Raw genomic sequence first — 72,089 nt, 5'->3', positions numbered from 1 at the left:
AGTGCCATCCACAGACCCCCCATCCTATAACAGTGCCATCCACCCAGACCCCCCCACCCCATAACAGTGCCATCCACAGACCCCCCCCACCCCCATTACAGTGCATCCACAGACCCCCCCATCCTATAACAGTGCCATCCACACCCCATAACAGTGCCATCCACAGACCCCCCCACCCCATAACAGTGCCATCCACAGACCCCCCCCACCCCATTACAGTGCCATCCACAGACCCCCCCACCGCATAACAGTGCCATCCACAGACCCCCCACCCTTTAACAGTGCCATCCACACCCCATAACAGTGCCATCCACACCCCATAACAGTGCCATCCACAGACCCCCCCACCCCATAACAGTGCCATCCACAGACCCCCCCACCCCATAACAGTGCCATCCACAGACCCACCACCCACCCCTTAACAGTGCCATCCACAGACCCCCCCACCCTATAACAGTGCATCCACAGACACCCCCCCATTGCTGCTCCAGTAGTTATATAATGTATAATTGTGATTAATAATCATGCTGCCCCCTCTGTGTGTAGTATTACATTCAATAAATCTTACTTACAGCCGGCTACTGCTATCATAACAGGCCGGCCGGGCAGACGAGCGGCAGCGTCACTGACTGACGTCACGTGCCTGAGCCGCCTGCTTTATGAATGAAGCGGCGCAAGCAGGTGACGTCAGTCAGTGACGCTGCCGCTCGTCTGCCCGGCCGGCCTGTTATGATAGCAGTAGCCGGCTGTAAGTAAGATTTATTGAATGTAATACTACACACAGAGGGGGCAGCATGATTATTAATCACAATTATACATTATATAACTACTGGAGCGGAGGGGCCGGAGCACAGTGAACGCACCGGCCCCCAGCTCCGCCTCCCGTCCCTCCCACCCAGATTCGTCGGATTCGTTTCAGGCAAATTACGTCTGGATTCGAGTCCACGAATCCCACGAATCCAGCAAGATTCGAGGGATTCGTGGATTCGACGAATCCCCCGTCCCATCTCTAATAAAAAGTGAACACCTAAACTCACACGTTGCCAGAGGCAAACGCATGCCATGACAGCGAGCCGCCTAGCCACCAGCTCCAGCTGCTACACTGCCAACAACCACATGTTGCCAACGGCAACCACACGTGATGCAACATACACAGAGCCCTCACCTGTGGTTGACAACAAAGAACAAACCGCTGACAACTGCATGCGACCAAAGAGTCACGACCATAACCATGGTCGTGACACTATGTGACCAATCGTACACAATGGAAGAGATCTATTCTAGAATATGTCTTGTGGACAGAGGAGAAGAAACTATAATCTCTCTCGTTGGAGTGTTTCAACCTCCATATATCCAGTAATCCTTCTTTTTGCGTTAGGCAGAAAATCTTAGAGGGGTGGGTTGTTTTAGGAGTCGCCGAGGAGTCTAGCTCAGGCCACATAAGTGAGTTGAAATCCCCCATATACAGAAGGGACCCCTTCCTGACTTTCCCCACCCTCGCATAAAGTCTTTTGAAAAATCTAAGTTGGTGCTTATTGGGAGCATATACGGCTACCAGAGTGTATACCCTGTTATTAAGTTCGCAAATTATAATTATGTATCTGCCCCCTTCATCTATATATGAATCTTTTACCTTATACGCTATGGTATCTCGTATTGCTAAAGAGACTCCTCTTTTTTTTGAGTCTGCAGTTGCTGATACTATAACTGGAAATCGCCGGTGTTTGAGTCTATGGAGGTCGCCCGCAAGCAAATGCGTCTCCTGTACACAAAAAAGGTCAGATTAAGTTTTAATGGCTTCACGCCATAGTTGAGATCTCTTAAATGGGCAATTTAGGCCTTTAGCATTAAAGGGATTCTGTCATGAGATTTTACCCCTATAACCTAAACATATGCTCATGTCCGGAGTAATAAGAAGAATCCTAAGCTGGCCTTATTAAACTTCACTGTGGCTGTATTTGCCCAAAAAACTGGTTTTTATAACCTGTCAATCACTTACTTAAGATATTAACGGACCTCCCCTTGGGCACATTAAAGGGGTTATCCCATCATAATGATCACTGTTAAATCAGTTAATGATTTGACAGTGATCATTTTTGTAAATATACTTGATTAACAAATTCCCACCATTTAGGATAAAATTCATTCCCACTTACCTTATTGTTGTGACTCGGTCACCCCTGGTTACGGCCACCGCTCTTCTCCAGAATCCCGATGGTCGCGCTTGCTCAGAAGACTTCTTCTTTTCTCCTGGCCGGGCTGCTCGCTGTCCTGAACGCGCACACTGCCGCGCATGCCGGCTCTGTACTATACTGGCCAGAAATAAGTCACATGGCGCATGCGCAGTCCAGCACGCGGCCCGGCCAGGAGAAGACTTCAATCAAGATGAAGCCCGCCCCCAGCCAGAATCCAGGAAGTGAGGCCAGCTTAGGATTCTTCTTATTAGTCCGGACATGAGCATATGTTTAGGTTATAGGGGTAAAATCTCATGACAGAATCCCTTTAATTGAAGTAATTTTCAGTACCATTGTAATGTATCAGTAGGACCGCTAGATGGCAACCTCCACTCACCCACATCACCAGCGACCTGCGCATTTCCGGGTTTCGAGCAGTGCTATGTTTCTGTAAGGCACTTTCTCCAGCTACAAACCACAAATAAGAACAAACAACAAGTAAAACACTAAATATTAAATCAAAACACTGGGGTTCCATCTCAAGGAACACCTAACGCCTAAATCAGAGGAAGGCGTTACTAAGGGGGAAAATACAAAAAAGTCCCAGGATCGGCCAAACAGGCCTGAGACAATGAGAAGTTATTCCTTAAAGGAAAAAAGAGAACAAATAGCTCAAGAGAAGAGCTTGTATGCTCACGATTAAGTTCAGTCATTTGGAGAGTTTCTTCGCCTAACCGTGGTCCACTCTTCTTCCAAGTGCGTGGGAGAAGCAGGTTTCGACGATATGGCCACACTATGAGACCTAGAAAAGTTCTATTTGGAGATCAGTTGTAGAGCCTCTGACGGAGTTGATACCACCAGCTTGCCTCCCTCTCTAGATATTAGCAATTTAGCTGGAAAGCCCCATCTATACCGAATTCTGTGCTCTCTCAGGATTTTCGTAGCCTCTTGAAATTCCCGGCGTCTGTTAAGAGCAGCTGCAGACAGGTCCGTATATAGAGAAACGGGACGGAATCTTTCTAGCACCGCCGGATTACTGCGCGCAGCCGCCATGAGGTTTTCCTTAATATGGAAGAAAGTAATGCGCGCTATTACATCCCTGGGAATGTCTGCTGGCAGCCTCTTAAGTTTCGGAATCCTGTGCACCCTATCAATAAAGAGCTCAGTTGGGGATGCATCAGGTAACAGGACCTTAAAGAAATCTCTCAGATATTCATGCAACTGATCAGGTTTTACCTCTTCCGAAATTTCACGGAAATGTATATTATTGCGGCGAGACCTATCTTCTAGATCTATGACTTTTGCACGAAGGGCCGCAAGTTCCTCATCTTTTTCATTGGTAGTGTCCACCAGCTCATTATGAGCTTTAGCAAACTCAGACATCTTGTTTTCCAAGTGGGATGTGCGGCTTCCCACTTCTGTAATTTCCTTCTGCAAGGGAGTTACCTTGTACGAAAGTCCACCTGTAAAGAGGCTCTCAGATCACTCATTAATGCTTTAAGAAGCGATTCTGTAACTGTTCTATCTGTACCAGTGTTGCGGATATTAGGATATTGTTGGGGGTACATTGCATTTGTACAATCCCCATATCTGTGATCCAGTGGCACAGCTTGCAGTAGGGATCTCCCATCAGGTGTGGAGACCTGCCCTGAAGAGGTGTCCTGGCCACCGTGTGTTATTGCCACACCAGTCCCCTGTATGCTATGGAAGTGTGGGAGATTCATGTGGCTGTGTACCTGCAGGAGAGCCTGTCCCCCGTTCTGCTTCCTCCTTCCTTTTATAAAAGTTATGTTTTAGGACTGTATTGATCTAGTAACTACTGTGCCAAGGTTGTTCCGCAATTAGAGAAATGAATGGGAAGATCTCTGGATCCATGTGAAGTCCAAGACTAGCTTTGTTAGAAAGATTGTCATGGATTATATGATCTCTGATTTTTATTTTTTACATCATGTATGTACACCTTTCCTGATCAGTTTTAAATAGTGTGTGTTCCATTTCATGTTGGTTTCTAACAGGATGTAATATTTGACTGTACCCTCTGATAATTCTTTGTATGGTCTTCCCAGAAATCTGATAGATGGGGAAAATTATGAAGACGGTGGGAAAGAGAAGATAGTCCTGGATCACTTAACACCAAACGCTGTTGGTCTGCAGAAGGTCCAACATTGCTTTCTGAAAGAGCCACCCAACTGCATGAGAGACTGTCTGTCTCCATCTAGCCACCACCAGCAACCTTCCATGAATAGATCCAATGGACAGTTGTCACCTCGTGGAGGTGATGCCCGTCAGCATCAGAAGAGCTGCCACTGCAACCATCAAGAGCGCAAGTTAAGCTGCACTGCAACACAACTGCCAGGACACGAAGACAGGAAAACCCTGTGCTCTCATCATTCTAGTATTAATACTTCTACGGATGTCTCACAGCAGACCACGGACTGTATCTGGAAGCAGTGGGCAAATGACCGGAGGTCAACACAACCAATGCAGCATCATGTAGTAACTGTCAGGTTAGTACATTTCAAACAGGGGAGTGACATGAAGCTGCTGGGCCCCAGGATAAAACCTGTAACCTACATGTGCCATTTATAGCAGTGGTGTAGAATATACTTTTTGAGATTCTTTGTGGATGTTTTAGACTTCTAGTATGATTTGTATTGTGTTTTGTGTGTGTCTTATATAGTATTTATTACTTGGCAGATGATTTTTTTTATTATTACATCAGTATTACTAAAACTAATATTGCGTTTTATTTATTTTGAAGACATGATAAAGCATTCAGGATGCCAAAAAGGTATGTATGAAGCGTCCACCAATAATTCTGCATAAGAATCTGCATACATTTCTCTATCATAGGTATCCATTACTTCCAGCACAAGCTAGAATTTTATAGCGGGCTTCCTAGCATAAAACACCACAAAAGGCATAATTTTACTTTATATATTCCTAAAGAGAACCTGCTGTTCGGAGCCAAACTAGATCTCCACTGGTTCCCCTTGTAGTCAGTAGGCTCTGGCAGTGAACAGACGTTCCTCTACCAGAACTGCCTGCTGGATTACTTTAGCATTGTATGAAACTAACCTAAGGCCTCTTTCACATCTGCCTTCAGTTCTTCTGATCATTCAGAAAAATAACTGATCTGTTATTTTGAGCACCAGTTATGATCAGTTTGTGTCACTATTGTCTAATTCATCAACGGCTGTGCGACTTAAAAAGTACTAGGCAAAAGAAAGACAGAAGAAAGAAATACACCTGACTAATTTAATGGCCAAAAACGGAGAGCTTGATAGATGTGCCCCAATGCCTTGTAGGACTAGTTCAGCTGAATGTGATATATATATATATAGAAAAAAAACCTCCCAGGCTGTGAGCTGTGCGCTGCCATTGGCCAGCGCTGCAGCCTAGGAGAAGGAGACGACCACAGAACAAGGGCAGACACCGCCTACTATAACTTAGTGAGTGAAGATACCGGAGTACATAACGGGAAAACGGAGCGGCGCCCAGGGGTAATAGTAAGTGCAGCATACTTAGTTCACAATGTTTTTCAAGGTGAAAGGTCCTCTTTAAGTGCAATGAGGGCTGGCCCAAGAAGGAGAGAGAGGGGCTGACAGAGGAAGCGGGAGGAGCAAGGATGCAAACAGTGGCTTGGGCCTACCCTCTGTTCACTTAACTGCTCATTTGCATATGGATTAAAAGTACTTTTTCATTACCTTTCGCTACCAGAACCGTACATGTACGGCGCTGGTGCGGTCTTTAAACATAGTGGGCGCCATAGCCGCAGGGTCTCTGCTGTTTCAAATAGCAGAGGCCTGCGGCTAATGTACGCGACCGGCAATAATGCCGATCGCGGCCTTTACAGCCTTTAGATGCCGTAATCAAGTGTGGCTGGAGCAATAAATAAAAAAAAGATATTGGTAACAAAAGGTGGACATTATGCCGATTGTACAGTGGAGCGTAACGAACGTACCCTGGCTCTTACCTTAATCAGCATGATATAGGACTGCCACATTACAGCCTGTGTTCTCTGAATAACCCTAAAAAGGTTGGTCATTTTTGTTAGAAAGGTTGTCTAATAAGCTTTCTTACATTTCTTGTACCTTCAGCGACCCACTCTAATTTGTGGGAAGCCCAGCAAGATGTCACTGTTTCCTTGCAGTATCACCTTAGAGCAGAGGCATGCTCAACCTGCGGCCCTCCAGCTGTTCTAAAACTATAACTCCCACAATGCCTAGCTGTAGGCTGTTCGGGCATGCTGGGAGTTGTAGTTTTGCAACAGCTGGAGGGCCGCAGGTTGAGCATGTCTGCCTTAGAGGAAAAAGCATTACACATTTCCCATTAAATCAAAGGTTTGCCATGTACTGGCATGTAAGGGTATGCTCACATGGCTAAACTCCACGGCAGAAAAATAAGTAGCTGAAAACGGTTGTTTTTAGTGGAGATTTGTAATTTGGTGGAGGTTTTAGAGGAGTTTTTAAAAGCATTTTAGTATTTGGTTGAGGTTTTGACTTCTGTGACATCCACAATCAAATCTGCTTCCAAGAAGTAACGTCACTTCTCAAGTGTTTTTCAAAGCAGCTACTGAAAAAACTACTACCATTTTAGGGCTCATGAACACAATTTTGAATTTTTTTTTCATTTCTGCAAAAAATATAAACCGGAAATGTGCGTTCCATGTCCGCTCCGCAAAAAAAATAGAACATGTCCTATTATTGTCCGCATTACGGACAAGGATAGGACTGTTCTATTAGGGGCCGGCTGTTCCGTTCCGCAAAATGCAGAATCCATGTTTTGCGGATGTGCAATTCGCAGACCGCAAAACATCCAACGGTTGTGTGCATGAGTCCTTATATTGTGTGCACGAGGCGTTTTTAATGTGGATTTTGCCCGTTTTCCGCTGCTGAATGAGTGGCAGATTTTCGCTGTGTGAACATAGCCTAATGCATGGACGTGCACTTTGTAGCCTCACTTTTCCTAATGAATGATGTAGCCATGTATTTCATTGTACATATCATCTGTTATATAAAGAGGACGTGTCCCCTCTCCTGACATATGACTACTTGCATCCCCTATGTAATAACGAATCTGGAGCATCTATTCTTATAACAGAAGTTTATGAATGGTTGGTAGTCTGCAATGGAGGTACATCTTGGTGTCACCAGTTGGGGATGTGTCAGACTGGGCAGGAAAACCACCACACTTACACACAGAGACTGGTAACGTCCAGTTGGACCGTTATTGCAACTTCATTCATAAACTTCTAGTAGGAATAAGAGAGGAATGGCCCAACTTACAGTCATAGGAATATATGCTCAGAATTTGTATTACATGGGGAATCAGTAGTTACTAATGTCAGGAGAGGGCAGCCCCTCTTTGACAGCCTTGATTGTTAATATTATAGTCATTGTGCTTGGCTTACAGTTACTCTCAGCTGATAACGGACTGGCCTCTGCCCGTCGTGGCCGTCTGTCTGCTTCTTATACTGGTGTGTACGTTGGCAGGCCTTCTGGTTGGACAAATGCCAGACTTTTCCACCCCTTTCATGGTGAGTGTTCTCCAGCTGGAAATTACACATATTAAAATCTTAGTAGAGAAAGGATTTCAGATGGCGACACTATTCACAATGCATTCACCCAGAACACATGGCCTTTATAGGACCAGTTTGACCAGGAAATAAGAGCGGAAATACACTTACATTTTGTTCCATTGGAAATAAAGAGCAACTAGACCGCAGCAGGTCCGCGCGGTTGTGTGCGCACCGTATGACGGATGCGGACTCATTCACTTGAATGAGTCCGCAATCCAGAGGATACGGAGCAGTGCGGAACGGAGGCACGGATCGGAAGCATTACGGAGTGCTTCTGTGGGTTTTCTGCTCATGCCTCCACACTACAAAAATAAGTGAAAAAAAATATATTAAAAATCACCCCCCTTTCCCAATGTTACATATAAAAATATATAAACAATAAAAAACTAAACATATTTGGTATTGCCACGTCAGAAAATGTCTAAACTATTAAAATATTTTTAAAAATTCCTGTACGGTGAGCGGCGTAACGGGAAAAAAATAAATTAACGCACAAGTCGACGTTTTTTGGTCATCTTGTCCCCACAATTTTTTTTATAACAGTGATCAAAAAGATGTGCATAGCCCAAAAATGGTACCAATAAAAAAAATACAGTTCGTTACGCAAAAAACAAGCCCTCATATAGCTCTGTAGACTGTGGAATATAAAAAAGTTATGGCTGTCAGAATATGGTAATGCATAGAAAATTGATTTTTTGTTCAAAGGTTTTTATAAAAAATAAAAAAAAATATACAGGTTTGGTAACGCCGCATTCATATTGAGCTGCAGAATAAGAACGTCAGGTCATTTTTTAAGAGCACAGTGAACGCTGTGCAGAATTCTGTTCTTTTTTCAATTTTGCCACACAAAGAATTTTTTTCTCGTTTTCCAGTACAAGATATTGGTAAATTAAATGGTTTCATTAAAAAATGCATAGTGTCTCGCAAAAAAATAAGCCCTCACATAGCTATGTGAACAGAAAAATAAAAAAGTTATGGCTATTGGAACGTGGGGAGGAAAAATCCAAAATGCAAAAATGGAAATAGGCCTCGACCTAAAGGCCCCTTGCAGACGAGCGTGAGTGGATTAGGTCCGGATGTGTTGCGGATGCGTTTAGTAAAAAATGTGCGATTTCACAAGCAAGTTCATTCAGCTTTGTATGTGATTGCGTTCAGTTTTTACCGTGCGGGTGCAATGCGTTTTTCACACGCGTGATAAAAAACTGAAGGTATACAAACAACATCTCTCAGCAACCATCCATGAAAAATGCATCGCATCCGCACTTGCTTGCGGCTGTGATGCGATTTTCATGCAGCTCCATTCACTTCTATGGGGCCAGCGTTGCGTGAAAATCGCTGAATATAGAACATGCTTCGATTTTCACGCAACGCACAAGTGATGCGTGAAAAACAACGATCATGTACACAGCCCCATTGAAATGAATGGGTCCGGATTCAGTGTGGGCGCAATGTGTTCGCATCACGCATTGCACCTGCGCGGAATACCCGCTCGTGTGAAAGGGGGCCTAAGGGTTCTGTTGACACCATTTTTGGTGTGTACATCCATCATAAATCACCTGACAGGATCTAAGCCAAAAGAGTATTCAAAATTATATGATGACAGACTTATCATTCAGACACAATTTTTATTTAACCCTTAGACGACCCTGCGATTTTCTGTTTTTGTTTTTCACTCCACGCCTTCCCAGAGCCATAACTTTTTTTTTGCAGGACAAGTTGCACTTTCTAATGCTGTTTGGGGGGCTGCAATACGGGCACGGACCTGCTACAGTCAATAGCTAAAGAAATATTTTTAAAAACTTATCATTATGGGAGACTTTAATCTTCCTGATGTAAACTGGAAAACCAAAATAGCTAGTTCTGCCAGGAGTACAGATATTCTAAATTCCCTACTGGGATTATCTCTACAGCAAGTAGTTGAGGAGCCAACCCGGAAGGAGGCCATTTTAGATTTAGTATTCACAAATGGGAATTTGGTATCTGATATTACTGTGGGGGAAAGCTTGGGATCTAGTGATCACCAGTCAGTGTGGTTTACTATAAGTACAGTGACTAAGTCACACCACACAAAAACAAAAGTTTTAGATTTTAGAAAAACTGACTTTTCTAAAATTTGATTAGTGGTATACGAGTCCCTATCAGATTGGAACAGTTTTAATGGAGTCCAGGAGAAATGTGACTACTTAAAAGTGGCACTATTGAAGGCAACAGAAAATTGCATTAGGCATGTCAGTAAAAGCAAAAAAAGGAAGAGACCACTGTGGTACTCAGCAGAAGTGGCCAAAATCAGTAAAAACAAAAAGATAGCATTTAGTAATTATAAAAATAAAAAAAACGAGGATGACAGGCAAATTTATAAGATTAGGCAGAGAGAGGCCAAACAAGTTATAAGAGCTTCTAAAGCACAGGCAGAAAAGAAATTAGCTCAGTCAGGGAAAAAAGGCGATAAGGCATTGTTCAGATACATAAATGAAAAAAGGAAACTAAAACAAGGAATTACAAAATTAAAAACAAAAGAAGGAAGGTATAAGGAAGAAGATAAAGAACTAGCTGACTGCCTCAATGAATACTTCTGTTCAGTTATTACAAAGGAAAATGAAGGAAAAGGACCTCAGTTAGGAAGGAAGACTAATGAATCTTTTGATGCATGTGTCTTTACAGAGGAAGAGGTTCTAAGTCAGCTGTCTAAAATGAATACAAATAAGTCACAGGGGCCTGATGGGATACACCCAAAGCTATTAGAAGAGCTCAGCGGTGAACTATCAAAACCATTAACAGATTTATTTAACCAATCACAGGTAACAGGAGTCGTCCCAGACGATTGGAAATTAGCAAATGTTGTGCCCATTCACAAGAAAGGTAGTAGGGAGGAATCGGGCAACTATAGGCCACCTGCTGCTGAATGACAGTTTTTTTCCATATGAATCAGCAGCAGGTGGGCAGGGGAGTGGCTATAGCTCTGAATTAAATATACGCTGGACTCACTGACATCACGCCGGACTCAAATTAGCTCATTAGCATGCGGCATGCGGCATCTTTGTGTGTATATTATGAGGTAACCATCTGTCACACCAGCAAGTGAATACATCTAAGGCACTTTTTAGTAGTTAATGATTGTATATAATTAGTTAGATTATAATCAAATATCCACATGACAGGTTCTCTTTAAGGAGAGGATTGTGGAACATCTAAAATCTCATGGATTGAAAGATAAAAAACAGCATGGGTTTACTTCAGGGAGATCATGTCAAACTAATCTTATTGATTTTTTTGATTGGGTGACTAAAACAATAGATGGAGGAGGTGCAGTAGACATCGCTTATCTAGACTTTAGTAAGGCTTCTGATACTGTCCCACATAGAAGGCTTACCAATAAATTGCAGTCTTTGGGCTTGGACTCCCATATTGTTGAATGGATTAGGCAGTGGCTGAGGGACAGACAACAGAGGGTTGTAGTCAATGGAGTATATTCAGACCATGGTCTTGTTACCAGTAAGGTACCTCAGGGATCTGTTCTGGGACCCATATTGTTTAATATCTTTATCAAAGAAATTGCAGAAGGCCTCGATGGTAAGGTGTGTCTTTTTGCTGATGAGACAAAGATTTGTAACAGGGTTGATGTTCCTGGAGGGATACACCAAATGGAAAAGGATTTAGGAAAACTAGAGGAATGGTCAAAAATCTGGCAACTAAAATTTCATGTTGATAAGTGCAAGATAATGCACCTGGGGCGTAAAAACCCAAGAGCAGAATATAAAATCAGTGATACAGTCCTAACCTCAGTATCTGAGGAAAGGGATTTAGGGGTCATTATTTCAGAAGACTTAAAGGTAGGCAGACAATGTCATAGAGCAGCAGGGAATGCTAGCAGAATGCTTGGGTGTATAGGGAGAGGAATTACCAGTAGAAAGAGGGAGGTGCTCATGTCGCTCTACAGAGCACTAGTGAGACCTCATTTGGAGTATTGTGCGCAGTACTGGAGGCCATATCTCCAGAAGGATATTGATACTTTGGAGAGAGTTCAGAGAAGAGCTACTAAACTAGTACATGGATTGCAGGATAAAACTTACCAGGAAAGGTTAAAGGACCTTAACATGTATAGCTTGGAAGAAAGACGAGACAGAGGGGATATGATAGAAACTTTTAAATACATAAAGGGAATCAACAAGGTAAAAGAGGACAGAATATTTAAAAGAAGAAAAACTGCTACAAGAGGACATCGTTTTAAATTAGAGGGGGAAAGGTTTTAAAAGTAATATCAGGAAGTATTACTTTACTGAGAGAGTAGTGGATGCATGGAATAGCCTTCCTGCAGAAGTGGTAGCTGAAAATACAGTGAAGGAGTTTAAGCATGCATGGGATAGGCATAAGGCCATCCTTCATATAAGATAGGGCCGGGGGCTATTCATAGTATTCAGTATATTGGGCAGACTGGATGGGCCAAATGGTTCTTATCTGCCGACACATTCTATGGTTTCTATGTTTCTTAACAAAAAAACTCTAACCCCCATAACTTTTTTATTTTTCTCTACAGACCTGTGTAAGGTCTCATTTTTTTCAAGGATACCATTTTGGTGTGTGTGTAACTTTTTGATCACTTTTTATTCAATATGTTGGGAGCTGAAGCGACGGAAAAAAACCAGCACATTTGCCATTTAGATTTTTTTTTTCCATTATGCTATACGATGTATGGGATAAATGATTTTAGAATTTAATAGTATGGGTGTTTTTGGATGTCATTTTTTTAAAAATTTTTATTTAAACCCTCTGTCGGATCTCAAAACCGGAATTAACAATTACAATTACATGATTTCAACCTAATAAACTCGCTATTATGCAGATGAAAAATGCTAATCACAGAAATCACATCCAAAATGTTATTTCCCCAATGTTTATCTTTTATTTGGCACTTTCCAGGGATTTGAGCCCAGAAATACGGATATTGGAAGGAAACTGACAACCTGGAAAAATATACAGAGCAGTACTGTCTACAGGAAGGTTTTACCTGTCTATCCGCCTGGTGAGAAAACCAGGTAGGATCCATTTTATTAATGCTCATGGTATATGTAGATCAGGCCTTAGGCTTCATACACAAGGCCGTTGCCCGGTCATGTCCGTATTGTGGCCCGCAAACAGTGGATCTGCAATATACGGGCCCTGGCCGCGCGCTCAGCGCATCATGGTCGCGGACCCATTTACTTGAATGGGGCCAAAATTCAGAAGGAGCAGAACGGAGGCACGGAACCTCACGGAAGCATCACGGAGCACTTCCGTGGGGTTTCTCTCCAAAAGAATAGAACTTGTTCTATTTTTTTGCGGTGTAGATGGATCACGGACCCATTCAAGTTTGGGTCTGGATCTGTCAGCGGCAGCCACACTGATAGTGCCCGTGCAAATGGCGGTCCCCAATGCACGGAACAGCCAGACAAAGGCCGTGTGCATGAGGCCTAAGCCAGTTGTCCTTTACACCAGTTTGACAAATCTCCCCCAATATGTCTACATAGCGTTCAGTTATATGTATTTTTTTTCAGCTTGGATGACTTTGATTTCAGCAGAAGAAATGAGAAACTGTTTCAAATAACCAAAAGGGACGCTCGTCATCGCAGAATGGTGGAACAAAAAGATGGAGTAGACGGCTTCTTCTGTGGACCACCGTGTAAGTGTGAAGACTTATTATAATTCAACGTCAATCTTAAATATTGGGGTTACATGCAAAGACATAAAAATAAGCCACATAAATAATATAAATCTATTTTAGACTAGTTTCACACTAGCGTTTACAGATCCGGTCGGGAACAGCCTGTCGGATCTGTCTCTGCTGGAATGCTGTCAGGCCCCATTAACTATAATGGGGTCTGGCGGTGATCCATCAAATGTGCCAAAAATCGGCTGGACAAATGCCGCTGCAGGGTTTCTGTCCGTCCGATTACCAGCATTCCACGCCGGAACAGCCTGCCAGGAGTTTTTAATGGCACCATTTTGGGGTACACACAACTTACTGATTAACTTCTATTAACCCTTTCTAGGGGGGGATGGAAAAACATGAATATCTCTATTTAATTTTTAGTCTTAGTTGGGATTATCTCCTCTTCTACTGGAGGTGAAAACTTGGTCAGGACTCTACCCTCTAAAGGAACAACTTTTAGCAAATGAGGCACTGGAAATAAATGTCCCAAGGGTCACTGAAAAGGGTTTAGGCAGAAACCCTTCTGTCCTGTGTGGTGGGCTGGATTGATCTTTGCTATGGGGCCCTTACTTCTCTATGTACGCCACTGACCGTGGAATCTAAGGAGTTAAACGGCCCAGATCCGCACTTCTGGGGGTCTGGGCCATTATAGCAGGACCCTGGTTTTCATGTGAGAGTGAAGCCCCAGCTCTCCACTGCACAGGAGACCTGTAAAAAGGTGGCGGCTCAGCGTGAGGCCCCTTAGTGCCCGGCGTAAAAAGGCGTATTGGTGGTCACTAAGGGGTTTAATGACCTATTTACTGATAGTTCAGTTTGTGACAAGTTTATCACAACAAGAGTATTCTTAACATCTACTGTTTTTTCTATGATTGTTTGGTATTGAAAAAAATATATATACATTTGAAAAAAAAATCTGAAAAATGTCTTTCCTTTTCCAGCTAAGAGTTATTCACAACTTGTATTCATGTCCAAAACCGCAGGAAGTTTATGGAACCTGCAAGCAATCCAGTCCATGTGCCGTATAGAAAAAGAGAAGGTCAGTGCCATATACCCATTTTAAAGCACACTATCTACCTTAACCCCTTAGTCAGGGGTGCACCACGAACGAGGCCAAGTGAGGCAAATGCCTCAGGCTGTCACGATAGGTAGGTAAGTGGGGAAATAACCAAACACGGGAAAACAAACAGAACAAACAACTAGACCCAAAAGCTAGGGAGAAAAGGGTCACCTCCTAGCGATCCCTAAAAGCTTTCCCTAAACTTCTGTGCCCATGTGCATACCCTTAGGGTGGATATGCACATGCCCTCGTGCTTAAACCTAAACACCCTGGGCAAACCCTAAGCAGCAGGGAAAAGGGAAGAGGCAACCTGCTTCTTCAAACCAGGAGGAAGCAAGCGTCTCCCTAGAGGCCTAGATAAAACACACAAAGGGAAATAAAGGAGAGGACTTATCTTGAGCAGAGCTGGAGCTCCCAGGAAAGAACTATAACCCGCACAGGCCACTGGGGGAAGGAGGGATAAATAGCCTCACTAACAATGAAACCCAGTACACCTGAGGGAAGGTGGATCCAGCTCAAACCCAAATCAAAACAAACAGAAGTCAGACATGTGCAGCCAGTCTGACAGACCTCCGCACATTCACAGGGCAAGGCGTGACACAGGCAGAACCAGGTAGGGACAAGAGAGGGGCAGCAGAAGGGCCATGGTCTGAAGGGAAGGGGTTAGGTTAGGAAATTGCCATTGGGGAATTGGGGAGCCATTTCGGTTTTCGCCTCAGGCAGCAGAAAGGCTAGGTGCACCCCTGCCGTTAGTGACTGACCTGTTTTCTGCCATAGTGGGAAGGCTATACTTTTTTCATTGTCATATTCCAATAGCTATAACTTTATTTTTCTTTCAATGTAGCTGTATGAGGTCTTGTTTTTTTGCAGGAAAGTTGTAGTTTTTCATGGCACCATAACTCATTGATTAACTTTTATTAAAGCTTTTGGGGGAGGGGGGATGAAAATGAACAGCACTGATGTTCACTTTGCAGCATTGATAAGATACATTTATTCTCTAGGTTGCCATATCCCAAGACCCATAACTTTTTCATTTTTTTTTATACAAAGCTGTATGAGGGCTTCATTTTTGAGTAATGAAACTGTTAGGCAATCTATTAGGCCATGCCAGAGTTACCCCGGCTGCCGTGTAAAGACATCGGCACAGTGTGAGCACTTTCACGGGGTGCCGACGAGTGACAGAGGGAGCCCCTCCCTATGAAACTACTTAGATGCAGCGATCGCTATTCACTGCAGCATGTAAGAGCTAGGTTAGGAGGTTCTTCTGATCCTGGCCTTTAGAGCAGGTCCGAAATGTCACTAGACAGGGCTAAACCTGCACCTGTGACAAGACGTTGTGCAAGTTTAAAGTCAGTTAGTGACCACCATAAAGACAAATATGGGCACTCACTAATGGGTTGAAGGAATTCAAAATAAAATATTTCCTTATCTTTAGGAAAAACCTCTTTAAAGTTGACCAGTGTGAAGGTATTACTGCTGCTACAAGTGAAGTTGACCTTTCCTTTAAGAGACAGTAAGAATAGCCTCAGATGCTATAATTGAGGAAGAGTCACAGTTGCCACCCCCAATACAGTGTGAGGATGGATAGCTCCTGTGGACTTAGGCAAACCTTTAAAAAGAGGTTGTCCGGTTTCATGATATTGATGAGGTATCCTCAGGATAAGTCATTGATGCACATTGGCCCGGGTCCCATTCCTAGCACTCCCACTGATCAGCTGTTTAAAGGAGCCATGGCACTTGTAGGAGCGCTGTGTCCTCCTACCTGTTTACCTGCAAAGTTAACTCCAACAGGGAGCACAACTGGGTCCAAGAGATGCAGAAACGTTGTGCCACCATCATCAGCGTGAGTGAAACTGTTTACTGTAAGTAACATCTTCTGAAAAGGCCAAACACATGATGATCACAAGGTACAGTGTATGTCCTGAGCTATTCTTATATTAACAGTGGTAGTAGTGAGGCAACTGTGAATTATTTTAGCATTACTGTTAAAAAAAAAAAAGTATAGGTTCCTTTAAATAGAGGAGTCACTAACATATCCATGGGATTCTTACTTTTTTTTGTTTCTCTCCTTTTTCTCTACAGATTCGTTCACATCCTACCTTCTCAGAGCTGTGTGAACGCAGTGACAACAAGGAGTGCTGTCCTAGCTGGTCTCTTGGAAATTACATATCTGTATTGTACAACCGGTCTTCTTGCCTGGAAATCACACAGAGCGACATTTCCCACACATTGGTTCTTCTGCGTTCCTGCGCACCAGATTACCACAGAGGAGCTCTCACCCCCTCCTGCACGGGTTTACATTCAGAGAGAGAAAAGCATTCCCAGTGTGCCAAAGTGCCTGAAAAGTGCACGCGATCCAGCGCAGTTTATCAGCTGCTCCATTTTCTAGTTGACAGGGACTTTTTAAGCCCCCAAACTACAGATTACCAGGTCCCATCTCTGAAATACAGCTTGTTGTTTTTACCAGCCAAAAAAGGTTCATCAATGATGGACATTTATGTGGACAACTTAGAGTCCTGGGATCTCATTGATAATTTCACAGCAATCACTGGAATGGACTTGGGGCTAAAGCAGAAACTTTTCCAGCACTACCTGGTTTTGGATACTGTGTATCCTGTCCTGGCAATATTGGCTATTTTTCTAAGTATGTCTTTTTATCTACATTCCTTTTTTATTACTTTTATGGTCCTGACGTCAGTTGTTGGCTCACTGATGATTTCCTTCTTTTTGTACAAGCTGGTCTTTCGAATTACTTTTTTTCCTTTTGTTAACCTCTTTGCAGTTATCATCCTCAGTAGTATTTGTGCTAATCATACTTTTGTCTTCTTCGACCTGTGGAATCTCAGCAAAATCCAACACTCGGCAACTGGCATGCAACAATGGGTAAAACAAACTATGCACCATTTTATATATCTTATGTTAGTATCTTGTTTGACCACCGGAGCTGCTTTCTATGCCAGTTACCTGAGTAGCATTACCTCAATCCGTTGCTTTTCCATTTACATGGGAACATCTATACTGGTCAACATGACATTCATGATTACGTGGCTGCCTGCCACCATGGTCCTTTATGAGAGATATATTAGTGTCAACTGCACTTATAAATCTGAGGATTACTGGACCAGCAATGGACATAAAAGAGCTTTTTATAATTTTTACCAAAAACTTAAGAGTGTACATGGCACCTTGTCTGAAACATCTAAACTACTTTTTGAGAAGCTCCTTCCATGTGGAGTGATAAAGTTCCGGTACATCTGGATTTGTTGGTTTGCTGCACTGGCTGCAGGTGGATCATATATTGCTTGTGTGAACCCAAAACTGCAATTGCCATCTTCAGACGTGTCTTCAGTTCAGGTGTTTCGGCTGAGCCATCCATTTGAGAGATATGAGGCCGAATACTGCCACCAGTTTATGTTTGAACGTCAAGAACATGGAGAAGGTCAACGTATGCCAATTACACTTATATGGGGTATTATGCCTGTGGATAATGGAGACCATCTTAATCCAGAGATGAATGGGACTCTTATCAAGGATACTACTTTTAGCTTCAAAAGTGCTGATGATCAGAGATGGCTTATGGAACTTTGTCAAAAGGTGAAAAACCAAAGTTTTTACTTTTCTGATCCGGATAAAAAGTCAAACATCTGCTTCATGGAAGACTTCCACAGGTGGATGGAAAGCCGACAGTGTTCACAGACTGATCAAAACCATAACCTATGCTGTAACCAATTTTCATTTCCTTACTCAAGTGATTTACTTCTCCACTGCATAAAAATGATGGTAACAGAACAAGGAAGCAGCGGTCCTGAGGCCTATGATATTGGACCCAGATTTGATGCTGAAGGTAACCTGACCGCTTTGGTTCTGGAGTTCCAGACGACATATCACTACAGTTTCAATTATAGCAAAACCAGGAAATTCTACAATACCTTAAATAAATGGCTGACCAATGAATTGAAGAACGCTCCTCAGGGACTGCAGAATGGCTGGTTTACCAGCAACCTCTCTCTGTTTAGCCTCCAGCACACTCTGAACTCTGAGATCATGATGATAATAGGCTTTGCCGTAGCAATTTCATTCGTAGTTCTACTGCTTACTACGTGGAATGTCTTGCTCAGTTTATTTTCCGTTGCGGCAATAGGAGGCTCGGTTTTGGTCACTGTCGGCCTCTTAGTTCTTTTGGAGTGGCAATTAAATGTGGTAGAATCCCTGTTTGTTTCTGCAGCTGTTGGTCTATCTGTTGATTTCACAGTAAATTATTATATTTCCTATCATTTGTGCCCCCATTCTGACCGCCTCAGTCGTGTAGCATTCTCTTTAAAGCAAATGAGTTGTGCCACAGCAATGGGAGCTAGTACTATGTTTTCTGCCGGGGTAATATTGTTACCCACAACGGTGTTGGCATACAGAAAACTGGGAATTTTTATAGTGATGATTAAATGCATTAGCTGTGGTTTTGCCACCTTCTTTTTCCAGACACTTTGTTGCTTCTTTGGCCCAGAAAAGAACTGTGGACAAATACTGTGGCCTTGTACCAATGTCTTAAAGGACTGTCCTAATGACTCAAGGTTAAATGGTACATTTGCTTGTGGTGGGAATGAGAAACAGAGCAGGCTAAGGAAAGTTCAAGAATCAAACACAGAAAATGAACAATATGAACTTCAGCCTCTGGCCAGGAACTTAAGTGATAGTTTTGATAACAGTACTATAACTAGTAAGCTCTCCAAACGCCCATCAATTGTATCTGATGATATGCAGTTATCCGACAATAAGTGCTACAGAATAGGATCTCAACACATTCAGAAAGAAGAAGCTCAAGATTTTCAGGGTAATAAAATTGGAAAAAAAGGTTTTAATCAATACCCTGCTTTGCAAACCTCTTCTCCTTACAGGCAAAGTAGCTTTGAAGATAAGACGAAGGAGTCTGAAGAATCATGTAGTCAGTGCATTTACCAACGGATGAACAGCAAGACTTGGAATGGATCTGTGGTGGATCATGTCCATGTACATAATACACATTCTCAAAAGCAATGTAGTGACTTAGAAGGCCCTACAAGCTCCAGTCCTGTGCATTATTCCCCAGAGAGAAACGTCCATATGTTTGAATACTCCAGGTGCCTCTGTTCAATGGGTAGTTCCTTTGATGCCCTTGACTCAAATGAAACTTGTCTTAGTGATATTGACCAGAGTTCTAAACAGGCTGACTCAACAAGCTGCTCGCCCGATCTTCTTGATGTACCCGATTCCCCCTGTCACAGTGAAAGGGGTCACTTGAATGGGAAAAGAGAAACATTAAGACTGGCTCTGAGGGAAACAGTCTTTGACTCCCCTATGCCTTCAAACCAAACTAATATGTTATGGAAAATGCAGTCCAACCAAGATAGTGACCCCCCGGTTGTTCTACCTAACAGCAAACCAGATATGCCCGATGTCTGGATTAAGAGGACTAATGATCATAGTTCTGGCCGTGTTAGCTAAAATGGTCATATACTGTGTAGAGAGGAATTTAAAGTGTTTTTAATTGTCCAATGTCCTGTGGATACTGGTAAGAATAGACTTTTGTGTTACCTACATCAAAGCTATCTCTTCTCTCGATCTTTCGGTTTTGCTTAAATAAGTCATTTCGAGGCCATTTACCTTAAAAAAGTGGAATATCCGTGAATCAGATGCAAAAATGGTGATTCTCAATGATAGGTGTCACCAGCAAATATGTACAAAGGGGAGATAGAGGAGGCCTTGTACCAGGTGTGAAGGGGACAGAAGATGTATTATCATCTTGCAAATTTGAACGTGATTTGGAGGCATGTAAGATTAGGGACCTATGTTATAGAAAAATACACAATAATATCCTAATTAGGTTCACCTCCTCTGATCAGCTAAGGGTATAAGGCCGGCTATATGCTATTATAGACATGACAGCTGATCCCTGATGTACTGTTTGGGTGTTTCACGTTTGTACTGATGGTTTACTAATTCTGAACGCTAAAACATACTTTACATATTATTTTCCAGTTTTTCCAAATGAACTTTTGCAACCAAAAAAAAGTCACAATTATGTCTAATATTATGCTGCACTGTATGCATTTTGTGGTTAGCAACTGACTAAAGCTACTTTCACACTAGCGGTAGACCTTCTCCATGCTGCCGCTAGTGCACCGTGCCGCCGTAAGTCTGCTCCGGCCCCACTGACTATAATGGGCAGGAAGGAGATCCGCCCGCAACCTGGCTAATTTGCGGAGAATCAGCCAGATCTCCACCAGTCCCCATTATAGTTAATGAAGATTTTCAAACATCTGGCAATGCCGGAATGTAGAGAGATCCGGCAGGCTGTGCCCTTTTGGAACAGTCTGCTGGATCTCTAGTGCCTTGTGAAATTAGCCTAACAAGACAGGGGAAACCTTAAAAGGGTTGTGCAAGAATGGGGTGGGGGGTGGCAACCCTCCCCCAACACTTCTGTGGGACCCCTACTGATCACAATATTTGTGGTCCTGAGTGCCCTTCATTAGTTGGTTGGTTATGTTCCTTCAGACCTTCACATATCTGAAAAGCTGGTTTATGGGCTACTGAAGGTAGTGTGAAGAGCTACGCGCTACTTTCAATGCATATAAAATATTATCTCTGGTAGCATAACTTCTTTCTTCAAAAGACTGAACAGTTTGACGTAAAATATGTCCAAAAAATAGGGATGCTTAAAAGATTTATTCCTGTATTACTAATTCAAAGTCACAGAAAATTGGACTAGGCAGGAGTACAATGACTGAGTGCCTGAACTTCTAAAATGTCCTCTGAGTAGATTGCACTAGGGTTTTCTACAGTGTTTCTCTAAAAAAAATTGGATAAGACTAATGAACAAGGACTAGAAATAAAGCAGGAGATTCTTCATCGTCTTCTTATGCAGCCTGATGTGTGTGAAGGTGAGATGATAAGAACTATGGTGATGAGAAGTATTACAGAAGTAATAATGTTCTGCGAGTTGGGAAGAAAGGCTCTGAACCGAAGATGCTAGCTCTTGTAATTATCCCTCTTGTAATTATGGAGATTGCCAAGCATGGAGGAAAAACATACCCCCTACTCAAACAAAACTAACAAGTAAAAAAGAAGTATAATGCGGATGCCTTCTGGAGACACATACTCTATACTGAAGGTTGTAGGCTGTAGAGGAAGGTCATGAAGCTCCTCAAGGTGGGGCTCACCCTTTCTCTCATTGACCTTTACAAGTTACCTCCTCTCCACAATAACAGGAACATTATCAAACAAGTGAAGAGAATACAGGGCAGAGGTTCCTAAACCCATCTCACCCAATAGGGATGGGAAAGGAGAGATTGAAATGTACAAGGCGGGTTCCATGCTGGAACCAATACGGTAGCTGTATTGTGTAGTTTAAAGGGAATTTGGATTGTGCCTTTATATTTATTACATAATTGATTTTCCCTAATATGTGACTAATGCATGCACTAGTAACCACTGTGCAGCCTCCCTAGTGTTAATCAGGACTCTGGACAGTAGTATATCACTTGCATTCTTCCCCAATGATCCCTTTCAGCCACGTACAAGAGCCAAAGAAGGAACTATCCCACTTATCCCTGCACAACTAGGGGAGGACCTTTAGGACCTTATTGAATAAGGATCTATCATTGAGTTCAACTGTAGCTGAATAAATTAGTCTATATTAAGATCTCCTTAGTGGTAACTGCAGGCACACAGACTCCCTGAACTCTCCCGTTAAGGATCAGACAGAGTTCTTAAAGGCTAAAAAAATCATTTTTTTAAATTGGTCTTTATTAACTGTGTACTCTTTAAATAGTTGACATGCGCCATCTGGGGAGCAGACAGACTCCTTATCTCTGCTCTCTGACATTATAAACACTCATTAAAGCTCAATCCTTATCTTACTGAAAAGAATGTGGCTTAATAAGTGTTTCCGACCTCTCAGTAGTTTAGAGATAAGGGTTAGGCACAAAGTGAAAGTACCAGTCACACAGAAAAACAGTTACAGAATTGCTCAATATTTTTAATAAAGATCAATTGAAAATATGATTTTTAGCCAAAAATTTGTTAGGCTACTTTCACACTGGCGTTTCTGGGTCCGCCTGTGAGATCTGTTTCAAGGCTCTCACAAGCGGCCCAAAACGGATCAGTTTAGCCCCAATGCATTCTGAATGGATAAGGATCCGCTCAGAATGCATCAGTTTGGCTCCGTTCCGCCTCCATTCCACTCTGGAGGCAGACACCAAAACGCTGCTTGCAGCGGATCCGCACCTAACGCAGGTGTGAAAGTAGCCTAAAATGCAATCATAAACAAAAATTGCCTCCAAAAGGTATACATAGCCTAATAGCAGATTAGTGCTGAAAGGATACAGGAAGCTGAACTATCAGTGTTCAGCTTCCTACAACATAGGGACAATTAAGGTTCATGTGGGACTGTATAGGGAGCAGTCTGTGTGGAGGGGGAGTAGTCTGTATGAGAGGGGTAAAGTATGTGTAAAAGAGGGGTGGGCATAAGGGGCAGCCTGTGTGAGCAGGAACCATATTATACAGTTTGGCATAATGAACAGTGGGGATCATAGAGAGCGGTCTTCTAGAGAAAGGAATCAGAACTAGTCTATGTGAGAGGGATACAATGGAGAGCAGTCAGAGAAACCATAGAAATAAGTCTGTAAGGGGGTAAAGGGAATAATATGTGTGATAGTGGGGATCATGGGGAGCGTTGTGTGAAAGAGAGAGGCATCAGGAATAGTGTGTAACAGATGGTGCATGGGGAGCAGTCTGTGCAAAAGAGGGAGGACAATTGGAAACAGTCTGTGTAACAAAGGGAGGACTGTGGAGAGCAGTGTGTGAGAGAGATGGGGCATGAGAAACCCTGTTTCCACCCTAGACCACCAAGATTGCAGACATTAAACCCATCACTGCCCTAGATCACCATGGGTGCAGGTATGAATTCCTTCTCTGCCTTCTCCCCGGGGATGTTACCATAAACCCATTAACCTCGCAGGCTAATTATGGCAAATTATTTGGCTCTATACAGAAGTATTCATTTATTGCCACTTTGGATGACCCAATTTAGGAGGAACAGTGGCCAGCTTCAAATGTTTCGAGGGAACTGCGGGATTTGGGATTCTGTAAATATATACAGAATATTATTTTCAACTTCAGCCTAGAGCAGCATACTGTCTGTGATCAGTTTACTCCATCTGGAGAACTGGGGTATTCTGAATCATTTAAAAAAAATATGTAAAACCTTTAAATACAGTATATTTTTGTATGCTCAATTTTGATCCGTTTTTAAATGATTTTTTAGATGATTTTTCAGTATCATCTCCAGTTATCATTACTCAATGCAACTGCATAGGTCTCCACTCCATGTATTTTTGCAATTTCTTTGGTAGCCTTTGTGTAAACAATCATAAAATGGGAATATTGTTAGAAAATGTGTAAAATAAATGCAAATACGTTTTTAAGTTTAGTGAATAATTTATTCATATATGATATATTTCAATTAAGTCTCTGTAAACGTGTACTACATTGCTGTGGTATCTACTTATGTATGTAATGTATTTCAGAATATTTCATAGATATCTGTACTAATGTGTATCATAAATATAATTCATTAATATCTCTTGCTGGGTTTCCCTGTGTCATTTGAAATCTAAAACTATGGAAATACATAATGTTGTAATGGAAGCAGCAGGGGATCTGTGGCGGTATCACATTCTTTTTATGCCATTCTGAGGCACAATAAAATGACATACCGTAACACCCTTTTCACCTTTAGGCTACTGCCACACATGGTGCAAATGCTGCAGATTCATTACAGCGGAATTGTGTACAGTAGCAGCAAAGCGGATGAGATTTTTTTTTTTTTTTTTAATAGGCTTTATTTTCAATTTTCAAACTCAAAGTATCAACATAGACACAAGGGGATTCCACCATAGTAGGAGGAACATTATCAGTCATTACAGATAGGATACATATCAAAATCTTTGCTCACTCATTAGATTAGCAAGACCGTTGGTGGTATTCCCCGCCTTGCGTCCACCAACCAAACACCATTCACACACACACTCATTAAGGCAGTGACTCGGACCTTTCCTAGTTGATGTAGTTCAACTTTCCGAAACCAAATTTGCACTTAACCAAGTGCCCCAAATTTTCTGGAATTTCTCTGGCACCCCTCTAGCTTCATACGTTAATTTATACCTGGGTAGGGCTTCGTTAATAATTTGGATCCAGTGCGACACACTCTGCGTTTTAGGGGGCTTCCAGTTGAGCATCATTGACTTTCTTGCATAAAACAGTAATAGTCTATACAAAGTTCTCTCATATTTGGTCGGGAGGATGTCATTGACCAAACTCAGCAGACTAACTTCTGGAGCGACTACCCCTGGGAGTCCCAGCCTAGCGTTTAGGTACCTGTGTACCTCCAACCAGAAATTCTGAATAACCGAGCATTCCCAAATCATATGGAATAAAGTCCCCCTACCGCACCGTGTACAGGTGTCTGAACCAAGTTTGTGCATACGCACACAGCGCACAGGGGTGAGATATACTCTGTGTAGCCATTTGATCTGAATCAGCTGATCCCTTGCACCAATCACAGATTTTCTCCATGAGGCAGTCAGCTCTTTCTCATGTGAGGTCTCCAATGTAGGAATGTCCACTCGCCAGCTAAGGAAAGCCTTCGCTAGTGGCGAAGGTCGGGATGAGATAAGGAGCCCATAGAAAGGACGAGACCATTTTGTAATGAGTCAATCTTCTGGCTATCTTCTCCACCTCGCTATACTCTAACTTCAGGGGACCATTTCCAAATTGTACTTCACAGGCATGCCGCAGTTGCAAATATCTGAAAAAGGAGGTCCGCGGCAGTCAATATTCTACTAGCAGAGCGGAGAACGTTTTAAAGACTCCCTCATCGTATAATTGAGTAAGGTATTTAATACCTTTCTTTGGCCAGAACACAAAATCAGGTAGAGCAGACAGCTCGACTAACTCAGGGTTGCCCCACAAAGGCATCACTGGAGATCTAACAGTGCTCTGTTCGGGTCCCCTTTTCCCTACCGCAAGGACATTCCAAGCCTTAATCACCCCCGTCATGAGTGTAGTGAGATGCTTCACCTGAAACTTCCCTGCCCGATATACCAGATTCGTCATGGCCTCATATGAACCTATCAGGGCTGCTTCCAACACCACCGCTGGATTTTGCGAATCCGCCTTAGGCCTCATGCACACGACCGTTGTGTGCACCTGTGGCCGTTGTGCTGTTTTCAGTTTTTTTTCGCGGACCCATTGACTTTCAATGGGTCCGTGGAAAAATCGGAAAATGCACCGTTTTGCAGCCGCATCCGTGATCCGTGTTTCCTGGCCGTGAAAAAAATATGACCTGTCCTATTTTTTTCACGACCAACGGTTCACGGACCCATTCAAGTCAATGGGTCCGTGAAAGAACACAGATGCACACAAGATTGGCATACGTGTCCGTGATCCGTGGCCGTAGGTTACTTTTTTTACAGACGGATCCGAAGATCCGTCTGCATAAAAGCTTTTTCATAGCTGAGTTTTCACTTCGTGAAAACTCAGAACCGACAGTATATTCTAACACAGAGGCGTCCCCATGGTGATGGGGACGCTTCAGGTTAGAATATGCTAAAAGAACTGTGTACATGACTGCCCCCTGCTGCCAGGGAGCAGCCCCCCCCCCTGTAGTTAACACATTGGTGGCCAGTGTGGCCGGCCCCCCCCCTCCTTTCCCTGTAGTTAACTCATTGGTGGCCAGTGCGGCCGCCCCCCCTCCCCTGTAGTTAACTCATTGGTGGCCAGTGGGCCCCCCTCCCCTGTAGTTAACTCATTGGTGGCCAGTGGGCCCCCCCTCCCTCCCCTGTAGTTAACTCGTTGGTGGCCAGTGGGCCCCCCCCCTCCCCTGTAGTTAACTCGTTGGTGGCCAGTGGGCCTTCTCCCCTCCCTCCCCCTCCTAATTAAAATCTCCCCCCTATCATTGGTGGCAGCGGAGTGTACCGATCGGAGTCCCAGTTTAATCGCTGGGGCTCCGATCGGTAACCATGGCAACCAGGACGCTACTGCAGTCCCGGTTGCCATGGTTACTTAGCAATTTGTAGAACCATTATACTTACCTGCGAGCTGCGATCTCTGCGTCCGGTCGGGAGCTCCTCCTACTGGTAAGTGACAGGTCCGGCCGGGAGCTCCTCCTACTGGTAAGTGACATGACCTGTCACTTACCAGTAGGACGACCTGTCACTTACCAGTAGGACGAGCTCCCGGCCGGACCTGTCACTTACCAGTAGGAGGAGCTCCCGACCGGACGCAGAGATCGCAGCTCGCAGGTAAGTATAATGGTTCTACAAATTGCTAAGTAACCATGGCAACCGGGACTGCAGTAGCGTCCTGGTTGCCATGGTTACCGATCGGAGCCCCAGCGATTAAACTGGGACTCCGATCGGTACACTCCGCTTCCACCAATGATAGGGGGGAGATTTTAATTAGGAGGGGGAGGGAGGGGAGAAGGCCCACTGGCCACCAACGAGTTAACTACAGGGGAGGGAGGGGGGGGCCCACTGGCCACCAACGAGTTAACTACAGGGGAGAGAGGGGGGGCCCACTGGCCACCAATGAGTTAACTACAGGGGAGGGGGGGCCCACTGGCCACCAATGAGTTAACTACAGGGGAGGGGGGGGCCGGCCGCACTGGCCACCAATGAGTTAACTACAGGGGAGGGAGGGGGGGGCCGGCCACACTGGCCACCAATGTGTTAACTACAGGGGGGATGGCTGCCCCCTGCTGCCTGGCAGCACCTGCCAGGCAGCAGGGGGCAGTCATGTACACAGTTCTTTTAGTATATTCTAACATGAAGCGTCCCCATCACTATGGGAACGCCTCTGTGTTAGAATATACTGTCGGATTTGAGTTTCACGATGTAACTCAAATCCGACAATAGAGGCGTTCCCATGGTGATGGGGACGCTTCAAGTTAAAATATACCATCGGATTGGAGAAAACTCAGATCCTATGGTATATTAACTTCTGACTTTACATTGAAAGTCAATGGGGGACGGATCCGTTTGAAATTGCACCATATTGTGTCAACGTCAAACGGATCCGTCCCCATTGACTTGCATTGTAATTCAGGACGGATCCGTTTGGCTCCGCACGGCCAGGCGGACACCAAAACGACTTTTTTTTCATGTCCGTGGATCCTCCAAAAATCAAGGAAGACCCACGGACGAAAAAACGGTCACGGATCACGGAAAAACGTAACCCCGTTTTGCGGACCGCAAAAAAATACGGTCGTGTGCATGAGGCCTTAATCCACAAAGCCGCATAGTTTAATTGAGTCGCTAGTTAGTGGGGCTGCTCTATACAAATATAACAGCTTAGGTAGCAGTACCATCTTAAAGACATTAATCCGTCCGATCAGGGACAGTGGCAACGATTCCCAGGCCTTCAATTTCTGTGCAACATATTGCACCACAGGCTGTACATTTAGTACATTGAATTGGGTAACATCTTTGTGTATTACAATCCCCAGGTAGGTAAATTTGTCCACTATCTGCAGAGAGGACTTAGTCGATATATTTGGGTGGGGGATGTCATCTACTAGATACAATGCCGATTTCGACCAGTTGACCCTGAGTCCTGAATACGACCCAAAAGAGTCAACCGTCTGCAGTAGGGCTTCCAGCGAGGGCCCCACATCTCCCAAATAGATCAACATGTCATCCGCGTATAGTGAGATTCTTTCAGAGATACCTGCAACTTCTCACCCCCGTATCTCAGGGCTGTTACCAATAGCGATCGAGAGAGGCTCAATCGCCAATGTGAATAGGAGAGGCGACAGTGGTCTGGTGCCCCTCTGCAGCTCGAAAGGTCTGGATAGGTGTCCATTGACTCAGACTCTTGCTGTCGGATGCGCATATAGCATGTGCAGGCATCGGAGGAAGGATTGGGGGACTCCTAGTCTCTCCAACACCGCCCACATAAACCTCCACTCCACCGAATCAAATGCCTTCTCGTTATCTAGGGAGGCAATTGCCCTATTTCCTGCATTGTCGTGCGTCACCTGGAGATTAGTGAAAAGACGTCTCAAATTAATGTCTGTCGCCTTCCCGGGCATAAAACCAGACTGATCCATCCCCACCATCTTCAGGATAACAAACGACAATCGATTAGCCAGCACTTTAGCCAAAATTTTAGCATCTGAGTTGATCAGTGAAATGGGTCTGTACGAGGTACACTGATCTGGTGGCTTCCCAGCTTTGTGTATCACCACAATGGTGACTTCGGAAAATGAGACTGGTAGAGATCCGCACTCAAGTGCATGTTTATAGAGGTTGCTGAGTCTTTTGCTCACCTCCTCAACTTGAAATGTATACCACTCAACCGGGAAGCCATCCGGACCAGGAGTCTTGCCCTTTTCCATTGACTTAATGGCAGTTTGAATTTCTAGTGGGGTAATATGACCATCTAACCCCTGCCTATCCTCATGTGTGAGCTTTGTCATAGGGACGGTCTCAGGAAACCCTGAGATTTCGTCTGTGGTCTTATTGATTTTGGAAGTGTAAAGTGCCGAATAGTAGGCAGCAAATTGACTGCAGACCTCCTCCGGCGTGGTAAATATACCTCCCCTCTCATTCCTAATGGCAGCCACTACTGTTTGTGTGGTCTCGACTCTAGCTAAATACGCCAGCGCTTTACCACCCTTATCTCCCTCTGAAAAAATTGTTTGTTTTTGAGCTAATAGTCTCTTCTTTGTGAATTCAGTCAAGTAAAGCTCATATTGCCTTTGAGCCGACAGCCAGAGCGCATAGTGTTCCGGAGTGGGGTCAACAAGATACGCTTGTTCAGTTTGTGTCACTGCACCCTCCAGTTTCATTCGCGTGGAGAGCAATTCCACCCTATGGGCCGCAATTGCAGCTATTAAAGTCCCTCTCAGGACTGCTTTGCAGGTATCCCACTCCACCAGAGGAGTAGAGGATCCCTCATTTAATTCCCAATATGTTAAAATTGCGTCCAGGCATGCTACTCTAACCGGGATAACCGCCAGCCACGCTGGGTTTAATCGCCAAGGAGATCTAGTGGCACCAACTGGTAGAGAAATTGTAATCTGTAGGGGAACGTGATCCGAAATTCCTCTCGGCAGGTACTCAGCCGCCTTTACCCATGATAACCCGGGCTGATTCGTAAAGGCCAAATCAATCCGGGACAGTGAGTGAGCCGAGGCCGAGTGACAAGAGTATTGTCTCCCATCTGGATATAAACTCCTCCATATTTCCTCAAGGCCATGAGCCTGCGCCCAGCGTAGAAAAGCCGCGTCATGTCTGAGAGGTGGCCTAAACCTGTCTAGCTGACTATCAAGTGTTGCATTAAAATCACCCAAAATGAAGATAGGAACCACAGGAAGCAACACCTCCCTACCCATAATTTGGTCTAGCAGTTCTCTCCCAAACGGCGGCGGGACATAAACACCAACTAGCAATATCTCACACCCTCTAATAGTAGCCTGCAACAGCACGTACTTCCCTGCTGGATCTATGTGCACGGAGATCAGCTGAAACAGAAGAGTTTTACTAACCAAAATAGACACCCCTCTGGCGCGGTTGGAGTATGTAGCATGATATCCGTTCCCCACCCATGGTCGCTTTAATGCTAGAACTTTTGACCCTCTGAGATTGGTTTCCTGAAAAATAAGAACGTCAGGGTTATATTTTTTAACATAGTTAAACACCAATGCTCTTTTAACCTTGTCATTCACGCCCCCGACTTTACTGGAGATCAGCTTGCACACCGCCATGGCTTCATATTCCTGGATCGTCTACGTCCACCTAGCTTCTCAGTGTCACTGCCCCATTCATACCTACACACACACACACACAGTAATCCCAACAAAGCTTCCCATCCCATACCCACCCTGCCCAGACATCCCCAACCTGCCTAAGCTTCAATTCCCTAAACAGAAACTTGTGCTTTATAGACTAAATGAGTACAGTCTATCTAGCTAGAACATGACCCAGCATAGAACTTGAGTCCATCAGTATAAGTCAATACAAAATTGAACTATCAAACTTTAAGTAAAGCTTATCCCTTGTCTGTAAGGATATCACATCATGTAGTGTTGAGAGCAGTCCTGCCATTTACGCTGAGCAGACGCAACTGCAATGAGTATAAGGAAACGACCTCAATCAGGAAACTATTGCCCGTCGTGGGCGTCAGTTACTTGCAAGAGTTCCCTGCAGTGTGCGCCATCGTGTATCATCTCGGATTCTGTCGGTCGAGCCAATCAGCCGCTTCTTCTGGAGTTTGGAAGAACCTTGATCTATCTCCCTCCTGGATCCGCAACTTGGCCGGGTATAACATGGCATATTTAATCCCAAGCTCCCGAAGATGTGGTCTGATAGAAGTGAACTGGCGGCGTTGCTTCTGTACTTCCGCTGTAAAATCCGGGTAAAAGGACAGCTTTGCATTCTCCAGCTGGACATCTTTCTTGCGTCTGGCGGCTGCCAGGATAGCGTCACGGTCTCTGTAGTTTAAAATCTGCATTATGAAAGGTCGCGGGGCAGCACCCGGCGGCAAGGGCCTTGTAGGAATTCTGTGGGCTCTTTCAACCACAAAGTTGGATGACAGATCAATGGGAGCTAACACCGTACGAATCAGCCTCTCAGCATACTCCTCTGGGTTGGACCCCTCTACCCGTTCAGGCAGACCCAGGATTCTGACATTATTCCTCCTATTGCGATTCTCTGCGTCTTCCACTCTTGCCATTAGGATTTTTACTTGTTGTTGTAAAGTTCTAGTGGCTGCGGAGGTGACATTTGCAGAGTCCTCCACATCACCCAGGCGACGCTCCACTTCTTTGGTGCGGTCTCTTATTTTGTCCATGTCATGGCGCAGGCAGTTGATATCACTCTGCAAATGATCAATCTTTGTGGTCAAAACTGCCTGACATGCTGCAATGGCCGACATTATATTATCAGTCTGCGTCTCGGTGCCCGCAGACGCGCACTGCTCCGCCTCCATGTCTGTCTGGCTCATGTTATCTACAAGCTCCTTCAATGGAGTAAGATTTGCTGACTACGCAGTCTTGCGGCCCATAAGTACTTATAAGAAAGGATCTGCCCTTATGTGCCTCCGCCACGGATACAGTCCTTATCTGGTAGAGGGATCTGGTGAAGATACACAGCATGTAGTGACGCAGAAAGACCACAGGTGTGAGAAGTCTTATAAGCCGAGTCCTCAGGTGGGTTAACTACTGGCCTGTATCATGGTGAGGGTCTTGAATCGCGTGTTTACTGTGTGTAAAGTTCACTCAGCCCTACAGGATGGTGCAAGGGCCCTTTACAATTGTTATTTCAGCCGCCCCACAAGGTGCTCACCGCTTTCTCAGCACCGCCGATCTCACTGGGCCTGCTCCCCCTTAGGCACACCATCGGAAGCCACTCTCCGGCGCACTTGCCGCGCTTACCAGTGAGCGGGGTGAGCACTCAGTCAGCCTATCTCCGTGCGGCTCTGGTCCTCCGCTGCCTCTACCCTGCGTACCACGCGGCTACTGATTTCGGGTCTCTGCAGGGCGCAGTCTGTTACTGCTGGCGCGCTCCGACCCGCCGCAAGATGGCCGCTCAGTTCCACACGCGGACCTCCCGCCGGGCACTCTTCAAACACCAGCGCAGCGGGGTCCTCATCCGACACTGTCCACTGGAGGTTCCCGACAGGTCTCACACTCGGATCGGATCCACAGCAGGTTAGTAAATGTGGGTAATCCAGGATATTTAATCAGGATGGCAAGGGAGCTCTACGCCGTGCGCCTTCACTCTATGCCGGCAAACCACGCCCCCCCCCCCAAGTGGATGAGATTTTTAAGCCCTTTAGGACCTTGCGATTTTCAGTTTACCATTTTCATTTTTCACTCCCAGCCTTGTTTCATTTTTCACTCCCAGTTTTCTGTTCACATAACCATATGAGGTATTATTTTTTGGGGACAATTTGTACTTTTTAATGGCACCATTTACGATTTCATACAATCTAGTGGTAGCTGGTAAAAAATTCCAAATGGGATGGAACTGGAAAAAACGGAATTCTGCCCCAGTTTTATGGGTTTTGTTTTTACAGCGTTCCCTATGGGATAAAACTGACCTGTGCTTTTCATTTTCTGGGTCAGTACCATTACATCAATACCACATTCATATGTATTTTTCCGACTATAAGGCTACTTTCACACTTGCATTGTTGTTTTCCGGTATTGAGATCTGGCAGAGGATCTCAATACCGGAAAAAATGTTTCCGTTAAGTCCTCCGTTAATGCATTCTGAATGCAGTTTCCGTTAATGCATTCTGAATGGGAGTCTTCCATTCCGTCAGCATTTAGATTTGTGACCGGACCAAAAAACTCTGAAAACTGCGGTTTTGTGTCCGGTCATAAAAACGGAAAAAACTGATCCGTCACTGAAAACAATGCAAGTCAATCGTGACAGATCTTTTTTTTTGGGGGGGGGGGGGGGGGTTTAAAAAAACTGACCCCTTCCCGCTGGCTGTACTCACCCTCCCTGGTGTTCTTCTGGGTCCCGCTATGCACTGTGTCCTGACTGCCACAGCGTCAAGACATCGTGCACGTAGTAGTGCAGTATGACCTAGTAGGAGCAGTGAGGCAAGTGGTGGGTCCTGAATCTGCAGGGCCATCCGGAGAAAGAGAGGGAAGTTTATTTATTTACTTTGTAACGTCTGATCTGAGGCCTGATGGGGGTCCGATCTGAGGCTGATGGGGGATGGAGGGTCTGATGGGCAGATGATCCAAGGCTGCGGGGGGGTCTGATGAGGATTGGAGGACTGATAAGTCTGATCTGAGGTCTGATAAAGAATCGGGGTTTGCTCTGTGGTCTAATGGAAAATATTGGTTTTCTTATTTTCCTCCTCCAAATCCTAGGTGCGTCTTATAGCCCAGTACGTCTTATAGTCTTATAAAATACCATAGTTTTTTTCTAGTGTTTTAATACAAAAAAATAAATACAATTTGGAAAAAAAGTCTTCTTTTCAATCGCCATATTGTGACGCCAATAACTTTTTATAGTTATGTCTGCGGATCTGTATTAGGGCAGATTTTTTTTGTAGGATGATTTTTTTTGTCTTTATACCATTTTTGGAGTGTGTATGACTTTGATCACTTCTCATTCAATTTTTTTGGGGATGTGAAGTGCCTAAAAAATGTCGAATCTGCCTTTTTTTTCCCCGTTACACTGTATGAGAATAATATTTTAATAGTATAGGTGTTTTCGAACGCAGTGATGCCCATGATATTTAATTTTTTTTAATGTTTGTATGTTTTTTTAAATTCTAGGGAATTTTTTTATTATTTTTTTAAAACTTTTTCTGAAGTCACCCTAGTTGACTATAACAAGCAATCATTAGATAGCCACTTGTATTCTGTAATAGATTTCTATTTATTACAAAATACAGGATTCTGTATATTCCAATGCAGGCCAGCACTGGAACCTACTAGTAATCGGCCTGGAAGCCTTTTACAGGCTCAGGCCTATAATACGGAACGCCTTCCTCGATCTCAGCCAGAGGAAGGTGGCCCAGACTGGGAAGCACACAGCTTCCGGTTTTAGCGCTCTCAGATGAGGTGGTCACATTTGATTATCGCAGATCCCAGACATTAGCTTCAGGCCTCCACTGTTTAAAACAGCAGAAACCCAGCAGTTATGGTGCATGCTGCTCTCACGAGTGGACGTCACCTTTAAAGACCGGACTTCTGCCGTTCATGCACGGCAGAGGTCCGGACGGGGTTAAACACTTCACAGAAATTTTCTTAGTCGTATCCTACAGTAAAAGCCATGGTCCACAGAGAGCTTCCAAAGCATCAGAGGGATCTCATTGTTAAACAGTATCAGTCAGGAGAAGGGTATAAAAGAATTTCCAAGGCATTAGATAAACCATGGAACACAGTGAAGACAGTCATCATCAAGTGGAGAAAATATGGCGCAACAGTGACATTACCAAGAACTGGACGTCCCTCCAAAATTGATGAAAAGACGAGAAGAAAACTGGTCTGGGAGGCGACCAAGAGGCCTACAGCAACATTAAAGGAGCTGCAGGAATATCTGGCAAGTACTGGCTGTGTGGTACATGTGACAACAATCTCCCGTATTCTTCATATGTCTGGGCTTTGGGGTAGAGCGGCAAGACGAAAGCCTTTTCTTACGAAGAAAAACATCTAAGCCAGGCTACATTTTGCAAAAACACATCTGAAGTCTCCCAAAAGCATGTGGGAAAAGGTGTTATGGTCTGATGAAACCAAGGTTGAACTTTTTGGCCATAATTCCAAAAGATATGTTTGGCTCAAAAACAACACTACACATCACCAAAAGAACACCATCCCCACAGTGAAGCATGGTGATGGCAGCATCATGCCAAGGGGCTGTTTTTCTTCAGCTTTTCTTTCTGGGGCCTTAGTTAAGCTAGAGGGAATTATGAACAGTTCCAAATACCAGTCAATATTGGCACAAAACCTTCAGGCTTCTGCTAGAAAGCTGAACATGAAGAGGAACTTCATCTTTCAGCATGACAACGACCCAAAGCATACATCCAAATCAACAAAGGAATGGCTTCACCAGAAGAAGATTAAAGTTTTGGAATGGCCCAGCCAGAGCCCAGACCTGAATCCGACTGAAAATCTGTGGGGTGATCTGAAGAGGGCTGTGCCCAGAAGATGCCCTCGCAATCTGACAGATTTGGAGTGTTTTTGCAAAGAAGAGTGGGCAAATCTTGCCAAGTCAAAATGTGCCATGCTGATAGACTCATACCCAAAAAGACTGAGTGCTGTAATATAATCAAAAGGTGCTTCAACAAAGTATTAGTTTACGTGCAACCACATTACGTCTGTGTGCGTTCTGCAATTTGCGGAATGGCACCGACAGCCATTGATATAACTGCCTATTCTTGTGCGCAAAACGGACAAGAATAGGACAGGTTATATTTTTTTTGCGGACCACGGAACAGAGCAATGGATGCGGACAGCACACGGAGTGCTGTCCGCATCTTTTGCAGCCCCATTGAAGTGAATGGGTCCGCATCCAAGCCACAAAAACTGCAGCTCAGATGTGGATCAAAGCAACGGTCGTGTGCATGAGGCCAAACGCAGACATGGAAAAGGATCTAGGAATCTTAATAAACAGCAAACTAAGCTGTAGAAACCAGTGTCAGGAAGCTGCTGCCAAGGCCAATAAGGTAATGGGTGGCATCAAAAGGGGCATAGATGCCCGTGATGAGAACATAGTCCTACCACTTTACAAATCATTAGTCAGACCACACATGGAGGACTGTGTACAGTTCTGGGCTCCTGTGAACAAGGCAGACATAGCAGAGCTGGAGAGGGTCCAGAGGAGGGCAACTAAAGTAATAACTGGAATGGGGCAACTACAGTACCCTGAAAGATTATCAAAATTAGGGTTATTCACTTTAGAAAAAAGACGACTGAGGGGAGATCTAATTACTATGTATAACTATATCAGGGGTCAGTACAGAGATCTCTCCCATCATCTATTTATCCCCAGGACGGTGACGAGGGGACATCCTCTGCGTCTGGAGGAAAGAAGGTTTGTACACAAACATAGAAGAGGATTCTTTACGGTAAGAGCAGTGAGACTATGGAGCTCTCTGCCTGAGGAGGTGGTGATGGTGAGTACAATAAAGGAATTCAAGAGGGACCTGGATGTATTTCTGGAGTGTAATAATATTACAGGCTATAGCTACTAGAGAGGGGTCGTTCATCCAGTTATTCTGATTGCCTGATTGGAGTCGGGAAGGAATTTTTTTCCCCTGGCGGCACGGACCTCCGGCAGGCTGTTCCGTCGGGTGAACAGCCTGTCGGTTCCCTCCTGCCGATAGTGAACGTGTGCCCCCGGACTGCCGCTCCGTCCCCATTTATTCTGGCTGCCTCTCGCCGTGCCTCCACCCTCATTATAGTCAATGGGGACGGAGCGGCGGTCCGGCGAAATAGCGGCAGGGGACAGATCCGACAGGGTGAACTGCCTGTCGGATCCATCCTGCCGCTAGTGTGAAAATAGCCTAATGTGTTTTTTGTTTTTTTTTTGCCTTCCTCTGGATCAACCTGCAGGATGACAGACCGAACTGGATGGACAGAGGGCTTTTTTCGGCCTTATGTTACTGATACACAGTCCATGAGGGAGGGAGGACCCTCTTCACATCCCCAAAGCTGCTCAGCCCCTGAATTCTGTGTGCAGGGTTTAACCCCTTCCACCAGGAGCAGCACAGCTGGATGCTCTCCCTCATGCCTGAGACTGTAAAAGCACTCAGTGGGCGGGGCCAGAAGAAGAGCTGGACTGTACACGTGACCCGCCTCTACAGTACGGAGAGGGCCACATGCACACTATGGCTGTACAGCGGGGCACGTCCAGCCTAGTTCTGTCACAGGGACGCAGTGGACGTGCTCCAGCCGCACGCTTCTGAAGGAAGGCCCAAAGCGTGGTGTGAACAGACTCTTATGTGGACACTCACTGCACTTCAAGTATGCGTTCACAGCCCCTCAGGAAAGTAGTCTGTAATGAACGCGCGCGCCACCTGAGGGCGCTCTATTATCCGGGAGCTCCCTGCTTCCTTCTACACGCCCACTCCTGCCTGTGCTTCGGAAATGACGTCACAGCATTTTGAAAAACGGTTCCCGGGGAAAAACCTACTGCGCAGAAAGTGAGAGGTAATAATAATCAGGGAACAGCTGCGTGTGTTACTGCAAGCAACCGGAGGGGATGATGGGAGCTGTAGTTCTACTGTCATGTCTTATGTGTTTATCAGGGGACGCTGAGGATTACTGACCGCGTGATGGAGAGATCTAAACTGCCTGTCCTGAGAGCCTCTCACGTCACAGGTAGGGGTGTGACGTCACTGATGATATGGAGCACAGCTCAGGGGGAGGGAGTGTCGTCACCTGTCACAGGTGTGTCACTGAGCCCTAGAGCCCCCCCCCCCCTCTTATCTCTGATCTGTATGTTCTTAGGGGGGGGGTCCTCAATCTCTGGTCAGTGGGGATCTACCCCCTGCACGCCCCCTCCCTTGCAGCGGTGGTGCGGTGTAATTACACAGCCGGAGTCGGACCCCCCAGCAATCTGATATGGATGCCTAGCCTGAGAATAGCCCATCATGCAATACACACCGCAGGCCGCCAGTGGCCCTGGATCATAGTGACATGGTAGCAGAGCCGCTGGCAGCCGGTGAATCCTACTGGTGGGATACATTGTCCATCTGCCCCTGAGATGTGGCTGTACTTACAGTAGCAGCACGACTTACTTCTCTGGTCATGTGCATTGTTTTGTACACTTTAATAAATCCTATTTTATGTGTTCATGTCTTACTTTCTACTAGACCTTACTGTGCCCAGCGCCAAGAAGCCTTGTCCTCCGAAGCCTGGCTTTCCGCTCTATAGTAAGAATCCCAACATTGCATTCTCTACTGCTGCTCCCAATGGTGTGGTGTTCAAGGCTGGAGGGAGTGGGTAAGTCACTGCTGTGCTTCTATCCGCTCCTATTACCCCGTGTCGGGATCTGTGTGTGAACAGGGCCAGCAATGGCAGACGTCACTAGGTTCAGAAGTCGCGGTTTACTTTGTGCCCAGCATTCAAAGTATACAAGCTCTTGGGGTAAAGGGACAGCATCAAAACACATGAACATTAAATTCTGGCTCGTCTGGGCGCTAACTAAACAGTGGTTTCTACCTCACCTAGGTGCAAAGCCCATGCAGAGAAGACTTCACAGGAGACATGTCTATCAGCTTCAAGGCTGTGACCCATTCTGAGGCCTCTATTTATTCCCCAGTGACTACACCTGGGAACCCTTCAGGCTAGGAGGAATAGCTGTACTGGAGTGGGGTGGAATGGTAGGTCCCTCTGCCAATCATATGTACCATCCCAAATAAATCCAGCCTATAAACAAAGTCTTGAATAAACCAGCTCCAACAAATTATACTTTGCTAAAACTAGATTCCTTTTATCCCCCATTTGAGCAATCTGGCCGAGATATAAAACCCCTGCAGTACGTTACCAAAGGCATAGTTACACCTATCGTGGTCACTAGTGATGGAAAGTCTGTCTAGCTGATACTAAGTGCACATTTACAAGGGGGTCAAAACCTTTATAGAGCACATAGCAAGACCTGGAGACTTTCACTAAATCTCTATGTGCCCCATAAAGCAATTGCTCCTGCTCCCACCACAGACTTCATTAGCAAATGATCAGGTATTCCTCTAAAGGGTCATCTGGCTTAGAAACCAAGAGAGAAATCCAGTTTAGGAGCCTTATATTAGAGCTACAGAGTGCCTTTTTTTTGGGGATATAAGGGTGCCTTCACACCAGCCCAGTTGCAGTACCTGCATGCGGATTACCACTAATTGCCCTGACTGTACTTGTGTTTGCTGTGGATTAAAAGGATATTCTCATCTCGGACAATGAGGGCATATCGCTAGGATATGCCCCCATTGTCTTATAGAGGTGGATCCCACCGCTGGGACCCGCACCTTTTTATCAGGAATGGAGCACCAAAAAGTGGTTGCTGGAGGACTCCAGTCCGGCCACCACCATGTGCTCTCCCCATTCACTTCTATGGGCCCGATGGAAATAGTGGAGCCAGCACTCGGCTATTTTAGGCGGCCCCATAAAATGAATGGAGGGCGACTGCGCATGCGCCATACACCATACACCACTTTTTTTGTGGTCCTTTCTCAATATAGGTGTGGGTCCGACCGCCAGGGTCCTAGCGATATGCCCCCATTGTCTGAGATGAGACAACCCCTTTAACTCTCAAGTACAGATGCAGTCCAGCAATAAGTGGTAATTCACATGTGGCCATATTCAAATGCCTGGATTTTGGATGTGTCTTCTGACCCTAACTGATCCCAAATGTTCGGGTCATTTATGGTAACCTGTTACATTATACAAACTACAGATTGGCGTGGTATTAAAAAGCAGGAAGTGCTCAACCCCATATGCAGTGGTTCATCTATACGGGGGGCACATCCTGCACTTGTGGCCCACCGCTAATGGCAGTGGGCCGCAAACATTTTTTGGGAGGTGTAGAAACTCCTAGTCTGAATTCGCCCCCACTGGCTCCTGGTATTGCTCATACGGCTCAGGTAGGTTTAGTGTTAGGTCTCGAGCTACTTGAGAAACCTTGGCGCGGTGCTCGGGCTCAGAGAACAGAGACTTAAAAGGGTATTCCATAGGATTGGTAATGACTATGAGATCAGCGGGGTCATACTGCTATAATGAAGTGGCGGAGCCCTCAGAAATGAATACAGCGCCGGTTGGGCATGCACACAGCTACTCCATTCATTTCTGTGGGAGTTCTGCAGATTAGGTAGTGTTGCCGCCGTCCTTGTGAAGATTCGCATGATTTTAAATTTCATGAAATACAGATTGAAGATTTTTATTCATCCCAGTGCTGGCCATTCTGCTGTTTTCTGGAGTTCTGCAGATACCTGAGCACTGTACTCTTCTATCTTCAGAACTCCCATAGAAATGAATGGAGTGGTCACAAGAACGCCCAACCGGCCGCTCCACCGGGTCCCAGCAGATCTAATGGTTACCTTTACACAACCCCTTTAAATGAATAATTCCACACAACACTATTTCAATCTGCTCTGCTCCTCCTGCTCTATAACATGCTGCCTGCAGATTACACTGTATATACAACCAAAGGTTCTCTTTAAACTTGTGGTTATTCCGGGACACTAATCTAGCCTTGCGCTGTATACGGTAATTTACACTCAGACGGTACGTCCGAAAAATCACTTTCTTTCAACTGAATAGAGTTGTTTTGGTGGCACACACATGTATTCTGCAAACCTATTCAGTTGTAGAAAATTTCTGCAACAAAATCTGCTGCGTGTGAAGCCGCCCATATAGGACAGATGGTCTTACTTGTGCATTTTTTTTTTTTTATATTTTTTTGCCTTCCTCTGGATTAACTTGCAGGGTAACAAGTTTTTTTTTTTAGCCTTATATTTAAACTATTGGGGTCATTTATCAAACTGGTGTAAAGTAGAACTGGCTTAGATGTCCAAAGCAGCCGATCAGATTCCACCTTTCATTTTTGACAGCTCCTTTGCTAAATGAAAGGTGGAATCTGATTGGTTGCTATGGGCACCTGCGCCAGTTCTACTTTACACCAGTTTTTGATAAATCTCTTCTTGGCCAGAGTTGGCCTCACTTGTGCATTCGCCTAGAAATGTCAGAGACAGTTCTTCTTTTGATGTTGCTTGGACTCCTAGTAGATGTGCTGTACGCTGTAATGGGAATCATTACTAAACCCTGTTCTGTACCGCTTATTACCAGGAAGAACCGTGTTGTGTCTAAGAAAGCCGGTCCTCCAGTGCGCGGGTGAGTAGCCGCATCTCTGCTCTTCACCTTTCTTGAAGCCCTGCCGGACTCCAGTATTTCAGTGTAAAGCCCACATCATAGTCCTTGACGAGGCAGGTCGCTGCCATTTATAATATGTATTCATTTCTCCTATTAGGCCCATTAACCGCTACAGAGTGGAATCTGAGCTGAAGGACAAGAATCAGTTGCTGGAAGCCGCGAACACCAGCTTACATAACAGTTTGGTCAGTGCGCAGGTAATCTTGTCTTATTCGTGTGTTGCGTATAGAGCCGTGGCATGGACGGCACTATAATTCATTCCTCACAGAAGAGCCAGGTGTAACGAGATGATGAAATCCTGCCTAGCATTGCGTATTCTTCACCAGGCACACAGGTACATTCCCACAACCAATCTGTGAAATAGGGATGATGTCCATGTTGCTTTTTATTTTTTGCAGACTAGGGGTCCATTCGCAATTTCGTTACGCATTTTGCGGAACGGAATTGCGGACCCATTCATTCCTGCTGCCCGGACACGGAATTGCGGACCCGCACTTCCGGGTCCGCAATTCCGTTCCCGAAAAAAAATAGAACATGTCCTATTCTTGTCCGCAATTGCGGACAAGAATAGGCATATTCTATAGTGCCGGCAATGTGTGATCCGCAAAATGCGGAACGCACATTGCCGCTGTCCGTGTTTTGTGGATCCGCAAACTCACGTTGCGGACATGTGAATGGACCCTTATTGACTTCAATGGGTCCGTGATCCACATTTGCAGACAAGAACGGATATACAGATGCGGACAGCACTGAGGACATTCGTGTGTCCATGCCACAAAGGATACAAAATTCCAACTCTTGCCTGCAAAGACGAATCATGGACCCATTGAAATCAATGGGTCCTCCAAAAAAATGAATGTGACACAGATCTGCAAAATAGATGGTTATGTGAATGCACCCGAATTGTTCCTATCATCCGTCAGACATACCACTACTCCCATCCCCTGCGAGGATCTATGGGAGATTTATCAAAACTGATGTAAATAATATCTGGTTTAGTTGCCCCTAGCAACCAATCAGATTCCACCTTTTTTTATTTTTGAGAACTCCTTTGGAAAATGAAAGGTGGACTCTGAGTGGTTGGTGTGGGCAACTAAGCCCGAGTTAATTTGCACCAGTCTTGATAAATGTCCCCTCTTGTGTGTATTTATTTACAACACTTTTCCGGAACTAACATTGATAGGTTTGGTTATTAATATTGGATTGCTGGGGTCTGTTAGCGCAGCCGCTGGTTCCAGGAGGGTACTGCAGCTGATGTTTATTTGAATGGGAGCTACTGGAGTGCTTCCGGTAATTCTCCATACAGTACCCTGCCTAATGCCCTAAATATCCTTAAAGGGAACCTGTCACCAAAAAAACGCTTACTAAGCTGTTAATAGTACCTTTATAGTGCTGCATAGTAGTTTCCTAATGCACTTTTCCATCGTTTAGCCGCATCTAGCCTCCTTGAGAAATCGGTGTTTTATTCAGCCGCTGCCCCCTGCTTCAAGTCAGGTTTGAAGTCAAGGGTGCAGCGGCCCAGGCGTCTCCAATGCTGCTCTCCCCGCCTCCCGCCGCCTTTATTGACACGCCGGATCTCAGTGCCGGGACCGCACGCGCAGTAAAGGGCTGCTGTAGCGCGCTCCGGCTCCTACACTCAGCCGGCTTCAGTTTCTCTACTGCGCATGCGCCCGCCAGCCTTACATACTAGCGCAGTTACACAAGATGCCGGGCGCATGCGCAGTAGCGAAACTGAAGCCGGCTGTCGGGTCCCGGGTGTCGGACCCCCGCCAATCAGATGCTGATGATCTATCCAGAGGATAGATCATCAGTTTAAACAAAGTGCAGAACCCCTTTAATGCAAAAGGAAATGAGCTGTCCAGGACTTTTCTATCTCTAGCCATTGGCTTTAGTGGGGGCAGTGCTGCAGTCATCAGCTCTATCAGCTGCACAGTAGTTCTAGCACTACTAGGTGATCAGCTGATGCCCCCAGATCTGATATTCATGGCCTATCCTGAGTATTGACGGTCAGTATCAAAATCCTGGATAACCCCTTTAAGCCTACAGGAGTAGGAACAGGGCCCCAAATAAAATGGTTATAGACTTGTTCCTTACCGAGTCTCTAGATGCTGCTGCTAATTTTTCTCTTCCAGCTCAACAGAAATCGACCTGTTCCATTCATGGTTCTATATTCAGCCCGGCATCCTGAGTACGATCTGAAGCTTTTATTTTACAGAATACAATTCAAGAGAAGTCTGAGCAACAACAGACATTGAAGGAAGAGCTGAAAGAACTACAGAGGCGTCTGGAAAAAAACATGATTATTCTAGAGAGCAGAAACATTGACCCAGGTAATCGGAAGAAGCAAACAGTGGTGCCCGTCACAACCTGGCAGCAGCAGCATGCATGCCACACACTCAGTCTATGGGGAGTCTGCAAAATAGCCCAAGCATGCGCACTTCCTACAAAAAAGCCTTTAAAGAAGCACTGCAGGGTTTTTATTTTACATATATCCCTAACGCACCACCAGTGTTCTAGCAGTCTCATTTGTGACACCCTAGCTCAGTTTCATCCATACATTTTGAACCTCTTCATTAAAGGGGTTGTCCAAGTTATATTTGTCCAAGTTATAGGTCATCAATATCAAATCGGCGGGGGTCCGACACTGTTTGAAGAGAAGGTGTGCGCCGTGCCAGCGCTGCCTCCCCTTAATTGTTTACCTTCTAGCCGTTGCATCTGCAGCGGTGAGCAGGTGTAATTACACCCAAGCCGTCCCATTCATTTCAATGGTACGGATTGCTCCAATTCAAGTATATAGAATTGATCCGTACCATTGAAATGAATGGGACGGCTTGGGTGTAATTACACCTGCTCACCGCTGCAGATGCGACGGCGAGAAGGTAAACAATGAAGGGCAGGCAGCGCTGGCCGATCTGATAGTGATGACCTATCCTGATGATAGGTCATCAATAAATATAACTTGGAGAACCCCTTTAAGTCGGAGGCTAGAGGTCTGTATAAGAGATTTCTAGATAGGGGATATCCACCAGTAACCCTACAGGACGCCTTTCAACGGGCCTTGACATGGGATAGGACCGAATTTCTGACTCCCAAAAGTTCACCAAAACAAGGGCAGGCACTCATTCGCTTGATCTCTACGTTTGACAATGCAAATCATGAGATCAAAGCAATTCTGAGAAGGGGAGAAGTCTGCGCGATTGTCTCGTACATGGTCACTCTGTGTCTCCTGATGTGCCCGGTACATGGTTGGAACGCAGACCAATGGGCATGTTCCGGTGCGGGACGTGCAAAGCATGCGACTTCATCTCCGCTTCGAAAACAATCGCATGCTCTGCCACAAATCGTATCTTTACAATACGGGACTTTATCAACCGTAAAAGATTGCGTTGGAAAGACAATCAGGGAATTGAGAAGGATATGTGAACACATTAATGACCTTTTGAAAAAGAATGTTACCCCTGTGGCAAACCATGTGATTGAGAGACTCCTTAAATTCTCTGTCCTTGAAGTAGTTCCCCCATCACCCAGAAAAGGGGATTGGGATAGAAAAATCCTTCAGAAGGAAACGCAATGGACTTCTAGATGTAGATCCCAGTCCCCGACTGGACTGAATGAGAGACTTTCTTTTAGTTGCTTCACCTAACAAATTTTTTTCTTGGGCCTGCCCTTTCTTTTTCTTAATTTGTTTGCTTTAGTTTTCAGATATTGTTTAGTCTGTAATCAGCCAGTGACGCGAGAAGCGTCCTAATTCAACTCCTGACGTGGCACCGATGTTGCCACGAGGTTTATCTGTTTTGTTACAGGGTCCCCTCACCTCGTAGGTTAGTAGTGTCTTGGTGCCTTTTGGAGGCGTGTCGTCACGCTGGGTAGGAGGGCACCAGTTTTGGTACCCCACCCCCTTATATGTCGACATTCGCCTTTTTCTACAGGAAACGGTGTGGTTTCATGAGCATGATGATAAAAGCTGATCACTTTGACTATCATTTTTTGTTGCAACGGCAATTTATCAGCAACATGTCGCACACAATATGAGCTCACTGTATAATTAAGGTATCGTTTGAATTACATTTATTAGCACTTGCCTCCCTTTCCCCTTTTTTATTTTAGGGAGGCTTCTGTGTTTGTATACCTTCTATATGCTCTATGGTGCAGCGTTCCCCTTCCTAGGCACACATCTATCACCTAGCTATATAATGAGAGGGGTTGCGCTGCGTCTATTAGCTGGACACATTTGCATCTTAGTGGGTGGTGCTGTGCGTTCCACCCGCCAGAGGTATATCTTCCGTGGATGGAACTGCCCTTCTGCGCAGTGACTGCATCTGTGTTTGAGGTGGGAGTGACCAGGTATCGTAATGGGTGCCCCCCCCCCCCCCTTTGTTCTTCACTGAACACCAGCGCTCTATCTCCCATGGCGCTGCGCCCTTTTCATCAGCTGGGCGCTTTTGCGTTCCATCGGTGTTTCTGGGGGCGGCGCCTTGCATTCCACCTGCCGGAAGTACTCTTTCCGCCGGGTGGATGCGCTTTTGTACGCTGCTATTTAAATTCCGAACCTGTCGTCCTATGTCCCTGCAGGATCCAGCACCGCTAGGGAACTGGCTTTATAACTGGGGGGACTACCAACTGTAAGTAATTGACTTAGCTTTAAAGGGGTTGTCAGTTATATCTATATATGTTACGGTGGCTTATAACATTATTAAAAATACATTTGTAATTTACTTACATTATTTATTCTGCCTTGTTTCTGCACAGCCGATGCGGGTCACATGACCCCTGACGTCATCCACAAGGCTCCGGTGGTGACGTCTCATGTACAGGCTTCTCCCTGCCTGGCTCTCTACACGAAATGTCAGAGCCTTGTGTGCCCGCCCCCCCTCTCTCTCTCCTCTGGCTGCCGCGGCTCCTGTGAGGGGGATGGCTCGTGCACGATCCTTACCAGTGTCGGCAGCTGTGCAGAAAGATTTAACAGTGTGCCCTCCCTGTGATCGTATCTAAGCTCTGTCTATATTTAAGCTCTGTCTATATCAGCTATATGACGGCTAAATGTATCTAAGCTAAGACACCTACAGTAGGTGTCATATAGCTTAGATACATGTGGCTGTCATAGAGCTTAGATGGATACAGCCGCCATAGAGCTTAGATGGATACAGCCGCCATAGAGCTTAGATGGGTACTGCCGCCATAGAGCTTAGATGGATACAGCCGCCATAGAGCTTAGATGGGTACAGCCGCCATAGAGCTTAGATGGGTACAGCCGCCATAGAGCTTAGATGGGTACAGCCGCCATAGAGCTTAGATGGGTACAGCCGCCATAGAGCTTAGATGGGTACAGCCGCCATAGAGCTTAGATGGGTACAGCCGCCATAGAGCTTAGATGGGTACAGCCGCCATAGAGCTTAGATGGGTACAGCCGCCATAGAGCTTAGATGGGTACAGCCGCCATAGAGCTTAGATGGGTACAGCCGCCATAGAGCTTAGATGGGTACAGCCGCCATAGAGCTTAGATGGGTACAGCCGCCATAGAGCTTAGATGGGTACAGCCGCCATAGAGCGTAGATCTTAGAAGCTCCTCTGCCTGTGGGAGCTAGGAGATGATCATGTGACTGTTTTTTTTTTTTTTTTTTTTTATGCAGAGTTAGGATGTGCAGAGCAGGGGGCGGGGAAGGGCAGATTATTCACACCCACAAATATTCATGAGGGAGAGCTCAGGCATGGTTGTTACAGGCCCCACAGCTTTGCTGCAACATGTAAACAAAGCAACAATAACAGAACCATGCAAAGGTGTAAGTATGGGTTTTTCTCTTAAGAAATCAAGTTTAAAGAGGACCTTTCACTAGAATAAAACATCTAAACTAAGTATACAGACATGTAGAGCGGCGCCCAGGGATCTCCCTGCACTTACTATTATACCTGGGCGCCGCTCCGTTCGCCCGGTATAGCCTCCGGTATCTTCATAGCTCCACCCAGGGGAACCTGCCGGCGTCTCATTCTCCCAGGCTGTAGCGCTGGCCAATCACAGCGCTCAGCTCATAGCCTGAGAGTTTTTTTTTTTTTTTTTTCTCTCGGGCTATGAGCTGAGCGCTGCGATTGTTATACTTGTATTGCCAAGTTGGTGAGAGAAGAACAACAAAAGTTAAATCTTCTCTAGCCTCCCTCCGTGAGGACACCCTGGGGGCTCTCCCACCCAAGCGTCCCAGAATGGCGGACATCTCCTCCTCAGACTCCGAGGATTTGGAGGGCAAGGCCTCATCTTCCAAAAAGGAGGATGACGAGTACCCCCCTATCAGAGGGCGAAATCGTAGAGGAATCTAGAAAATTCTTCTTCACTCCTAGCGAGATGAGTGACCTTCTAAAAGTGGTCAGGGATACAATGGGAGTGGAAGACATTCAGCGATCCCACTCAGTTCAGGAAGAGATGTTTTGGGGGATTGAAGGTCAAACGTTCCCGTGTATTCCCCATAAATGAAAATATTAAAGAGATGGTGATGGACGAATGGGTCCATCCAGAAAAGAAACTAGGTATTTCCAAGGAATTCGGGAACCGCCTTGTATTTGACCCGTCAGACTCTAGGATCTTTGACGAGGTTCCCAGAATTGACGTCCAGGTGGCCAAAGTTAATAAAAATAAAAAAAAAACTCTCTACCATTCGAGGACTCCTGTCGGTTAAAGGACACCATGGAGAGGAAGGTGGACAGTCTATAAAAAATATCCTGGGAGGCAGCTATGTTCAGTGTTAAGACCAACATAGCTGCTACTTCAGTCGCCAAGTCTATGTACCTGTGGCTGAATGAGTTAGAGAATCATCTAATCAACAAGACGTCTAGAGAACAAATATTAGACTCTTCCCTTGTTAAAATCCACCACTGGGTTCTTAGCGGATGCCTCCGCCGAGACAATTAGATTCTCGGCCAAGGACGCGGCTTTGTCCAATGCTGCCCGGAGGGCACTTTGGATGAGATCTTGGTCAGGCGACATCACTTCAAAAAATGAAGCTGTGCTCTATAGCCTTCTCGGGCGAATACGTGTTCAGTCCTGTATTGGACAAGATCCTCGAGAAGGCTACTGATAAAGAGAGGGTTCCCTGAAGAGAAAACCCCTAAAAAGAAACCCTCCTTTCGTAACCAATACTCCTAAAATAGCTCCTTTCGTAGTAAAGGTAAATCCGGACGTTGGAGTTACCGAAGAGGGGGGAAAGGTAGAGGGTACCTCCTTAATCCCCAGAACAAGGGCGGTGAGAAACAGTGACGCCAGGATACGGGGAAGACTATCCCAATTTTTTGCCCAGTGGCATCAGACTTCTCCCAACCCCTGGGCGCAAAATCTTGTCAAAAACGGCTACAGGATAGAGTTATCCCCCTCCGAATGTATTTCTGGTATCTCACCACTCTTCCCCATTCCAGCAGAACCAAATTTGGAAGAAGGTCCAGAATCTTCTTAAGTGGTTACTGTTCCCGAGCTTCAACGGGGGCAGGGATTCTACTCCAACCTTTTCTTAGTAAAAAAGCCAGGGGGTTCCTTTCGCATGATTATAAACCTCAAAAGGTTAAACAGATTCGTAGTTTACAAAATATTCAAGATGGAATCCCTAAACTCTTCCATTCCTTTAATTCAAAAAGACGCGTTCCTTTGCACAATCGACCTGAAGGATGCATATTATCATGTTCCTATTCACATCCAGTCTCAGAGGCTCCTGCGTTTTGCATTGAGGGATCACAGAGGCTCTGTTCACCATTTCCAGTTTGTGGCTCTCTCCTTCGGGCTGGCCTCAGCCCCAAGGATTTTCACGAAACTGGGGGTAGAGATGGTCGCCTCCCTGAGATCTCAGGCGGTGACTGTCGTTCCTTACCTAGACAACTTTTTGCTGATTTCAGACACTGTGGATCAGTCCATAGCGGATCGAGAGACCTTCTGTGCCCTTCTGACAGCCCTAGGTTGGGTGATAAACCTAAAAAAGTCATCCCTAGTTCCAGATACCAGGGTAAAAGTCCCAGGGGTATTGCTGGATTCGGTAAAACAGACAACCTTTCTTCAGCAGAAAGAATTCAAAGCCTTCAGACATCAATCAGGGCCTTCCTAGGACATTGTTTCTTCTCCTTCAGAGAAACAATGAGCCTTTTAGGTCAAATGCCTGTATTGTAGCAGTCCCTTGGTGCCAGGTCCATTACAGGGCCCTTCAGTCCTGGCTTCTAAGGAGATGGTGGCTTCACACAGAAAATCTAAAAAAGGGCATGGGTTGGCTCAAAACCCCAGCAGTGCATGTTCAGAGATGCCAGCGGAAAGGGATGGGGTGCAAGGAAATACTCTGACCTCTACCAGGGAGCCTGGTCTCCGAAAATTGCAGCCCAGTCCTCAAATTACAGGGAGCTCAGGGCAGTTTGGGAGACAATACGAGCTGCTGCCCCAAGACTAAAGGACCAGCACATTAAAAATCTATTCAGACAATGTAACGACTGTGTCCTACCTCAAACACCAGGGGGGCACACGGTCTCAAAAACTAGAAAGTGTGTCCAGAAGAATCTTCCTTTGGGGGGAGAAAAAGTAAAATCAGTATCTCCAATTCATTTAAAGGGAAGCCTAAACAGCGCTGTGGACTTCCTCAGCAGTACCACTATAGACCAGGGGGAATGGTCTCTAAACATCGACGTCTTCAATCTGATTGTCCAGAGATGGGGCCTCCCATTGGTAGATCTATTCGCTTCAAGGAAAAACGCAAAGGTATCAACCTTTTGCTCCCTGAACCCAAGGGACAGGCCTCTAGCGCTCGACACCTTCTCCCTGCACTGGAACTGGGATCTTGCATATGCCTTCCCTCCGTTCCCGTTAATCCCAAGGGTTCTCCAGAAGATCATCAGGGACAGGGCCAGAATAATCCTGGTCACCCCGTACTGGCCCAAGAGAAGCTGGTTCTCGATCCTAACCAACCTTTCCCCACAGGAAGTATTCATTCTCCCAAGGAGGAAGGATATCCTGATCCAAGGGCCGGTTCTCCATCCACATCCAGAGATCTTCAACCTCTCGGCTTGGATCCTGAGTCCGACCTTCTGAGACGCAGAGGCCTCTCAGAGGGAGTGATTTCTACCTTGAAGGCCAGCAGAAGGAAAGTGACTAACTCCAGCTATTTAAAAATCTGGAGAAGATTCTGCACTTGGTCAGGTGAAGAAGGACCAGACTAAACCAAATATACAGAGGATCCTGAACTTCCTGCAAGAAGGACTAGTCAGGGTTACGTCCATCTACCCTTAGAGTCCAGGTCTCAGCGCTTAGCGTTTTGTTTTTTTCGATTCTGAATTAGCCAGCCATAGATGGATCCGAAGATTCCTGAGGTCTGCAGCCAGACTAAGACCCTCCCTTAAATCAAGGGTGCCTACCTGGGACTTAAACATTGTCCTTAGGGGACTCACAGGTCCGCCTTACGAACCCCTGGACTCGGGCTCCCTAAAGCACCTTTCTCAGAAGGTGGCTTTTCTTGTAGCAATAACATCAGCAAAAAGACTGTGCGAGATCCAGGCATGGTCAATAAGACAACCATACCTTACAATCCAGGAAGATCGAATTACCTTGAGGCTAGACCCGGGGTTTTTACCAAAAGTTGTAACAGACTCCATAGAAACCAGGAGATCGTTCTTCCCTCTTTTTGCGAGAATCCTAAAAATTCTGGGGAGGAACGATTCCATATCCTGGACGTCAGACGAACAGTACTAAAATACCTAGAGGTCACTAAGGGCCTAAGAAAGGTGGACAATTTTACTAGTACTCTTCAGTGGTAAAAATAAAGGGAAGGCAGCTCCCCAATCTACCATTGCCCGATGGGTAAAACGGGCTATTACAGACTGTTACAAGATGGAAGGCATCAGTTGTCCAGACGTCATTCGGGCTCACTCTACGAGAGCCATATTTGCCTCATTCGCTGAAAAGGCAGGAGCTTCCCTAGATCAGATATGCCGGGCCGCAACCTGGTCCAGTATAAACACTTTCGTTAAACATTATAGACTTATCCAGGTCTTCCGACCTGGCCTTTGGTCGCAAGGTCCTACAGGCCGTTGCCCCACCCTAAGACGTGTATATAATCTGTTATGTCTCTCTGGGCCGTCATGGTGGTGAAGTGGAAAGCCGGAATTAGACTTACCGGTAATTCATTTTTCCACGAATCCACCATGACTGCATGATATCCCACCCAAGAAATTATTATACGGACTTGGTATAAGTTAATACCAAAAAAAAACTAAAACTTTTTGCGTTGTTTTCACTTCTTAACCAGTGTTTGTGGCACTAATCTGGAACTCACTGGTGAAAGGTTAAAAGGACCCCTCCCACCACCAATCTCTGTTCCTGCCCCTACAGAGTTGAGGGGTCACTCTCTCTGGGCCGTCATGGTGGATTAGTGGAAAATGAATTACCAGTAAGTCTAATTCCGGCTTTTTCTTTCCCCATATTAACCCCCTGATGAACCTGCGCGTGGGGGAAATGCGCCAGGGTATAAGGGAATGACTTCTAGGGCCTATTAGGGTTAACCAGTTTAGGTACAAGGGCGGAGAAGCTCCACTATCAGGGGCTGTATCCGGGCAGAGGGTTAAGACAGGGTGTATGTAGGGACATTTTCTCCATCATTAATATCCTTACTAAATCCACCCTCCCTCCCTCTTTTCATACCGTCCATTGGTTTTGTTTATTTTTTTTTTTCCCATTTTTGTCTTTTTAATATTTTGTATAGTCTGTTTACACATACTTACCTACGATTGAAGGCGGTGTGAGTCTGTATGCTGACTCATTATGTCCTTTTAAATGTATTGAATAAAGTAGTGTTTTTTGAGTCTATTGTCCTTTGAAGGGTTCTGTTGTACTGATAAACGAGACCCATTGATATCATTCTTCTCAACCTATTGTACGTTTATGATTTGAGTTCTTCATTAAGTCTGATCAGCAGCTCCAATGTGTAACAGGAACTCAGTCTCTTGCTGTGGCTGACTTGGTAACTACAGGAGGACATCATCAGTCACCAATCGGATCCCTCCTGACAGCTCTCAGACCCTTCCCCACCCTCCTCTATCTAAAGGGCTTGGGGTGCAGATAAATAGTAGGTATGTGTGATTAGCGGAAGTTATATAAACCTCCTGACGCACTGCCTGTACTATCTGTGTGTGCTGACTCTCCAGTGTAGTTCTATGAGATGTACTGTTTATTTGACTCTCTTGTATAGCACTGACCTATTTTGCAGCACTTTAAATATCATGTAGGTTCACACTGGTCTCCTGCATGAGAGAGATGACAGCATGAAGCTGCATCACATAGGAAAACATGGAGACCCTGCAGTATAAAGGGACAGCAGCTGTGTGACTATCATGGCTCCCCTCGGAGGATTTATAGCAGTTCTGTCTCTGCAAAGCGAGGCATGATGGGAAATGTAGGGTATATGAGGAAAATCATATCTGAGGGGAAAAAGGTATCAAGATGGCTGACAAACCACATATGGGACATCAAATCAAGGCATGCACAAGAGCCTCTATCTTTTTAATTAATAATGACCTGTCCTGAAGTGTATATGCAAAGAAAAAAATTCCTGGAGTGCTTCTTTATTGTCAAGAGCTGGCTTTGTTAAACCGCTTGTTTTAAGCCCCAAAATGGCTGACGCTTGGTTATCTGCATCCTTTTACTATTTGGTTCATGAGCTGAGAGACATACAACTAGACTCACTGACATTGTGTAATATAAAAATTAGCCCTGAGGACTCGGGCCATCTACACAAAATTCAGTCAGCCTATAAACCTATCAACTTGCACAGTCAGATCAACAGAATGTCATCCTGAAGAGAATCTTATTTTCAGGCAGAAAATAAAAAGCTACTGGGCAGTGAAAATCCAGCCTGACTGAAGGTTATCAGTGAGGGAAGGTCATAGGAACTGACATTGTGGTTCCTGTTCCTAATGAAAGTATATTGCATTGCCCAGATCATGCTGTGATGATGCCAACCGGGCCCAACAGCCTCTGACGCAGATGTCCGTGTCAGCTGTTTATGATGCGTAGCCTCATCCTTTGTAAAATAGAAGGTTAAAACAGTAGGACAGGTTCTTTTTGGCCACTTTCACATGGTCAGGATTTGGCATCAGTGTAAGCCCAAACCAGGAGTGGAACCTACAGAGAACAAGCAAAATGGAAAGGTTTGGACCTAGTCCTGGTTTTTGCTTACAGACACTGAAAAATGCTGACCATGTGAAAGTGGCCCAAGTATGTTGCTTCATTCTACAGTCTATGCTGACAGGATGGGCTTGTGGGTATTTGGGTGATGGAGCATCTTCATGGTTTTACTTCTCCAGTAGATCATCATCTTTGTACATTGTAGTAAGAGCCTGAAGCAGCAGTCTACGGATGGATCTCTGGCCTGACTATATCTCCTTGTCAAATTGTAAGGCTTGTTAAAAAGTCAGATTTTGACTCCTAGGGAGCCACTTCCAAGTTGTATATCTAGCAGAATGGTTGTTCCTTGGGAGATACCTCTTTGCATATACAGTGCTCCCTCAAGTTACAATATTTATTGGTTCCAGGGATACCATTGTATGTTAAGTAATCGGTTCCAAAGCACCAAAATGTCATCCAAAATAAAAGAAATTATGAAAAATAACTACGACAGCTAAAGCAAGTCCTTACATATAACAGTCAGGAATAGCTGCTAGCAACTAATACATCTATTTTACCAGAGAAGTGGCCTTGATTGGCTGGACCTGCGCCTGAGGTATCGTATGTTGAGTCTGGTTTTAACTTACGATGGGTCAGAAAAAACTGCTGCATGTTGAAAATATTGAGGGATCACTGTACATTGTAGTCTGAAACATGAGAAGCCAGGGCAGTGGTACCTCAGTAACTGATGAGCAGAGGTCTTAGATGAGGCATGTCCTCCTAGGATACATTACACATAAGACCGTATGTGGCCCCCTCTTTGTGTGATGGCCCACAGTTTGCACACTTCTGCTCTAGGATAATGTGTTCTCTCAGTTTCAGGAGAGCATATAATTTCTGTGGCTGAGGAGACCAGCAGGAAAAAAGAAGAGACCAAGGTGAGTAAAACTTCAGGGTTTTATTTAGTTATTATTGGTAGGGTAGTACTTTTTGACTTGTTCTGCCAACAGCTATCTCTCCTGAACCCACCTTCAACCAAGTGTTCATATTTTCGGAATGAGGAGAGAGCCACTGCCGGACTCCAGGTGTCCTAATTTTAAGAAGATTGTGCAGGTTGGGGAAGCAGCCATACATCTAGGGGATCTGGCTCCGGTCCTCAGTGCCAATCGGACTGAAGGGGCTGCAGCACTCTGCCTGGACCCCACCTCCCCTTTGTTGTTTTCGTAGTTACTTCGCCTGGTATTGTAGCTTGCTGCAGCTTTTTTGTATTCAAGTGACTGAGGCAGAGCTGCTAAACCAGGCCCAACCACTACAAAAAAAATGCGGAACTTTTGCCTTGAGTGCATCAAACGTGGCAACTAGTGATGAGCGAAGCAAGCTTCACATGCTACATCCGAAGTCGTTTCATTCAAAACTTCAGACTAATACTGCACGGGGATGGATCTCTGTACAGTATTAGAATGTATGGGCTCCGATGAACTGAAGTCCGGTATTGGCGAAGTCGCGTGAGACTTCATTGATTAACTTCGCTAGTTGATTTTTAAAGTACTCAATTGCTGATCGGTTCAAATGGGGCACACAAGACCCCCTTCTGGTGAGCAGTCAGACCACCACTGATCTAGCAGGTATTGCTTATCCACTGTCTAGAAGACAGTTGATTTTTAACCAGAGTGCCCCTTTAATCATCATTTAGAAGCACAACATTTCTTCATTTGTTACTGGTAATTGTTCCATTTATGGTAGTCTAAGTATTATTAGCATGAGCAGCTCTCCACAAACTACATAAAATGTAGGGTATTACTGATGAATCCTCTTCTTTATTATCTAGGCCTTCACAGAGCATCTGGTAACAGAACTCCAGATCTTTGCTCTAGCAACCAAAGAACAGAAGGAACTCGTTCAGGTATGTACAGTATGAGGAGCTGATCCTCTGCTGATTCTTAACCCCTTAAAGAGGACCTTTCACTAGAATAAAAAATCTAAACTAAGCATACAGACATGGAGAGCGGCGCCCAGGGATCTCCCTGCACTTACTATTATCCCTGGGCGCCGCTCCGTTCTCCCGGTATAGGCTCCGGTATCTTCATATTTTCAGCTCAGCTGGGTGGAGCCTGCCGGCGTCTCCTCCCAGGCTGGAGTGCTGGCCAATCGCAGCGCTCAGCTCATAGCCTGAGTTTTTTTCTCTCAGGCTATGAGCTGAGCGCTGCGATTGGCCAGCGCTACAGTCTCTGAGAAGGAGACACCGGCAGGCTCCACCCAGTTGAGCTGAAACTATGAAGATACCGGAGCCTATACCGGGAGAACGGAGCGGCGCCCAGGGATAATAGTAAGTACAGGGAGATCCCTGGGCGCCGCTCTCCATGTCTGTATGCTTAGTTTGGATTTTTTATTCTAGTGGTAGGTCCTCTTTAACCCCTTAAGGACTCAGCCCTATTTCACCTTAAGGACTTGGCCATTTTTTGCAAATCTGACCAGTGTCACTTTAAGTGCTGATACCTTTTAAAACGCTTTGACTTATCCAGGCAATTCTGAGATTGTTTTTTTCGTCACATATTGTACTCCATGACACTGGTAAAATGAAGTCCAAAAAATTCATTTTAATTTATAAAAAAAAATACCAAATTTACCAAAAATTGGTAAAAAAAATTGCAAATTTTCAATTTCTCTACTTCTATAATGCATAGTAATACCTCCAAAAATAGTTATTACTTTACATTCCCCATATGTCTACTTCATGTTTGGATCATTTTGGGAATGATATTTTATTTTTTGGGGATGTTACAAGGCTTAGAAGTTTAGAAGCCTTTAGAAGGTCTGAAGTCACTTTGCGAGGCTTACATAATAGAAACCACCCAAAAATGACCCCATTCTATAAACTACACCCCTCAAGGTATTCAAAACCGATTTTGCAAACTTTGTTAACCCTTTAGGTGGTCCACAAGAATTAATGGAAAATAGAGATACAATTTCAAAATTTTCCCTTTTTTGACAGATTTTCCATTTTAATAATTTTTTTTCCAGTTACAAAGCAAGGGTTAACAGCCAAACCAAACTCAATATTTATGGCCCTGATTCTGTAGTTTACAGAAACACCCCATATGTGGTCGTAAACCGCTGTACGGGCACACAACAGGGCGCAGAAGGAAAGGAATGCCACACGGTTTTTGGAAGGCAGGTTTTGCTGGACTGTTTTTTTTTTTTTTGACACCATGTCCCATTTGAAGCCCCACTGATGCACCCCTAGAGTAGAAACTCCATGAAAGTGACCCCATTTTAGAAACTACGGGATAGGGTGGCAGTATTGTTGGTACTAGTTTAGGGTACATATGATTTTTGGTTGCTCTATATTACACTTTTTGTGAGGCAAGGTAACAAGAAATGGCTGTTTTGGCACCGTTTTTATTTTTTGTTATTTACAACATTCATCTGACAGGTTAGATCATGTGATATTTTTATAGACCAGGTTGTCACGGACGCAGCGATACCTAATATGTATACTTTTTTTTTATTTATGTAAGTTTTACACAATGATTTCTTTTTTTAAACAAAAAAAGAATCATGTTTTAGTGTCTCCATAGTCTGAGAGCCATATTTTTTTTCAGTTTTTGGGCGATTACCTTGGGTAGGGTATGATTTTTGCGGGATGAGATGACTGTTTTATTGCCACTATTTTGGGGTGCGTGTGACTTTTTGATCGCTTGCTATTACAGTTTTTGTGATGTAAGGTGACAAAAAATGGCTTTTTTTACACCGTTTTTATTTTTTTACGGTATTCACCTGAGGGGTTAGGTCATGTGATATTTTTATAGAACAAGTTATTACGGACGCTACGATACCCAATATGTATACTTTTTTTTATTTATGTAAGTTTTACACAATAATATAATTTTTGAAACAAAAAAGAAATCATGTTTTAGTGTCTCCATATTCTGAGAGCCATAGTTTTTTAAGTTTTTGGGCGATTATCTTAGGTAGGGTCTGATTTTTTGCGGGATGAGATGACGGTTTGATTGGCACTATTTTGGGGTGCATATGACTTTTTGACCGCTTGCTATTACACTTTTTGTGATGTAAGGTGACAGAAAAATGGTTTATTTAGCACAGTTTTTATTTTTTACGGTGTTCATCTGAGGGGTGAGATGTGATATTTTTATAGAGCTGGTCGATACGGATGCGGCGATACCTAATATGTATACTTTTTTTTTTTATTTATGTAAGTTTTACACAATAACAGCTTTTTTAAAACAAAAAAAAAATGATGTTTTAGTGTCTCCATATTCTGAGCCATAGTGTTTTGGTTTTTTTTGGCGATTGTCTCAGGTAGGGGCTCATTTATTGCGGGATGAGGTGACGGTTAGATTGGTATTATTTTGGTGGGCAAATGCCTTTTTGATCGCTTGCTGTTGTACTTTTTGTGATGTAAGGTGACAAAAAAATTGTTTCTTTAGCACAGTTTTTATTTTTTTACGGTTTTCATCTGAAGGGTTAGGTCATGTGATATGTTTATAGAGCCGGTCGATACGGACGCGGCGATACCTAATATGTTTTTTTATTTTTTTTTTACTTTATTTGGGGAAAATGACGTTTTTTGTATATTTTTACTTGAAACTTTTTCAATTTTTTTGGGGGGAAAACTTTATTTTTTCAACGTTTTTTTTTTTTCTTTATTTTTTTGTCCCACTTTAAGACTTCAACTTTTGGGGGTCTAATCCCTTTTACAATGCATTCCAATACCTCTGTATTGGAATGCATTGGCTGTATGAGTAATACAGTGTGTATTACTCATACAGCTTCCGGCCTGTGAGATCCAGGGGGCTGGATCTCACAGGCTCGTCACCGGAAGGCAGCACAGATGCCTAAGGAAGGCATCGTGCTGCCTTCCATGCCATCGGGTCCCCCCTTCAGCCTTATGGGGACCCGATGGCACCGCCGGATAAGGTAAAAACGCAGGTCTGAATTGACCTGCGGTTTGCGGCGATCGCCGATGCGGACATCCTGTTCCGATTGTTTTCAGCGGACATCCTGTTCCGATTAACCCGCGCTGCAATGTAATTTTAAACTTAGGACGTACCGGTACGCCATGGGTCCTTAAGGACTCTGCAAACATGGCGTACCGTTACGTCCTTAAGGGGTTAAAGGGGTTTTCCCACACTTTATTTTAACTGATGACCTATCTTCTGGATTGATCATCAGTATCTAATCAGTGGAGGTTTAACTGTTTGAGAAGGCAGCAGAAATCACAGTAGCAATGTGGTCTTCTCGCAGCTTTTTCTAGGCCATGTGACCTCCCGTTCATCAGTCAAATGGCCTAGGCGCAGCCTATTGAAGTGAATATGGCTGATTGTGATATCAAGTACAGCCGCTATACAATGTACGGCGTTGTGCTTGGTGAACATACAGAAGGCTGTCGCTCTACTGTGAGCACCAGTGCCTTCTCAAACAGCCAATTGGCGAGGGTCCTAAGTGTCAGACCCTCACTGATCAGATACGGACGGCCGATCCTGAGGATAGGTTCAGTATAAAAGGCTCAGAAAACCCCTTTAATATTCTTTGAGTATGGGGTCAGGTTTCTACCTTTCAATTCCTGATCCTTTATATGGCATTTTCTATGTAAAAATGATGGTCAGTGGTAGATGTACTGGTTCTGTCTGCTATGGAGCCCACTCCCTAGTAAGCCCCAAATGAGATGTAGATTAGACCTGGAGGATGTGAATCTGACAGATTTCTCAGGTTTTTCTCCTCACTCCCCCAGTCTTTCCGTCTCCAGTCTTTACCCTAAAACAACGAAATGTTTCCTTTCCCCAGAAACTAAAGACGAAGTGGAATGAGGCAGAAGAAAGCCGGAACCAGTTTCTCCAGGAGCAGGAAGCTTTTCAGAGCGATCTGGAGCAGTTTGGGTTATCCCTGGAGCACACAAAGCAATGGCTGGACTTATGAATAACACAAAGACTGTAGACCTGATTGGTCAGAAAACCATCTGAACCTCTACGTCAGTATAGTAACAATGTGCACACTTTAATACCTTGCTCTCAATCCTAGAAGGAAAATAGTACAAAAAAGGTAAAATGACATAATAGAAGCAAGGACGTTCCCATTTATTGTACATGGTTGTCCTGTCTATTTCTGTATAAATGCTTTTTATTACGAAATATTCTTAAATTAGTTATAAATATTAATTTGCGGCTATTGTGGACAAGAACGTGTACACATTACAATGCTTGTCCATCAAATATCCCACTGGATGGACCTGCTGCTCCTCTGCACGTAGTCGACTGAGCTGTACGGACACTTGTGTTGCTGTAAATATGTATTTCTGAATAATATCGGCTTGTATGTGTCATTTGTATTTTTATAATTCTTTAATCAGTGGGGGGAATTGGTGGCCTCTCCTGCCTACTCCAGAAGATTGATACTGGCCATGTGTATAGACATGATGGTATTTACCATAGACTGGCGTTTTATGATATCCTCTGGCAGTCTGTGCGCCTAGATGGCAGCTCTTTCTTTATGGTAGAAAGCTGGCCCTGCCGTTGCCAAATTTTCGTAGAGGTGTAGAAATGCCACCTGTGCCTAGATGAAGGTGCAATTGCAATTCCCCAGATAGAGTATTTGCAAATTGATAGGTTTATAATGCTTTGGTAATGTTTTACTTCTGTCATGTACTGTTACACCAGCAGATGGCATGTGATGGGCACTGGGAATAGAGCTAACCACACCATCCCCTCTCCTCTTGATAGGAGTGCATTGTTCTGACTTCCTGTCAGGCGTGAGAGCTAGCTAGGTGGTGAAATTTCCATCAGCTCCTGCTCCTAAGGACCAAAAATTCATCTCCACTTTGAGAAATACTGGGAAGGTCCAATGGTTGCAGAAATCCTTTGAGCTATGAAGACCCTGCTACCAGGTGGGGGATAATGAGTTAAGACACTCTTCACCATAACCAAAGTATCTGCCAGGTGGAGGAGAACAAGGGCTGTGTAGGCAGATCTGAAAGCCTGCATTTTCTAGTGCACATCTACAGTCACAGCTGCCAGCTTTATAGTTGTAGTAAAGAAGAATCGAGAGAGAGACTTTCTCAGCTAGCATATTTCTGAGTGCCATCTAACCAGCCACCATACTTCATCATCTGGTGACAGACTGCACCTTGTATTTATTATTGCTGCACGTACTGCAAGTTATCCTTAGCCCTCAATAAAGAAAGACGTTTGATGTTCTCCTGTGCCTGCCTGATTCCTTCACACCACCTTGTCACTGCACTGAACCCCAAGGCACGAAAGCCTGAGGGAATACGCTGTGACACAACTTCTCATCAGGGCCACTTACCACTCCCATCTTCTGCATCGGCTCCTTAGGGGCTCACTGAACAGTGGTGTTTTAAAAAAAAAAAAAAAAAAAGCACCAAAAAACTGGATGAGAAATTCCCCCAATGGTTCTAGTTATTGCCTTTATAGCAAGGAAGCTGTAAGAAGAATAAAGGTCCTTTTACACCGACTGATAATCAGGCCCTGCTGCTCAGGGAAATATACAGTGCAGGTGATCGGTGCATGTAAATACAGCCCTCATCTCTGCTGAAGATCAGGCAATTATTGGGAACATTGAGTTTGTTCCCAAAAAATTGCTTGACACATTGGTCCATATAAAAGGACCTTAAAGGAGTTTTATCTCAGACATTGGTGGTATAGCGGTAGGATATGCCACTGTCAGACAGGTGTGGATCCCACCTCTTGAGACCCGCACCCATCTCCATAACATACCCCCCAAAAGTGAAGAAGAGCACACCACTCATGCGCTGCGTGGTTCCGAAAAGTCCCCTAGAAATGAATGAAAAGTGCGGACACCGGTTCATTCACCTCTATGGGACTGTCGGGAGAATAACTGAGCCAATGCTATTCGTAGAACTCCCATAGAAATGAATGGAGGGTGGCCCTATTCTCCAGGTCCTGGAGCTAGGATCTGCACCTATCAGACTGCCTCTATATGGACGATAAAAAGAAAACCACAAACATTTTATTAAAGTAGAAACTGGGCTAATCCCTATAATATACACCACAGGCAAATAAATGGGATCTGTATCCACAAAAAACAAGACCTAAATTATAATATTCAGGTTTGGTGGGATCACAGTGGTCTGTGTTAGTGCACACTATGGATATTGGTGCACTATTGTGGAGAACCAACGATGACATATCTGACTTGTCCACATACTGTATCAGTATCAGACCAAGTCCCTTACTGGATTAAACAACTGGATATAGCAGTGTCTATATCTCTGCCGAGGATAGCCAAGACACCCACATTGAAACAAAGTATCTAGAAGTCAAGAGCCACACTCGTCCTGAACTAATGTATCCTTGCAGCTCAGGCTAATGTAGCTCACGTTAGATACTTTGTATCCCCATCACCATGTGTACCTAGGAGAGCCCATAGCGGGTCTATATAGAACTTAACAGTACACTTGGAGAGAAGAGAGATATACCGCTGGCTAACAAATTACAGGAATCCTACTCTACGCATTTCAGGTGTCCCTTTTGCGGACACCTCATCAGGAGATAGTATTTAGAGTATGTCTTAGTACATTACAACTAAGACAAGGACATGCGGTAATCAGCTGCATATGAGGTATGTGGCATGTCCGGTGCTAGTGTGGCCGTGCGTGCCCGCCAAAAAGCGTTCCATATATAGGAAAAAGCCAGGGGCGGAGGATGAATGTTGTCCATCAGGACTATTACCGGAGTGGAGAAGTGTCCAAACTCGACACCATATAGCCATCCAAGTCCTATAGAGTCTCGCCTAGTGTGGCTTTACCCATCCAACATCGCTACATTTACATATACCTGAGGGGACCATTAGGCGGCATATGACTATGTCGATTAAAGGGGGGGGGTATCTCGGGAGTAAGTGAGAAACAGCTGGGATGTAAATTAATTTTAATAAGCTTTCAATGCCTGCGCATTTATTTGCCTGAGGTGCTTATTAAAGGGTTTAGCCCAACTTTTACTTTAATTTAATAAAATGTTTGTTTTCTTTTTATCGTCCATATACAGGCAGTGAAATATTTGTGTCATTTAATGGTACAGAAACCAGTAACCCTTTCCCATCTGTGAACTGATTATGATAATTCCTAATATAGGGGATGGCAGGCTTTTTGTCAGGGGAATTTAATGTAGAAAAATGAAGTAGTGAGGCAAGGGATGTATTTTCTGACAAGGAACTCCCTGCTCAAGCGCAAAATCTGAGTATTACAGGAGCCTTTAGAAATTTTTCTAAAATCTACAAGGACCATATTAGAACTTGGTGGAAGGTCCAGACCTTAGAGACATATTTATGTGAAATTGTACCTCGGGGCCTACTCATTCCCATTATACCTGCTTCCCGGGTCAGATCAGTTTCTCAAGAAATGGGAGAGAGAGAGACGATTGACTCCTCCCTATGTCTGATGACCTTACTGTTGGAAGAAGAAAAGACACTCCTGGTGGAAACGGACAGTTATGAGACCGCATAGAAAATAAAAAATTCAACACAAATCCTGACTTCAACAGAAAAGAGAGTGCACTTCAAGTTGCAGTTAAAAAATTCACTGCTCATCTAAAAGGGACATCCGAGAATTTAAAGAGGGGGAAAAATCTTGGACTTTGTGAACAATAAAGGAAGAGCCCTAGAAACCGATACCGAACGCTCATCTTCTGAAGGGGAGAGCGAGACAGAACAAAAATAGTCTATCCTCCCCCAGACCGCAAACTAGCAGAGGTAGATCTAACAGAGGCGGGGGGAGTGGAAAGTCCAATAGAGGGGATTTTTTAGCCTCCCCTGTTTCAGATTATCCTTTACTGGGGGAAGTAAAACCAACAATGATGGAAGATACATGCCGCACAATCACGGATACCCTGCAGATTGTTAATCTAGCTGACAGAATCCTTAGTGAAGGCAAATTGTCCCTATTTGTGGAGAGGGTTACTATTTGTCCCCACTCGAAAATATGATGCTTTTGAATGGGTTAAGGATCTTAACCTGTTAATTTGGAAATTGAAATGGAAATTTTTTTTCCGACTGCATGACACACGACAGTGTGCTGAATTAGGGATAGAGCCTGCAGACGTGTGCACATTAGCAGATCTATGGATAAAGGGAACTTGGTGATAGACCATATACAAACCTTCACCTGTCATCTACGAAGACATCACCCCTAGACACATTTCTGTAGGTAGTTATGGAGTAACTACGACATCTAGAAAAGTATGCCTCCTACCGTAACAACATCACGCAGAAAGAATTAGGATTCCTGTCACTCGAAAATGATGTAAATTGTCATTAAACCCTCCGACAAGGGAGGCAACATTGTGATTCTAGATAGAGATCAGTACATTGTCATGTATAAGAACATTTTGAGTGATGACCAGTGTTATCAGGTACTAAAGGAGAACCCATTAAATCGATATAAGGGCCATCTTGGCAAAATTAGCGAATCGGAGAGAGAATTTTTTTTTTCTCCATCAACATCCTAAAATGACTTGTTTTTATAGCCTGCCAAAAATCCATAAAGCGACTAACCCCCTTAAAGGCACACCCATTTTGTCGGGTATTGGAAGTCACACAAAATATCAGTGTGTATGTGGATACCATTTTACGACCTTTTGTGGTATCTCTACCATCATATACTAGGGACACAGACTGAACGGTAACTCATGTGAGGAAGACGTTTTATTAGCTAGTCTTGATGTCGAGGCATTGTACAGCTCCATACCACATGAGCAGGGAATACGAACTGTAGAATATTTTTGGAGAGAGGACTTCACTGTATTCCACACAATGAGTTGGTCCTCTCCCTTCTGAACTTTATTTTGGAACACAATATTTTTACATTTGATGATTAAATCTTCCGCCAGCTCAGCGGAGTTGCAATGGGGAATCAGTGCGCCCCGACTTTTGCTAACCTCTACCTGGGCTGGTGGGAGAGAGAAATAGCCTTGGGTGACACATGTGAAGAATGGTCATCATGTATCCAGCTATGGCTGAGATACATAGATGACATGCTCATTCTGTGGAAAGGGGATGCAGCACAATTTAATCACTTTGTGAACACACTTAACACAAATGATCCGGGTCTCTTTTTCACATCAACCATTGATCAGTGGACAATGACATTTCTAGATCTGTCAATTTCTAAAAATAGAGATGAGAATTTGAGTACCAGGATGTATCGCAAACCCACCACTAATAATTTACTAAGATAGGAATGCTGGCACCCTAGTACTCTTGTAAGGGGCATACCGAAAGGACAATACTTGAGAGCAAGAAGAAATTGCTCAGAACATCTGGAATTTAAACAGCAGATGATCTAAGAAACAGATTCTGCATCAGAGGATACCCAAATCATGTTCTAAATACGGCATATCATCATGCTCGTTGCAGTGACCGGAACACTCTTTTGTCCCTTAGGAGTCATCCTAGTAGTGCGGCTGATGCAGGTCACAATGAAGTCAGGAACATTCTTAAGAGATACCAGTGTATCCTGATATTGGCAACCTGATGGGGAAACCCCTCAGATTACCTACAGAAGCGACAGGAACCTTAGGGACCGATGGGTCCATAGCTTCTTGAAACCCCACTACACCAGTACGTGGCTATCTGACATTGGTAAGGGCACATATACATGTACTGGCTGTGTTGTTTGTGGGGAAAACCTTTACAAGCACGTCGACAAACAAAACATACTACCTCTGGTCCTTTATGAGCTGCAGAACAACTGGGGTCATCTACTTGGTGACGTGTGTGTGTGGCCTACAATACATAGTTGAATTCAGATGCCGGGTAGGTGGACACCAGAAATGACAACGACACCCCCCATTGCCAAACATGTGGGGGAGAAACATGGAGGTGACACAAATGCTATTCAATTCCAGGGTGTTAAACATGTCCGCAAAGCACCTAGAGGAGGGGACCTGGATAAACTCTTGAGGAAAGAGATGGAATGGATATTCCAACTTAATACTGAGAGTCCAAAAGGCCTCAATGAAAGAAGCAGATATACAAGCTTCATCGGCTAAATTAATTTTTAGCCTCCCTAGTTAGCGGACATTTGTACAATACATATTGGCCTGTCATCTGGTTACTCTAGTTGGCGTCCTTACCCTCCTAGGACTTTTATACAACACTGCTTTCGGGTAGCACCACATAGTTTCTAATTGGGGTGCATATCCGCCCCCCTACAGCTTTCTGGTACGATTGCCTTTTATTAAACCGGTCATATATTGACGACGGTTTAAAGTGATCCCGGGGAACAAGAGGTTGCCACTGATGTGCGGTCTATATATAGTCAGGCGATTAAGACCGCACCAATACAGTGATTTTATGGTGTCATTACTAGAGATGGCCTTGCGGTTCGCCCAGCGTTCGGTTCACGGTGAACTTTGCTCGTTTGCTGTTCGCCGAACATATGGCAATATTCGTGCCCGCCATATTCTTTTACATTGTGAAGAACTTTGACCCATGACACATCTATCAGGTGGTACAGGACAGCCAATTGAGACGTTTCAGCACATGGACGTACCCCCTACCTTATAAATAAACCTGATCTGGCCGCCATTTTACATTCAGTCTTGCCAGTGTAGGGAGAGGTTGCTGTGTGGAACAGGGACAGTCTGTTAGTGACCCAAATCGCTAGCTAATAGGGCCACAAAAGTCATTTTAAGGACTGGTATAGGTGTACTATTGATTGGTGTGCAGTATATAGGGGTGTAATACACTTATAATATACTTTCTAATATAGAAAGCATATTATAGTGGATTTGTATTGTGCAGCATTGTGACTGGTGATCGGTTCTGCAGAGATACTACAACTACAAAGAGTGACAAACGCAATTAGAAAAAAGTATTATAACTGGTGTGATAGACCAGTGGCCCCCCAAAACGACAGATTGAAGCGGGGTGTTATATAACAATATACTTTCATAATAGTTTATTTGGGTACTGCAGAATATTTTTTTCTGTTTCACTGCGTTCCCTCTGCTACACACAGTGACAAACGGTACTGGAAAAAAAGTATTATAACTGGTGTGATAGACCAGTGGCCCCCCCAAAACGACAGATTGAAGTGGGGTGTTATATACCTTCTTCCACGTACACTGCGCTTCTCTAGAGACTTTTGTCACAGAGTCAATTTAAAAAATGATGGGCAGAGGAAGAGGCAGGCCCTTCCGCAGGGGAAGGGCAGGAGCACCAGGCCAGAGCCAAAGTGGGAAGTTGCAGAAGGTGCGTAATCAAATGACGCACAAGACTTGGTTGAGTGGCTCACTCAGCCTTCCGCTTCTGCACCCTCCTCATCCTCTCTATCTGCACCCTCTTCACTCTCTGCTGTGTGCACCCCCAAAGACACCAACACCACCATATACCCTCCGCTTGAGTCACAGGAATTATTTTCCGATCCATCACAAGACATTTCCGATGCGCAGCCATTCTTGGCATCGGATCAGGAAGAGGAGGTAGCAACGGCCGCCACTCAGCAGTCTGATGACAGTACCCAGATCAGCCCAAGGAGGTTGGTCCCCGCTGTTGCTGCCTACTCCGAGATCTCTAATGTTAGTGGTGGGGAAGGTGACGTCGATGATGACATGTCTATGAACGTCACGTGGGTGCCCACAAGAGAGGAAGAGGAGGGGAGTTCAGAGGGAGAGACAGAGCAGCAGATAGGGAGGAGAAGCAGGCAGAACTTACATTGCACAGGAGGGACAAACCAGACTGCTAATGTATCAGGAGTGAGCCATCAACCATGTACGGTCACATCTGGCGCTCCCAGGATGCCAGCACATGGCTCCGCAGTGTGGGCTTTTTTTAACGTGTCCGCTGCTGACAATAGTGTTGCCATCTGCAGCCTTTGCAGTCAACGCATAAGTCGCGGGAAGCCCAACACTCACCTAGGGACGACTGCCTTAAGAAGGCACCTGGCCTCCCATCACCGAGCCCAGTGGGAGCAACGCCGTCAGAACCCACAAAGCCACAATCCAGGCTCTCACCGTCCAGCCTCTTCTCCTCTCTCCTCACAACTGTCCTCCACTCCACCTTCCATCATGCCGTCCTCACGTTTTTCTGGAAAAAGGCAGGCTTCAGTGGCCCAAATGTTCGAGCATAAAAAAAATGATGACGCCGGATAACCCTCTTGCCCAACGGTTGACCGCTGGCTTGTCGGAAATGCTAGCCCGCCAACTACTGCCATATAAACTGGTGGACTCGGAGGCCTAATTTGTGGCCATTGGAACATCGCAATGGAAGGTCCCAGGAAGGAAATATTTCTCCCAGAAGGTCATCCCAGAGCCATATGGCCACGTTCAGCGGCAAGTGAATGTATCTCTGGCACAGTGTCGGTGCCAAGATACATCTGACCACAGACACGTGGTCTAGCAAACATGGGCAGGGAAGGTATATAACTTTTACTGCCCACTGGGTGAACCTTCTGACGGCCGTCAAGCATGTTAACCCGTGGCACCCGTGTAGATTTGGTTTTACCACCACGGATTGCATGCAGGCCTGCCTCTTCTTCTCCTCCTCATACTTTATCCTCCAACTCCTCCTCGGCTGACTCCTCCTTTTCCGCTGCTACTATCTCTTCCGCTGCGCCACCCAGAACCTATTTGACATGCCAGGTGAGACGCTGCCATGCTCTGCTGCGGCTGTTGTGCCTGGAAGCCAAGACCCACACTGGTCCTGCACTCCTTTGAGCTTTGCGTTCACAGGCAGATCAGTGGCTAACCCCACTCAATTTGACAGTTGGTAAAGTGATGTGCGACAACGGTGCCAATCTGCTGAGCGCGCTGAAACAGGGCAAAATTACACACGTGCCATGCATGGCAGACATCCTAAACTTGGTCAGAAGATCTTACACGGCCATAGCTCGCCTTGCTGACATTTAGCGGCGACACCACTTGCTTGTTAGACGTCTTATTTGTGACTGCAGGACGCAATCGAACTCAACCTTGTATATGCTTGATAGGCTGCTCCAGCAGAAACGTGCAGTTAACGACTACCTGTACGAACTCTGCGGCAGGACAGGTTCTGGGAAGCTTGTTTTTTTTTTCACCGCGCCAGTGGCTGCTCATGCGCGACGCATGCAGACTTCTGCGGCCATTTGATGAGATCACCAAACTGGTCAGTCGCAGCCAGGGCACCATCAGTGACATTCTTTCTAGGGCGTGCAATGCGTCGTTTCATTGATCAAGCCATCGAGCAGCAGGAGCAGAAAGATGAGGAAGTCGCAATGCTGGATGAATTCCCGGGGGGGGGGGGGGGGGGCTACTCCATCTCAGACAAGTCAACAGGAGTCTGAAGAGGAGTCAGAGGAGGATGGTGGCTGGGGGAGGGGGAGGAGCAAGAAGAGCATGCTTTAAAACTTTTCTGGGGTCCCTGGTGTCTGTGGATGGAGGGAGGAGAACGAGGACAACATTATCCTGGATGATGAGCAGGAGCCAGGCCACTACACCGCTTCCAGTTTAGAGCAAATGGGGGCCTTCATGCTCCAGTGTTTTAAGAGGGACCCCCGTATAAAAAGCATAAAGGGCAAGGACCAGTACTGGGTGGCAACGTAGTTAGAGCCCCGGAACAAACAAAAAATGGCGGAAATGTTACCACCATCACAGAGGGCTGTCAGAATGCAGCACTTCCAGGCCTTCCTTCGAGAAATGCTGCATTCTGCTTTTGCGTGCGCTGGCAGAGGAATTTCTACTCACAGAGAAACAGTTGCGGGTACCAATCCAACAGCGCCTGCAAGAAGAGGGCGGTTTGAAGATGTGTTGTCACTTCTGATATGAGATCATTCTTTCAGCCGACCCATCGACAGCTGTCCTCCGGATCCAGCCTCAGGGAACGCCTAGACCGACAGGTGTCCGACTACATCGGGTTAACGGCCAATGTGGATGCTCTGAGAAGTGATGAACCCCTGGACTACTGGGTGGGCAGGCTTGACCTCTGGCCAGAGCTGGCACAATTTGCCATGGAACTGTTGGCTTGCCCCTCGTCCAGTGTCCTGTCCGAAAGGACGGTTAGCGCAGCAGGGGGGTCCGTGACTGAGGCATGGATCTTGGAGGAATTCAACACATGTGACGAGTCGACAATGTTTGATTCAAATTCCTCATGACAGCCCACAAATATCCGCCACCACCCATAACAATTCATGGTCCCTGTCTTAGGTAAATACAGCGGCATAAAAGGCCTTTTATGTCCGTTGAATGCCTAATTTTTGGGGCCTGTAATGGCCGACACCTACTTCTGTATCCGGTGAATGCCTAATGTACCTCCAGCCACAGAATACAAAGTTCTTTGCTGTCAGGTGAACGCCTGTTGGCTAAGTTTTGGGGCCTGTACTGGCCGACACTTCTTTATCCTGTGAATGCCTAATTTTTCAAACTGGAATTGAAAATCAATGGGTCTGTAAACGTTCCGCTAAATTGTGGAATGGATGCGGACCCATTTTACAGACGTGTGAATGGACCCTATATGTATTTGACATGTATTTACCGGCTGCTGTCAGTTCTGGCTGATTTAGGCTGAGCTATTACACTAAAACAGAGCAATATTACAAAAAACTAAATACACGTTATAACTGTATAAACAATTTACAGTTGCAAGCAAAAGTATGTGAACCCTTTGGAATGACATGGATTTCTGCACAAATTGGTCATAAAATGTGATCTGATCTTCATCTAAGTCACAACAATAGACAATCACAGTCTGCTTAACCTAATAACACACAAAGAATTAAATGTTACCATGTTTTTATTGAACACACCATGTAAACATTCACAGTGCAGGTGGAAAAAGTATGTGAACCCTTGGATTTAATAACTGGTTGAACCTCCTTTGGCAGCAATAACTTCAACCAAACGTTTCCTGTAGTTGCAGATCAGACGTGCACAACGGTCAGGAGTAATTCTTGACCATTCCTCTTTACAGAACTGTTTCAGTTCAGCAATATTCTTGGGATGTCTGGTGTGAATCGCTTTCTTGAGGTCATGCCACAGCATCTCAAACAGGTTGAGGTCAGGACTCTGACTGGGCCACTCCAGAAGGCGTATTTTCTTCTGTTTAAGCCATTCTGTTGTTGATTTACTTCTATGCTTTGGGTCGTTGTCCTGTTGCAACACACATCTTCTGTTGAGCTTCAGCTGGTGGACAGATGGCCTTAAGTTCTCCTGCAAAATGTCTTGATAAACTTGGGAATTCATTTTTCCTTCGATGATAGCAATCCGTCCAGGCCCTGACACAGCAAAGCAGCCCCAAACCATGATGTCCCCACCACCATACTTCACAGTTGGGATGAGGTTTTGATGTTGGTGTTCTGTGCCTCTTTTTCTCCACACATAGTGTTTTGTGTTTCTTCCAAACTCAACTTTGGTTTTATCTGTCCACAGAATATTTTGCCAGTACTGCTGTGGAACATCCAGGTGCTCTTGTGCAAACTGTAAGCGTGCAGCAATGTTTTTTTTGGACAGCAGTGGCTTCCTATGTGATATCCTCCCATGAAATCCATTCTTGTTTAGTGTTTTACATATCATAGATTCGCTAACAGGGATGTTAGCATATGCCAGAGACTTTTGTAAGTCTTTAGCTGACACTCTAGGATTCTTCTTCACCTCATTGAGCAGTCTGCGCTGTGCTCTTGCAGTCATCTTTACAGGACGGCCACTCCTAGGGAGAGTAGCAGCAGTGCTGAACTTTCTCCATTTATAGACAATTTGTCTTACCGTGGACTGATGAACAGCAAAGCTTTTGGAGATACTTTTATAACCCTTTCCATCTTTATGCAAGTCAACAATTCTTAATCATAGGTCTTCTGAAAGCTCTTTTGTGTGAGGCATCATTCACATCAGGCAATGCTTCTTGTGAAAAGCAAACCCAGAACTGGTGTGTGTTTTTTATAGGGCAGGGCAGCTGTAACCAACACCTCCAATCTCATCTCATTGATTGGACTCCAGTTGGCTGACACCTCACTCCAATTAGTTCTTGGAGATGTCATTAGTCTAGGGGTTCACATACTTTTTCCACCTGCACTGTGAATGTTTACATGGTGTGTTCAATGAAAACATGGTAACATTTAATTCTTTGTGTGTTATTAGTTTAAGCAGACTGTGATTGTCTATTGTTGTGACTTAGATGAAGATCAGATCACATTTTATGACCAATTTGTGCAGAAATCCATATCATTCCAAAGGGTTCACATACTTTTTCTTGCAACTGTATATAACTTATTATAAAAAAAATAAAAAAAAATTATGGCAACTTTTCCAATAGCAGGAGCATCTCCTGCACCCCCTTCATGGCCTTCATGCGCTCCTGAATGGCCCGCATATCGTGGTGGTGCTCCTTCTGCATTTTGGCCAATTTGGCCTTCAATGTCTTCAGTACTGTTTGAAAAAATATATATATGAACATTATTTGCAATTCTTATTAAACCTTTAAACTTTTATTTTGTGGTGCATCTGACTTTATGATCGCTTGCTATTACACCTATTTGTGATAAAAGTTGTCCAAAAAAATACCTTTTTTGAGAGTTTAAAATTTTTGTTTTGAAAGGTGTCCACCTGAGGGGTTAGTTGGTATGATATTTTATACAGCTGGTTGTTACAGATGCGGAAAGACCTAATATTTTTCCTTATTTTTTAGTTGTTTCTATTTTACACAATAAAAGCATTGTTGAACCAAAAACTATTAACGTTTTACTGTCTCCATAGTTTGAGAGCCATATTATTGTTTTTATTTGGCGATTGTCTAATGTTAGGGTCTCATTTTTGGCAGAATGAAATGAGCGATTGTTATTATTTTGGGGGGCATATGCCTTTTTTGATAGCTTGGTGTTGCACTTTTAGTGATGTTAGGTGACTAAATTAGTATTAGTTTTTAATTGTTTATTTTTTTTATTTTTACAGTGTTCACCTGAGGGGTTAGATCATAAGATATTTTTATAGAGACGGTTGATATGTACACGGCGGTACAAAATATGTCTGTTTGTCTATTTTTTACCTTTTTTTATTTAAAGTCTTTAACCACCTCCGGACCGCTGTACGCACAGACGCGTCCT

The 72,089-nt window shown here is 44.7% G+C and overlaps 2 protein-coding genes across 3 annotated transcripts; both read left to right on the top strand.

Moving 5' to 3' along the window:
- The first annotated feature begins 3,877 nt into the window (after positions 1-3,877).
- DISP2 (dispatched RND transporter family member 2) lies at positions 3,878-20,054 on the top strand. The gene is made up of 8 exons (XM_040411010.1): positions 3,878-3,975; positions 4,241-4,681; positions 4,936-4,965; positions 7,590-7,713; positions 12,673-12,788; positions 13,287-13,411; positions 14,380-14,477; positions 16,581-20,054. The coding sequence occupies exons 1-8, from the start codon at positions 3,878-3,880 to the stop codon at positions 19,974-19,976; spliced, it is 4,428 nt and encodes a 1,475-aa protein (XP_040266944.1). The 3' UTR covers positions 19,977-20,054.
- A 16,825-nt stretch (positions 20,055-36,879) lies between these two features.
- On the top strand, positions 36,880-60,239 carry KNSTRN (kinetochore localized astrin (SPAG5) binding protein). Of its 2 annotated transcripts, none has more exons than XM_040412391.1 (9): positions 36,880-37,209; positions 37,308-37,380; positions 37,875-38,004; positions 40,837-40,881; positions 41,018-41,105; positions 43,136-43,250; positions 53,906-53,967; positions 54,858-54,932; positions 58,835-60,239. In XM_040412391.1, exons 2-9 carry the CDS (start codon positions 37,335-37,337, stop codon positions 58,964-58,966), a joined length of 693 nt encoding a protein of 230 aa, XP_040268325.1. In that variant the 5' UTR covers positions 36,880-37,209; positions 37,308-37,334; the 3' UTR covers positions 58,967-60,239. The 2 variants fall into 2 exon arrangements, with proteins under 2 accessions (XP_040268325.1, XP_040268324.1); XM_040412390.1 differs by having other exon boundaries at positions 41,018-41,117.
- The last annotated feature ends 11,850 nt before the right edge of the window (positions 60,240-72,089 follow it).

Source organism: Bufo bufo, chromosome 11 (genome assembly GCF_905171765.1).
Source record: "Bufo bufo chromosome 11, aBufBuf1.1, whole genome shotgun sequence".
In the NCBI taxonomy this organism is placed as follows: domain Eukaryota; kingdom Metazoa; phylum Chordata; class Amphibia; order Anura; family Bufonidae; genus Bufo; species Bufo bufo.
This window is presented reverse-complemented; position numbering and strand designations above follow the sequence as displayed.

Excerpts from the sequence above, each read along its gene's own strand:
- DISP2 (XM_040411010.1), top strand. The coding sequence starts at position 3,878 with ATGGAAGTGTGGGAGATTCATGTGGCTGTGTACCTGCAGGAGAGCCTG. Across the intron at positions 3,976-4,240 it reads AAAAGTTATGTTTTAGGACT|AAATCTGATAGATGGGGAAA; the intron begins GTATTGATCTAG and ends TGGTCTTCCCAG. Across the intron at positions 13,412-14,379 it reads CTTCTTCTGTGGACCACCGT|CTAAGAGTTATTCACAACTT; the intron begins GTAAGTGTGAAG and ends TTCCTTTTCCAG.
- KNSTRN (XM_040412390.1), top strand. The coding sequence starts at position 37,335 with ATGGAGAGATCTAAACTGCCTGTCCTGAGAGCCTCTCACGTCACAG. Across the intron at positions 40,882-41,017 it reads GCCGGTCCTCCAGTGCGCGG|GCCCATTAACCGCTACAGAG; the intron begins GTGAGTAGCCGC and ends TTCTCCTATTAG. Across the intron at positions 53,968-54,857 it reads GGAAAAAAGAAGAGACCAAG|GCCTTCACAGAGCATCTGGT; the intron begins GTGAGTAAAACT and ends TTTATTATCTAG.